General features: G+C 36.0%; 1 protein-coding gene across 3 annotated transcripts; it reads right to left on the bottom strand.

Annotated features, from left to right (window-relative positions):
* Positions 1–25,277: 25,277 nt before the first annotated feature.
* VSTM2A (V-set and transmembrane domain containing 2A) lies at positions 25,278–50,104 on the bottom strand. 3 transcript variants are annotated; one of them, XM_053966093.1, is made up of 5 exons: positions 49,618–50,104; positions 47,196–47,362; positions 46,215–46,265; positions 42,537–42,873; positions 25,278–26,765 (listed from the first exon to the last, which is right to left on the bottom strand). In XM_053966093.1, exons 1-5 carry the CDS (start codon positions 49,694–49,696, stop codon positions 26,677–26,679), a joined length of 723 nt encoding a protein of 240 aa, XP_053822068.1. In that variant the 5' UTR covers positions 49,697–50,104; the 3' UTR covers positions 25,278–26,676. The 3 variants fall into 3 exon arrangements, with proteins under 3 accessions (XP_053822068.1, XP_053822077.1, XP_053822085.1); XM_053966102.1 differs by having other exon boundaries at positions 26,587–26,887; XM_053966110.1 differs by lacking the exon at positions 25,278–26,765 and adding an exon at positions 26,900–27,025.
* Between the last annotated feature and the right edge of the window lie 21,985 nt (positions 50,105–72,089).

Raw genomic sequence — 72,089 nt, 5'->3', positions numbered from 1 at the left:
GGAAGTGTTGTGCTCTTTTGTCCTCAATCTCTTCAAAACTGAACATACAGAACCCCCTTCTTCTGATGAAAAATTGTTTAAAAAAATATCTTTGTATACATTAGAATATTTTTCTTGAGTAACAATATTAAACTGTATGTTCATCAGGTATTTCTGATGATTGTTGAAGGCACTGGGTAATTGTTTCTTTTATCTCATTCTCTTTTATAGTTCTTGTTTTCTTTTGCCCCAACTAAATAGGTAGAGTTACACTGAACACATGATCTTTTAGTGGGAAATATTCTGTAGAAAACCTCCCTCTAGAAACCTCTTTCAAATAATGGGTTTGGATGAAACAGCTTTTCCTTTGAGGGAGACATTCTGTGAATGCAATGTAGCTACAGTATATGGAAATTCCTGTGGAGATTAAAAAAGAAAATAGATTCTCAAGTCTGGTTATGGCCCTTTGGCTCCACTGAGACTCTGTAAATTACTTTATCCAACCATAAATAACCAGAGGAACATTTTCCTGAAGGCGCATCTGTGCCACTGATGAGCCATTAGTTTTCCCCCTTTGGGTCCTGTGCTGGTAGGAGGCATGTTGAGAGTGATGTAGCTGACCTTCATCACTCCAGATGAATCCTGTAGTGGCACTGGCTTCATTAAAGACCAGTGTCACTAGCATTACAGTGGCCATGGAGCAGATTGTCAGATGAAGAATATCTCCTCTCTAAAGACCATCATCATTTGCACTGAGTGAAAACTGTGTAGTTGAGTCGTAGCTTAATTCTGAATCCTTCTGTGTGCAAGAGTTTCTGGCCCAGCCTGTAACTGCAGTTAATTCAGTACTTACTTGCTCAGGACATTCTCAGTAAGGAAATCTGCCACTTCAATATTACTACATGAATGCTTGAACAAAACGAGTTACATTTATTAGCAAAGACTGCTGCCTAATGGGGAGAATCAGATTTTTTTTACTGAAGAAATCTTCAGATGAAAATGGCATTTATGCCTTTGGCTGCCTCATATGAGATTGATTCTGTCCACTTACTTTTCTAAGAGCTTTCTGTCCTTCCAAAACTGTGATGCAGAGCAGCATATGCTGAAACACTGTGCCAAGTGGCTCACAGCCAAATTTGCTGTTGTTCCTTTTTGCCCTGTCACAGTACTGAAACAGTCCTCTCCCAGACAAATGAAACCATCTATCATCAACATGATTGATTGTGAAGTTCCCCAAATAATAATTCTTTTGAAATGTCTTTATGCTAACCAAGGAACCCTTTTAATGGAGTGCTAGGTTAATCTGAAGTAGTCTGCTGATAGATTTTGCTTAGCAGTCTACATTCTCCATCCTTCCTGAACTTTGTCAGGTATACATTTTGCAATGATATTTCAGAAGTTGGGCACTTAAGCTATCTTCCCTCTATTCAAAGTGAGTCTTTGAGGAAGAAAACAACCAGTTAATAGTTTGTTTTGAAATCTGTGTTTTGTAATACTCCCTGATCTTTTTGTCATCTGACCATTGACTATTGAAAAAGTGTTACCTTCTATGCTGTCAAGACTTTCTCCAGTTAACTGAGTATTTTCTCAACTAGGGTGTCTTTGAAGATTCTTGGTGAATCAGATTAGGTTAGGCCAGGTCAGGTTTCGTTAGACTATATAGTAGCCTCTCAGCAATAGTGTAGTAATAAACCTTATTTTCACCAATAGTTAAAAGGTTCTTCAAACTGTTGTCTCTGAGAGTAAATTACCTCAGAACTAAAGCTCTGCAACTATAGCAACTTTGGCTGTTTTCTTAGGGGAAAAGATTAATCAGCCTCATAGCACTGCAAATCCATTTTTGTTTGAAGAACAGAAAAATATAAAAGTCAGATGAGCCAAAAGAAGCCCTGAAATAGTTTTGTACCAAGGCAAAGTGTGTGAAAGAGCAAGATGATGCAGGGTTCTTTTTGGATCTTGACAAGAAAGATCTGATGACCAATGGCTCAATAAAATAGCTGTTTTAATAAGATAGAGTAAAAAGAGGAATGTAGACAGCAGGCAAATTTTGTATCCCTCCAGAGGCTGGGACCCCTTCTTTCATGCAGCATTGGATTGACCCAAATATGTTTTTGCATTAGACGCTGTGCAGATCCTGTCTGTGGATGCAAATCCTGGTTTTGGTCATTCAAACAATTATATAAATCACTATAGTTTTGCAGTCTGAATCACTAGAGAGATACTTTGTTAAGATCTAGTACTGTCAGGAGCAAGCTAGAGGGAAGCATATAGCTCACTACAAACTGGTAGAATTAGTTTTTCTGAAACACAGGTGTTCAAGATAAAAAGCTATAGTATACAGGAATGAGGAGAAAAGCAGTTTTGAATTCCCTATGGTCTAATATTTGAGAGGTTGTGAAAATAGGGTGTGATTTTACTTCTTTTAGAGACAATGACAAAACTCCCATGATTTATATGTGAAATAAAAATTTTATAGCAAAGGCTGACAAGAATACCAAAACTCCATATTTCTTGAACTTTAAGTCCAAATTTAATTCTTAAGCTTAAATGCTTCTAGAATTTCTCAATAAAATTTGTTACAGACCGATTCTTTGCTAATGCCTGTTAAATTAGCAAATATGCAAATATGTCCTAGAAAGCAGGTGGGCATATTTTCATACTGTGTTGTTGGTTTTTAATATTTATTGTAAATGATACAGAAAATTATTGACCACTAGTTGGGAACAGCTTATGTTCATAGCAGGTCATGAGGCTTCAGCTTTCATGACCACAGCTTATGCTGCACATTGGGGAACTTGCCCAATGACTTTCCATTCTTTGGCACTCTAGTAATTGTGATTACTGATCTAGTCAGTATCCTACTTCTGGTTCATTTTAAGTGAAGATTTCTTTGAATGATGACACTAAAAACATGTAGGAGTCTTTTTTTGATTTTTTTTTTCAGGGTCCTTGCTTGGATGTGATAGCATATTTCAATAAAAATTACATGATACTCTAAAATCTTCATTTCTGAGCCAAAACCCTTAATTATTTTTTTTTCTATACCTTATTAGCTTCCCATGATTGCATTGTATTCTTTTTTGATCCACAACTTGTTCTGATGACTTTGAAGAAACAGTTGTAAGAGCTGTGCTCCTTCTCAGTATCACTACGAGTATATTGTCACTACAAGTTATACTTGCTTGTTGACTGATGGCTGTGAGTTCACTTTCATGATTTACATGTGGACTCATGTGTGTTGTTTCCTTCCTATACATTCTGATACATCATCTCACGTATCTCATCTCTGTTATCTGCACACAAGCCCCCCTGTGCTAATTAACATGATAAATATGTGCCACCTACAGAGGAACGACAGGTTCTTTCTGTGCTGTGCCCTACACAAAGCTGATTTTTTTTTTTTTTTTGTGGGTGAAATGCACAACAGCACATCTTCCCTTCACAGCCCCTAAAGCTGATGTGATTTTGCCATATGTATGAAATATATAATGTATATCTTATATACACAATCATCTTGGAAACCTGAAAACTAGTTTTTACTGATAGATCATATATGTTAATTAGACCACGGAACCATTAGATAGGGGCAATAATTAGAGTCAGAGAAGCATTAGAGAACATTTTAGATCTTCCTGCCCTGTGTGTGTTGAACTCTCAAGAAAAATGCAGTATATTAATTAAAATCTGGTTTGATGTAATACATGAGACAGTTGTTACTTTTACCAGTTTGAACATCAGCTTCTGGAATTGCACAACTACTATAAATTTGTGGGCTCTTTCCAACTTGCATGTAGGTAATGACTACTGGTTTTTACAGAATTTCTGAATGGGAAAACACACCATCATGGGGGGGTCCTGAGACATTGTAGTTGCTCTGTGATTTGCCCTGTATTTGTGCAGAAATAGTCCACTAATTATGATCTAAAACCTGGTTCTCCTAAACATTACACAGCCTTTTCCATTTGGTTAGTGTTTGTGGCTCATATTCAGGCAGCTGTTACCAGCAAATTATGTTGGTATTCTAAAAGGGAAGTCTGTAAGAGCGGTAATAAAAACCTGAAAAATTTAATATGTTTTAGTAAAATTTTCCATCTCATACCACAGTTGTTAATAGAACATCAACATGGAGCTTTCTCTCTAGAAAAACAGGCAAAATTGTCAACCACAAAAGACATTTTTCCTCCTGTTCTACATATTTAAGTGCACCAATTGAATATATTGATGATCACAAGGGAAGGGCAAGACCTAAAAAGTAGACATTCATTTATCTACTTACCCATAATAGAATGCTGACGACAGCCATGAATGCCTTTAGTGGACTCTGGGTACGATGGTGCTTCCTGCACACCAGTATATCCATTCAGACACGGGGTGTCTTCTATAAAAGTGTAGAAATTCTTCCAAGAGAAGAGAATTACCAGAATAAGAATCAGAGTTTGGGGAACCTAACTCTTGAGGGGGAGATTCTTTGAGAGTTCATACTCCAATTCAAAGAGTTAATTTTTCTTCACAGTAAATATGTAAAAATATGTAAAAGAACCTCATATGAATAGATCATCAGAAGACTGCCAGGGCTTCTTGTCTCTAGAATTAAGAATGTTGTCACATTGAATAGAATGTGTCAGAGCTGTAATTCATAGTCAAATCATTTACAACAAAGAAAGAGGAAATGTTGTCTATGGATGCAACTGATTAGCAGAAGAGCAGTTTTAAGCAAATATATAAATTATACGCAAAGCTTTTAGAAAAAAAAATGTTATGAAAACACTTTGTGCTTCTGTGTCTAAACTTTTTCTTTGTCTGAAGTGTTTAAATGTAATTTAAGATCATGAAGAGCTAGAGGAAGGGAAAAAGCAATCTAGTGAATTGTTCTATAGCCTATGTTTTGAATAAAGCTGGTTATACACCGGATATTCACTGTGACTGTATTGGACATACTAGGTACTGGCATACTTCTCAAATAATAGGATAAATTGTTTTATATCCACTCATGTATTCTTTTTTTTTATTTTTTTAAAGGTTATCTGCTCAGCCTTGGGTCTCCTATAACCACTATTCAAGAGTGACTGTGATGGATTTACACGTGATGTTAACGTAAAATTCACCATATGTCAGTTGACCAAGGAAAATTCAATTTAATTTTTTGACTTTCATATTTTACATTGTGCTGCTAGAATGAGTAGAATAGATATATTAAAATTATAAAATAGTGCTGAATTTTTAAAGGTTGGGTGCAAACTGATGTATTTTTCCATTTGCAAATTTGGATAATTTAATATGCAAATTCCTTGCCAATATCAAATAACTAAATTATCTCTTTCAAGAAATTTAATCCACTATCCACTATCCATAAGTGAAAATCTTTCACATAGATTCATATGAGATAGTCAATAACTGCAACTAGATTGAATTTCTTTAGCTAAGTTTACATCTAGGTTTCTGTGATTGTATGTCCAATATCCTGGGTCTCTCTCCCAAGCCCTCCTGCAAAATGACACTGGCAGGTGCCATAGCTTATGGAAAGTGCCTCTTTTTTTGACATATGATCTGGTCCAGCATTTCTGAGGAAGGTGATTTCCATATCAAAGTATAGAAATCAATTTAATATTTTGCTTCCCCTATTGCAATAGAACGGAAACTCTTTTAAGTTAAATGTATCTATAGATCCCAAACTCTTTATTACTATTTAAAATAATAAATTTAGAGTTCAGCTAACAGCTAAGAAAATCTCTTTCTTTTTCCATTTATGCTTATGTTCAGGAAATATCACACTCACTTTCATAGCCCACTCACGTTCAATTTCTGTAGAAATTACAAGGCAATAAAAGAAGAAATTGTGATATCTTTCTACTATAATATCTGTAGGCAGTTGCTTAAAATAAATAATTATTCTATTTTACCTATGGTTCTTGGTGCTTCCTTTTTTTCATAAAGCAGCACAGAAGAGGTCTTCACAGTTTCAGAAGAAAGGCAGAAAGCTTTTGTGAAAATGAGGTGGACTTCTTTTCCTAAGAGTCTGTTTGTTGAGTGAAACTCCTGGAATGCTAGCACATTATTAAAAGTCAGCAAGAGAAGCATACCAGCTAATTGTTGCAGTAGGACTTGTTGAAGTTCAAGAACACCAGGGAAAAAATGAATATTGTTCCTGCTCTGTTTGATTGTAATTGTACAGATTTAGCAGCAATGTACAAATTCAATTAATCAAGTTAAATATGTAAATTCAAGGGAGTAAAAAACCACCAAAACTTTGAGTGCTATGTAAATGAGAGATAAAAATCAGATATCGAAAGGAGTTATTAGATAAGATATGTTATAGATCTGGTGGCAGAATATGCAAGATATACACTTCCAAGATTTGGGATGCATAGCCTGTGATGAATAATATAACTTCAGTAACATAAAATCAAATAGCTGTATTTGTACTGTGACAGAAGAGACATATATTTCATTCTTATAAAAAAGGATCTGGTAGGTTATGTGGAAGGTTGTAAATGCCCGCAACCCAGCAGACCTTGCCCATGGTAACAGCTTCATAATACACAGTCATAGATAGGCTTAAAAACTGGCTCAGCTAGTGCCAGCATATGCAGTCAATGTAATCAAAACCTTGAGTGTCTGAAAAATCCAAACTATAAAATCAAATTAGAAGAGGCTTTGCTTACAGTGATGTTGTCAACTGGGCATCTAGGTGAAAAAAAAAACAAAAAAACCCAGAGATGATAGAAGCAAATCAGAGCTTGAAATCAACCTGGGCCTTTCAGGAGGCAGTCTCACTCTGAAGTCTAAATGATTAAGAGAGGATGGCTCTTAATTACAACCTTAAGTTTGTAATTTGATATTGTTCAAATGGATTCAGAGTTGCCCCTGCTTATAGCTGAGAACTAGGCTTGGGGCTCACAGACCATATATCAATTCAATTTAATAACCTGCTTTTGTATAAACCACAGGAAAAAAAAAGCCAAAAAGTAGTATAGACATATTATAGGATAAGATGTAGGATATTTTTATAGGTAAAAATAATTCCACTCATTGCTGTCACATATAGAAGCTACAAATCTGTTAAAAGAAAATCTCTTTTCTTTGAACAAGCACTTTTAAAGTCCCTTTAATTACAAATGGAGATTTAGGTGAGCAAACTTTGCATATTGGTAGAAGTCTGAGTTATTTAAATGGAATTATATTTTTAATATGAAACTTTCTTAAACATCAGAAGAACCATACTGGTCTATGAATGTTAGCCAAGGTAAAACAGACTGGTCTTCTCATTAATTAATCTTGTTATTCAATGAATAGCACTGGTGGTGGAATTAGAGAGTTTACCCTAAAAAAATCATAACATGGAAACAGCAAGTGAATGATGATCCTTCTATTCTTCTCTCTTTCTTGTCAGTATACTGCCTATGAAAAGCTAATCTAATTGCAGTATAGAATTTATCAATATTATTCAGTACAGAATCAAAAGAGTGTTGGGAGTATACCTAAGATAGAAGAGAAAGATTTGAAGAGAACAGGGATTCTTCCCTAAATTCTCCTATTTCTCCTGAGTACAGTCATCTGAATATGATATGACTTCTCAAAAAGAATTCTCTGTATATTGTTTTTACCTGCTTCATTTCCTGTAAGGTGAGATACAGTAGAAAAATGGGAAAAGGTAGTGCTGGCTAATAACATAAATATTCTACTAGTATTTCAAATGTTACTAGGATTGCTCATAGTCAGTAAAAGTCAGTAAATAACTCATTTAGAGGATAGGAAATAATGGCATAGCTCTAATAAATGTTTTTATTAAAGAGAATGTAAAAGTCCTGGAAAATTTTGCTGACATATGCTTTCAGGGATTAACTTTATTTTATTTAACTGCTATCTTGGCAGAAGGAAGAAAATTTTTAAGTCTGTTGAGCCAAATGACCTATGTGCCTACTTGATGCTCCTATCTTACCAACCTCTCTGAAGCTATTCCACTTTTCTCTAAAAGCATACCCTAATTATTATAAATTGTTCCATTAAATGTTGGAATTTATGGCCAACAGTATTCAAAGATGAGATGCAGCACACAGATGCACTATGTGGACAGACAGGTTTTTCTGGGGCTCCTTGGCAGGATGTTACCAGGGTAAGGAACAAGGGGGGCCAGTCACACACAGAGGAATGTTCCTGGGCAAATAATGTAAGGTCACTTTGCCTGGGGAAGGAGGAGGGGAAAAACCACACCTTTATTACATGAGGTTGTTTGAAGCAGACATCTGCAGAAGCTCTCATCATTTGTGTGCCGAGTAGCAGAGCTCACACAGACTTCAAGAGTTCAATTATTGGATTTGGATGGAATTCCCAAAGTCAGCTTTGCTACTTTACTTTCAGATCTTAAAGTGAATGATGTGGTACTTCAGATGTCAACAAGTTTTTAAACATGAGAAAAAAACTCCATAGAATTAGAAAGAATGAAAAAATAATCCCTTTATTTGCACATGGAAAAGTAGTAGTTTGTAACTGAGCAGTCCAGTAGAAGAAATTACAATTGGCCTTTGAACTTCAACAGCCTTTGTACTTCAGCATTCAATAATATGAAATAAATTGGAAGGGATTTTGAAAAGGACTAATGAGTAAGTGATTGATAAGGTGGAACTTTATGAATACTACAGGGAAGATGAAATATACCATATATACCTCTGGTGACTATAAGTTTGTTGCTTTTTTTTCCTTTTTTTTTTTTTTTCTTTTTTTTTTTTAATAAAAGTCCAGGAAGCAAGCATGCACTGAAATGAGGAAGTAATTTTTTGAAGTCGCTGTAAGAATCAGAAAGGTCATTGTTTTCTGTATTTCTGCCCCGACATTATTGAAAGGTTCACAGAAAATTAGGGCACTTTGTGACCTTTCTTGAAACAATGCCAAATAAGTAATAATAAAATATTTCTACTTCCCCTACTATTTTAAAATTCTATTTTTCTCTACGTCCCTTTTTGTTGTCATTGGTGGTGACAGCAAGAGATCCATAGCATTGGAATGAATATAAGATCCTTGCAAAACAGATGCCTCTAGAAATTCTTTTCTATTCTCTCATTATCATGGAAAGGAGTCTTTCAACCATCTTCGAAACCCCTCCCAAAAATGTGCTCTAAGCTCATCTACTTATGTCTGTGAACCACCTGCATGTACATCTGTACAGGAAATGATGGTCATATTGGCCATCCTTACCAATTGTTCTTCTGTTTTCCATTTCCAAGGACTTAATATTGCACTATTTTCTTTTTCTGTTTACATTGCATGCAAATATTTTGCTTGGTAATGCTAAAGTGAACAGTGAATACTGTTCCATATGATTACTGTTGTTCCACATGGTAGCTGGAATCTATTCAATTTAATGACCTTAACTGGTTTTTCAAGTGGAATTCTTTTTTTTTAAGTCAGGCTGCCTAATTAGATTTCTGGATTAACATTAGAAATGCCCTTCAGGGTGATAGTTGAGGGATTTTTAGTACTGCATTTTGTCTCTGACCTTGGCCGTTACCAATGTGTTTGCATTTTAAATTACCATGCCTGAATATATGTGGGTTAACAGAAGATCCTGAGCAGCTTTAAGCAGTATTGCACTATATTAAGTTACCCTATATAATATGTACACTGTGTAATATAGTATTACACTATATCACACTATACACTGTTTTGTCTCATATTGTTCTGTACCATGGCTAGATTTGACTTTGACTGTAAATATTTAGGTAGCTTGTGGGTCCAAGTTTGATAGCTATTAAGGTTCTCAGGATAGAAAGAGATGAAATGGGCTTTACTGCCTCTATATTAAAGAGAAGGAAGTGATTACATGGCTGTGAAAACACTGTTAGAAATCTGTTATCAGCAAGACTTTTGATTCCTCTGCAGCCTTTCAGGTTCTGAATGACTTTTGTGGTGTCCTAGCACTTTTTTTTTTCTGTTCTGTATAAGGAATAGGTACTTGGGAGGAAAAAATCCTATTGTTGCCTCAAGTATTTTACCTTTTACAGTGTATTCAGATCTTTCTTCATTTTGTCTCAAAGTCCTTTGTGTATGGAGCAATAGAAAGGGGAAGCAAAATCAAACAATGTGCTAAAGGTTAAAATATCCTTGATAGGATTATAGAATGTGTTGCACATTGTGTCTGAACAAAACAGGATCACAGAAAAGAAGACAGATCAACTTGTTGCTTGCTACAGAAAATTTAGAGGCAATGGAAAAATGTCTATGCATGTAAGGGAAAGCAAGGGACTCAGATTAAGAAGCTGGCAGAATCAGCAGTGAAAGAAGCCAAGAAAAACAGATGCCAGATCTAAATACCAATTCTGTAAGGACTGAATCACTTATTCAGCAGCCATACATTGACTGCCTACAATAATTGACATGGGTACAATGCTGTTGTCTGCTTGGGGAAGAGTTTTTGCATAGTCAGATTGAAATTATTCAGAGAGGTCAAAAATGGCTGTGAAATCATCTAACTTTTGTTCATACAGATACTATAATGATCCAGATGTCTGCCCTTCTACAAATCATTGAGCAACTCTCTGGGCTATAGTGTTCAAAACATATTTCACAATTTAGATTACACATTGCTGTCTGATGCTTTTAATATATGTGTGTGTCCAAATACTTTCAAATGTATTTGCAATATCTATTAAAATCATACTTTTGTCAACTTATGGTCTAATAATAAAAGATATTACAGACTGCAAAAACCAGGATTAGAATGATCAGTGTTGTGTTGCTTAATCCTGTATTGTTTGGAACTTATTGAAAAAGCTATTGTTGATATGACAAGGCAATTGTTCATGCTCAAAAATGTCAAAGTCTTTTTTCACTCTTGAGTTTGTTGCTAAATTTTGTAAAAGCCTAGCACTTAATATGTAGGGACCTTGAGAGCCACCAATTTCATTTCACTGCTCCCATACAGTACAAATTGTACAACAAAATTTCTGATCACTGATTGTCTAATCTATTTCTTAAAGCTTCTAATGAAAGAGACTTTCTGGTCACATTCAATAAATCAGTGACATATAAAAGAACACTGTGGAAAATGGGCTTTGAACTATCCTAGTTTTGCAGGTAAATAATTACTTAGAGAATCCTTCACTGTATAGTGCATACTCTTTTCATCGAACCATTTCTAGTCTTGCTATATATGTACATAGATATAGTATGGAAAAATACATTTAGAGCAGTCAATGGACACATGCTATTAAGCCATAGTATTGCACAAATTAGGAAGTAGAAATAAATTGTGATTGTAATATTTCTAGAATATGGTTTCTGAAATAAGTTTTTTTTTCTCTTAGAGTTTGACACATGGAATAATTTTAATAAATACTCCAATGTTTTAGGTTTATTTTATGTAAAAGCTTGTCTGTTTTTTAAGATGGAAGAGCAAATTGTTATAGTTGGTTTTCCATGTGGAGAACTTCATTGATTTTTATTAACTGTATGCTGGTATAACAACTTGATTTGGATTCTTCAGCATGTAGAAGTAAGCAAGGAAGCAGGCAACTCTGAGTTTCCATTATATATATGGTTGGTTGCTGTCAGTGAAGAAGATGTCATTTCACACTGTATAAAGCATGCACTGTATAAAGCAAGACTATAGGTTATTTACTAATTTAATATTAAAGAAATGTCCTCTCATTTTGATCTTAGAATTCAGGAGACACAAATGGAAACAAGTCTTGCTTGCCATTTCAATGCTTAATGTTGAAAGCTGGGTTTGTTTTGAAACTCGTGCAGTAGCACTGTTACCAGAATGAGTAAGTATTTTCAGAGTTAGCATAAGGTAGCATCTTAATACCATCACAATTCTCTAACATGGAAGAAGGAAATAAGTATGACATCTTATAAATGAGTGGTAAATGTTTGCTTTTAAAAAATGACTTGTTAAAAAATGTTTAAAATGTTAAAATGTTAAAAAATGTTTAAAAAATGACTTGTAAAAAATGAATGTTAAGTGATAAAAGTAAAATGTCAAATAATATTAAGACTTTATAGATTATAGATTAATAATTTTTATTAATTTATAATAATTTTGCCTCTTATAGATTAATAATTTTTTCTTGGTGCTCTCCTTAAGTGGAAAGATAATATTACACTACTTTAGCTACTTAATTTGTGTATATTTGAAAACTTATCTTTGCATTTTCACCTTAACTTGTTGATCTCTTTTGTTGTGAAGGTGTTGCAGAATGTTTCTAGGCAGTTATGCTTCAACTGAAATGTGATTAAATTCAGTGTTGGATAAAGTGATTCTGATGTAGAATTTATAAAGTACATTAGGACTGCATAAGAGAAAGAACTGGCAAGACAGCTTGATATGTATGCCCAGCAAGAGATAAATGTTTAACCAAGGATATATTGTCTGAACAAGCCAGGTACAGCAGACTGCTTCCTGTCGGGAAATAAAACTTTTGTTTTAAAAGTGAGAACTTTGTTTTTAAAATTTTACCAGCAGAATTTTTCAGGGGCCATCAAATCTTTAAAATATTTCTCTAATATTTGTAGATATGCACAAGATTCTCCTTTTAGTTACCTATCTAAAATTTATTCTACATAATGCAGGGGACAGGATTAAAAAGAGAATTTGAATTCAAGAATAACTGTTCACAAATTAAAGCTGATACCTGACAGGAAAAGTGCTGCCAATTTTCAGCTTACAGGTAGAAGAAAAAAAAAAAAAAAAAAAAAAAAAAAAAGAATAGAGTGTTATTTCAGCTCAGTTGTAAAACTCAATGTTCTTAGAAACTGGGAGTGGTAGGAATAATAGGAAGGGAAAATTTTGTCGGAAGAAATATGGTCACAATAGATGTTGTGGATAATACACACAAAATGCAATAAATAAATAAATATCCAGTAGGAATATAAGTAAAGCTTGCAGGTTATTAAAAGGGTTTTAAGAATTCATAGATTAGTTATTTAGGCTATATTACATTCATGGAGTCAAATAAATTTGAAGGCACATTTACGGTTTCACTTGGAGGCATCAATGAGTGACAGCAGTTATAGAACCTAACACACTTTAAACAGCTGTAGTAGCTCAAGCCAAAGGCCGAGTTGTGTTCTGTATCCTTCAACATCCACAAGTGAATGGCTTAAAAAAGGAAGAGCAGGACAAGGTTATAAAATGACACTTCTGTGTAATGCTAATTTCATGCTCCAGCTATTTTCACATTGAAAATCTCCTGAGTCTATGTGGTCCTATTAATTTGCAACCTACCACAAATTTCTTTTCCATAAACCTTTTCAGTCTCCCAATCAACCAACCTACATGAACTTCTTGGATCCACATTAGTTTTACAAGGTCTTTTGCACCTACTTTTTTCTGTCCTGAAATGTATTCCTACTGTCTCAATTTGACACCTCCTCTTTCTTGCACTGGAAAAGAAAATGGACAATTTATGTTCATCTTACTTTATGCCACTTGTAGTTTTATTATCCTCTATAATTTCTCCTTTCATTTTTTTCTTTCCCATAAGAAAAGTGACAAGTCACTTCATAGGTCAGTATACAGAAATCACTGAGACATTTTCTAATGAAATAAAAACATATCTATAAAGTGCTGAGGTTTTCCAATGTGTGGGAAAACTTAAAGTATAATTAATTGTATGGTGTGATTACCAATTTAGCACTCACCAAATAGAATAATAGAGAGATGTGGCATATTCACAGAGATTTAGCTGGATCAATATACTTCTGTTGATTTTATTGGTTGTATGTAGAGTTTTATGTGATAATTTCTGTTCCTTTATCATGCAGAATTAAGCAAGTGATGAAGAGTGCTTTCTCTTTATCTCTCTTTTCCTTTGGTGTTACGTAGTTTAACCAGTGCCAAAGAACAGAGGCAGTTGATTATTGAGCTATTCAAATTCCTCATCAGATAAACTGGGATATTTTGTGTTTCATATTTGTGCTCTTATAAATGTTTTGTAATAGGTTTGTTGCTATCAGAAGTTTCCCTATTTTCTTCTTTTTGTCTCTTCACTGCAGACCAGTCTTTTTTTCCCCCGTTTTACACAGACTCAACTCCTTTTCATACATTTTCACCCCTACTGGTCTGAGGTTGTTTTAGTGATTTCCCTCTGTGCTATTTAACATCATCATTATCACTGTTCAGAATGACGCTGAAGAAAAGTTGAACCTCCTGTTAAAACAGTATGGGAGGCAATTTACAAAACATGTCATTTATCACTAGAAAATCAGCTGTAGAACAAATTATAAGAGAAGAATTTGACACTGAAAAACCTCATACCGGCTAAAAACTTTTCTCTTATCACTACTATCCCTTAGCTAGCTGAGGGAAAACTGTACCACAAGTAGTGATTCAAAGACATGAGAATATGTGTTTCAAGACCAAATTCTATATATATTCAGTTTCCTGTTTCTTCTGAATGCCCTTTCTTGACTAGTAATATTTTTGGGCTTTAGTAACTATTAATTTAAAGACTAGAAACATAATTCTTCTTTCTCATATCTTTCCTCTTCTCGTGAAATCTAATTCAGGTATTGATTTATATTGACAAGGTGCCCTCATTGATAAAAACTCCAGCCTCTATCTGGTTTTGGAGGTCCCTGCTCACCAAATCTTAGTCCTTGAGAGATTTCTTTGTTACTGCTACTCTCTTATTTTTAAAAGACAGTGTTCTAAAGGAAAATAGTCTTAATTTGTCTCTCTGGCCTGGCACTGACTGTTTTCTAACCCCAGCTACCCATGCAAAGAACCTTACTCATTTCCATCTGGGGACAAATATTTCTAGTCAAGAGACACATCAAACCTTTTTCTTCCCTTTTCTTTGTCTTCCTTCCTACAAGAGACATAAATAACTGCAATGAAAAATAAATGCATGAATAAATAAGCGTTGAGAAGATCCAGCAACAAATCACCCAGAAGGAAAGAAATGCAGAGAAGGAAGCTGAAAGAGTCATCATCTTTATCAACAAGCAGTGATCAGGGAAAAAAAAAAAACAAACTTGTTTGAGGTAGTCACCCATGGCAAGTACATGGCAAAGACATCTGGATAGACATTGTTAGTTTGCTTCTGTGATGATTCCTTAAAAAGGCTGTTTCACAGATGACCAGTTTGTTAACTGACCGTCATTCTACACCTTCTGATATTTAATCTTGTATATTTTGACACCAGCAACTCTCTTAAAAATTACAGAGATTTTGTCGCAGGATGAAAAAATAGCTTCTCCCCCCCCCCCCCCCCCCCCCCCGCCAAGCTGCTGTAACTGAATGTAAGGAAACAAGAACCCAGAACATGAGACATTGTCTCTTTGTTTGGTCTAGAGCTGAGTGCTCTAAACCTCTGACCCTGACAAAGGAGGAGGTTGCCTGTTTTGTTGCTGACAGAATGGAGGTTAGCTCAATCTAAGATTGCATATGAATACAAATTCCAGAACTGCTTAAAAAAATCCTGCATTTTCCTGGAATGATTCAGGCAGGGAGACATAGCTTATGAAGTGTCTTATATATGCCTTTGAGTCACTTGCCCCTGAGATCTAACAATCCACTCCAGAAGATTAGAAACAACCAATAAGGATTTGTTGAAATTAAAGAAAAGTCAGATACATCATCTTATGCAGTCTGCAGCTAATAATATGTGAGAAGACTTTATTTTTTTTCTTTTCTTTTTCCACTCTTCTTTTCCAGAAAAATGAAAGGTATGATATATTGGTCCCAGATGGTAGGCAATTCACACTCAGCTACTCCTTCACTCCCCCTCCTCAGTAGGACAGGGGAAGTCAAGAAAAAACAGGAATGAGAAACATTTTGGATTAATATGGAGTCAAGAAGATCACTTACTAATTATCATTGTCAGCAAAAACAGACTTTATTTGAGATGAATAAATTTATCGTCAATGAAAATAAATATGGAATTACTTATTTGCATATTGGAAGAAAAGGACAATAAACTAAACATTTACATACTTAGAGAAAACATCTTCCCTTTTTTCCACACTTAGTTTCACTCCAAATTCCTGTTTCCTCCTTATTATTGCTATAGATTACACTCAGTCCCTACAGTGAGGCAATGCACCATGCAAGGCTGGGGGAGCATGTGTGTGTATGTGAGAGTTACGGTCAGTACATAGTGGTTTCCTCCAGCCACTCCTTACTTTTCATTTTCTCTGCTCCTGTTATGTTCCTTCTACCACTGCAGCAGAGAAAAGTACCTGAGTTTGGATTGAATTAGCTTGACTTATTAATTTTTTTTTTAAAGTGACTATGTCTTACATTATATGAATACTTAGAATTCCAGCCTGGTACTTCTGCAATAAAAATCAACAGGATGTGGCTCATATAGGAACCAGCTATTTTTAGGTAAGATTCCTGAAGTGGGATATAATTTTAAGTCTTCTCTGCATTTTTATTTCTGAAGCTGCTTGCCAGGCTTGAATGATACATGATTAATAATTGAGCACATCATATTTATACATTCTTTTACAATAGATGCATGAGAAGAAACCAGAAAATTAAGGGGGTAGGGAGGAAAAGGCAAAAATATGTTTCTGTGGTAGATCCTGCCAGAAAGACATGAGCCGGTAGTGATGGTAAATTTTATGCCAATCTACATGTGTTTAACTTTTATGTATTACTTTTTACAGTCCTTAATTTTCATTCATGTCCCATTCACTCTTGCTCAAATGAATCAGTAGAAAGATTGTTGTAACTGCATTAGAATTAAGGCTAGACTGTCCCAAAATGCACACTGTTCAATGGGGATAGAAGTCAGTTTAAAAATTAATACAAGGTATGTTTCTCCTAAATAGGATTCTATGTAGTCAGCAGAATGACCCAATATCTTAGGCTAAGTTGATACTTTTTCTTGGCATGTGGCAATTATCTGCCTGTACCTCCAACCAGAGCAAAATAATATTGTCAATCAACTTCATTACAAAATCTTATGAATTTTAAAATAAGAGTCTCAGTTAGTCTGTCTTATAGAGGTAGTACTAATGCTCTACTTGTGATACATTGACGTAACTACCACATCTACCTCTCTTCCCACTAAAAATTGCTGGTGGTAAACTGATCATAAACCACTAGTGTCTTCCTTCTGAAGATTAAATATTCTACAGAGAAGGATATGAAAAAGCATATTGTTTTCATAGTTCTATTCAAAAGGAAATAAGAACTATAGTGTAAAAAAAAAATTGAAAATTTTGAAACAAGACTTCATTGGTAGTTTAAAAAGGCATAGTACAGCACTACAGTCTTAGTAATTACCATGGTCCTTCCTCTGTTCCCAGTCAGAAAAATCTCTGAAATCTCTACACTGTCCATTTTTGCAGATGTAATGAGGTCCACCTTATTCAGTATCTAGTGGCAGCCATATCTATATGCTTCACAGAAATAAGCAGAACTATTCTCCCGGAATAATTTGTACATGGAATTATATGTCTAAGGGTTATTTCATTCCTCACCAGCAGAAGGTGTTTGTTATATTTAAACATAAAGATTTATATACACAGAGTCATAGAATAATTTAGTTTGGAAAGGATCTGTAAGACCATCAAGTCCAACCATTAACCTAACAAGTCAAATCTCCTACTAAATAATATCCTTAAAAGATAAATCTAAATATCTTTTAAATACCTCTAGGGATGGTGACTCAACCACTTCTCTGTACAGACTGTTCCAGTGTTTGACAACCCTTTTTGTGAGATAATTTTTCCTAATATCCAGACTAAACCTCCTCCAGCACAAATTGAGGTAATTTCCTCTTATCTTGTTGCTTGTTACTTAGTAGAAGAGACTGGCCACCCCTTTACTGCAGCCTCCTTTCAGGATCTTGTAGAGAGCAATCAGGTCCTTTCTAAGCCTCCTTTTCTCCAGGCTAAACAACCCCCACTCCTTCAGCTGCTCCTTATCAGACTTGTGCTCCAGACCCTACACCAGCTTTGTTGCCCTTCCCTGGACATGTTCCAGCACCTCAGTATCTGTTTTGTAGTGAGGGGCCCAAAACTGACTAGAGAGATTTGAGGTGCAACTTCACCAGTGCCAAGTACAGGGGTATGAAATGTCCCTCAGTCCTGCTTGCTACACAACCACATGAGATTTTTATAAAACTCTTCTACTAGATCTGTAAGTTTTATTATTATCTTAAGTGTCCAGTGTCACTTAGAATTTTACTATTTGTCTTTATTACTCATGTTGATTATTCTTGGGATACAGTTGTTTCAGCCATCACAGCTTCATTTTGAGTAAGCTCTTTGTCTCACTGCCACATTCTGGTATCAGTGTTGTCAGGAATAATAAGTTTAAACCTGCAGGTAGTTTTCTTCAGCAGCATACAACACAAACATATGCCATGTCATTTTATTACTTTCAGAGTTTATTACGTAGCTTGTTTCATATATGGCATAATATATTTTCTGCTTGTTTGCCCATTAACCACTACAATGGTGTTTTCATTGATTCTGACACATTGAGCACATTCGTCTTTCTCTGGAATATCTACAGTTAGTACAGAAACAAATTATTCCAATGTTAACATTTGTCAGCATTTGTTTGCTGGTTCATTAGCAGATCTTGTGTCACCCTCCTGAATGATGTTCTTTTGAAATCCCCTCCTGACAGCTATGTTTGTTTTAAAACATTTCTGCCACTCCACTTGCTTGTTACCATTTTACAGCTGGGCAGTCAGAGCCTTCAAAGATGACCTGGTGGAACAGATTGTACAAATGTTTCTCATCCACTTCAGCAAGGTTGTACAACTTAATATCCTAAATTGTTGAAACATAATACGGACTACAATAGAGCTATCCACAAGAAAATGGGAAGAAATAGAATATTTTAGAATTTTGCAATGGGAATTTTGCAAGTAGAGCCTCCTTTTTTGACATATGTAAGGGCAAATCTTTCTGAACAGTGTCTCAAATATTAATTGTATATAAAAAATTAATCTTACAGTACAATATTATGTCTTTCTTTTCCTAAGGAAAATCTGATTGTATTTGTCTGATGAATATACTTGAAGGCCCACATACTTCTATACAATTGCCCTGGTTCTTTTTCTGTTTACATATTTCCAAAAACTACCAAAAGCCTAGTCTAATGGAAAAAAAAAAAAAATGAGGCTAATATGAAAAAAAAAAAAAAAAAAAATCACTGCATACTTATTTCCAGAATAGAATTGACATTATTGCTGACAACTACTGATCAGTAGGAAAAGTGTGAAGAAAACACAAGTCTTCCATCTGCTTCATCCATCTGCTGAGAAAAGGAGCTGTGTTACCATTAGCAGGTCTGTCTCTACAATTCTGTGTGTTCTATGTACATTTTCATGACAAATGTCTTAAATACCTATATTATTTACCTCTATAGATAACTGTACTAAATAGCATTTAATTTTGCAAACAGCTCTAAGTTTGCTATATTATGAAACAAAATGCATAATAGAGCATAATTGCCAGATTTCTAAACTAAAAGAGTTTAGTTTAATATTAGATATACTTGAGAAATCACATTTAATATTTTTTGACTGAGCATTTTGGCACAATGTGTCATTTGGCTACTTTCTATTTGCCTATATTCTATTTCAATGTTGACACATCTTTCAAAATTGAAAGAAATAAAGTTGGGATGTAAACTTCGGGTCAAATTGTATTCTCCAAGTCCATCTGTGGAGGTTATTGTTGAGGAGATCAGTTTTGTTGTACTTCTACATTATAAGTGTCAATCACAAACAGAGCAAGTAAGGGAGACTCCTGAGGAATTCTGTTCAATATTCATTATTTTTCAATATTCTATATTTTATTTATCCTATGGGTTGGGAGCTTTAAAAAGGAAACAGATTTTTTAGTTTTATAAATCCTGTCCAGAGGTGGGAGTAGCCTATATCTAGCAGCTCCAGGCATTAAGATTTCTAGAATCCAGACAAGGCCTGGTGTTCTGCCCTTGTGCGCAGTGCTCATGTGTAAACTCAGTAGGTCCTGTGTTTCACACAAGAATGACAGCAGCTTTGCATTCATTATTTCTGCTGCTGCACAGGCATCTTAAGTTCTTTCAAACTTTACTCCCTTGCTAAGTCCAGGAAGTATACTAGAAAAGTTAAAGTGCAGGTCACTATCATCAGAATCACTCCAAGAGCTTTCTTCTGGTCACCTCCTTTCCTCAGCATTTTTCTTCCTGATTAGAAAGAACTCCAGATGAGAAGGGTTTTTGTTTGTGATTTTTAGTGGCTTTTTTTTTTTTTTTTTTTTTTTTTGTTGTTGTTGTTGTTGTTGTTTTTGTTGTTTTTCTATTAATGCAAGTAGTTCTGACACATAAACAGCCTTAGAATACTACTGGGAGACATTTTAAGCCTGTTCTGTTATCTTGAATGCTGGGAACTATTTAGAAATAAAACTCCAACAAACTATCTACAATGATAATGAATTATATAAAATTGCCTTACTTTTAAAAATAAAGCTAATTAAGTGACACAAAAAAGATTTTTCTGTTAAAAATAGCAAAAAACAGGTGTAAGTATAGAACATTATTCTGTAATATACATTCATCATCTGAGTGCCCTCATGATTAAGAGTCATACATAGGACAGAGATGGTGAAAGGGAGACAGCTGAATCTCTTTGGGGTTGTCATTGTGCAGTTGAAAGAGGTGGACAAATACTTTTCCTGTTCAAAGCCCTAATTACAAGACCTTCTTTCATATCTATGGGGAGAGTAATAGTTTTGGAAGAAAAAATTTTGCATTTTGCTAAAGAAATTGCATTCAATTTCATTGTTTTTCACCTTGTTGCAAAGTTGAACTACCACTGTTATTTTTTATAACAGTGATTTGTTTTGTTAGACCCTGTGAAGATTCTTTATTGGCTGTTGTAGGTAAACAGAAAGAGTCATACCTCTGCCTTCTCTCTTACACAGCATTTCAACCAGTAGGTGGAACAACTAGGAACCACTTTCCTCCATCTTTTTTTCAGTGCTTAGCCCCATTGAGCAGATTAAATATATGGACAAAATATATCTTGTGCCTGAATCACCAAAGAAAAAGACATTAAGGAGATTTTGTAAACATGTTGACATTTATTTATAATAAAGTATGGATTACTTCTTTTCTATTATGATGAAATAACAACATTTTTAAAACCTGAACCAGTGCTGGTTAATAGGCAGAAACTAAAGTGCATTGTAGATGATCAGAAAAATTGGAATCTTTTTTTTTTAAAGTATGGTTGCCAGTAATTTAAAGGGTCTTTGAAATCATTTGGTATTCAAGACAATCAGGAGCAAGGAACATAATCTTGTATCAGAAATAGCAAAAGAAATTATTATCTCCTTCCTTCCCAATTTTATGTAGAAGGATATTATATATAATATATATCTTTTCTTAAAAATCTAAACCCCATATAGTTTAAAAGGTTATAGTTACACAAGTCATTTTAATAAGGAATTTGTTTCTTCAAAGATTGGAATGAAATGGTTTATTTTAAGCAGCTACTTTTCAAATGCAATCTTCTCTCTTGTTTTTCAAGCTCATGGAATATAAAGACAAGAAAGGAATTAATAGTCTATTATGTATGTTTTGGCTTCCGTATGAGCTGTCACTCAGTAAATAGTCTCATATAAACATAAGACCTCTTTCTGTGCTGTAATATCAATGTAAAGGAGCATTTCAATAACTGAAAAATTCATTTGCTCCCATCTGAAGGCCATCTCTATTATCAGCATGATAGAGTTGGAAATCAAATTATATATATTTATATCTATATCTATATATATCTATCTCTCTTTCTTTCTCTCTCTCTCTATATATATATTAATATATCTCAAGATATTTTGAGGTGATAGGACACTGTAAACAGTGAGAGTTTAAAATGTTGTTAAATGAAAAAAATTGTTTTTTTCCCCTAGATTTTTCTTAACAAAGGAGACATTATTTTGTCCTGTTACCTTGTAATAAGATATATAGTATTGTTTTAGAAGTTGATTGAAATGTTGGCAAAAAAGAATAGCACAAAAAGGAGAATTCAAATAATGAATTGCAATTAAACTTGACTCTCAAGAAAGCACACTTTTGTTTCCTTGCAAGCATCTTCACCAATTGATTGTAATTCATTGTTACAGACAAATTTAACTTTCTTCTTACATTTCTTTGGATGAATAACAGTAGAAAAACTATGTAAAATCTTTCAGCTATGCCAATGTATGTGCAAACTTTATGACTGTGAAATGAAATAAATCAATATTTAGGAAGCTCAAAACAAAACACTGAAGGCATTTATAGTGAGTTGCATGAATCAATTTACTGTGCGCTAAGCATTGTTTAGCTGAACTAATCATGGAAGATTAACCTTTAAAAATTTATATTACAAAGTATGATGATCTTGGTTCCTAATGCTTTTAGCTCTAAAAACAACGTTTGAAATTTACCAATAGTAATGTCGTGGAAAAAATGTTCCCATACCCTGCAAATGGCAAAGGTTTGATTTTTTTAAATTTCATTTTGGTTTTTAAGGAAGGAATTTAATATTGTCAGCAGTGCCGATTTTTGGTTTTTTTTGGGGGAGGGGGATTTTGTTGTAAATGATGACTTAAATTATGATATCACTTAAGATCATTAGAAGTTAAGATCATTAGAAATTAAAGATCATTAGAAGTTAAGTGTTTAACACTGAAAAGTATCAGGCAAGCATGCAGATTTTTTGCACTGGTCATGGTTTCCTCACTTTATTTGAATGAAGCAAAAGTACTTTAAAGAATGAATGTGAAAAAACTGGTTTTAGGGTATGTTCTGGTCTTGAATCACAGTAGCACTGAATTAGATGAAAAAGTATGAACTTCCAAAGAGTCCTATCATTTTTGCCATGGTGTCTCATGTTATACCTATTTCTGACCTTTGCCTTCAGGTAGTGCTCAAATGTAAGTATTCAATATTGAGAATGAAAAAGAAATGACAATTACTTCTGATACATTCAGTGCTTACCATTCAAATTTTCTAGTACTTTTCTTAATAGACTTGTAAAGTCTACCAAATACAATTAAGAAAGAGACATTCAAACATGTTATGCAGCAACTTCTATTCATTAGGTTCCAGAGCTTAAAGGAATATTTAATAACCATTGAAAGGAGAATTTTTGAGACAGGCTTTGTTGCAGTACTAATCCCTGGTAGCAGTACCAAAATGCCATGGATCTTTTTTCCATGTAATACAAAGGTTGTCATTGACACCTCATGGGGCTGGAACATGTTTCTTTTAACCTGATGATACATCAGATCTCAAAGTGTGTGAGTGTAGATGGCATATACCTCGAAATACAAAAGTGTTTCATACTTACCCATGTCTATTCTTCTATGAAAAACAAAGCCTATTGGAAAGACCTGAAGAAAGTGACCATATGCAATGAGGCTTTGGGGACACAAATTGAGAAGTATGAGTCATGTAAAAGACCACCTCAAAAATGGACTAATTTTGTAAAAGGGATAAGGACATTGAGTTGAGAGATGTTACAACTGCTAGATGCAAATTGCCCTTCTAGATACCCTACTCAACAGGGAGATTTTCAAGATTTAATTAAGCCACTTTTTTAAAATGTATTTGTGTTAAATACAAACTAGAACTGCACCTGGCAGAAAATAGTAGTAGTTTCATTCCTATGCCAAATATTATTCATAACAGAATTCTTAGAAACAAGGGTGTCTACTGCACCTTAACTTCCATTTTGAGAAATTCTAGGAGCTCCAGGCAGATTCTTAATTTGAAGAATAGCTGTTAAGACACAGTTTAAAAATCAGAAATGTAATACCTGCTCCTGTTGCTGCTGCATCCACACAGATTGGCAGAAACTAAAGCTGTGCTCTAGATCTGCAACCAGAAGGGCTGGATCAGCCTCATCTGAAGAATTTGGATGTGTTGTTTTGAGAGGGGAAGGAGGACAATTTCTGTGTCCTCTTAGTATCTCATGGAAAATTTAAAGGCTTTTCAAAAGTCCTACAGATTTCTTCTGTCCTTTTTTTTTTTTTTTTTTTTTTTTTTTTTTTTTTTTTTTTTTTGCTGACACAGTTGTACAGTAGCAGATCACAACATGTGAATGTCTTCTGGCTTGCATCACACTAATCCAAGTGGTCTAGAACTCTGCTTTTAATTTCAACTTGCTCTTTAATCTGAATTCCTAGTACATGGTGATTTATATCCAAGCAGCTAACACCATAAAGCAAAACACAGTATCAGTTTAACATAGTAACAACTTAAGCAATGTGAGGCTAGACTGCGCTATCAAATGCCCTATGTCATGATGGGCAGTCTCTATGTGAACACATGGAATATTCATATAAGATATATGGATACAGTAAACAAATAAAACACATGTGACATTAAGCATTTGGTTCCAGTTAAGACCAATGGAAACTGAAGTTTCCAAGCTCCAAGCAGGAGATTCTCACATTGTCCAGTTATAGATATCTGTTTCAGAAAGAAAAAGATTTTTCTCCAGAACTCTCAAAGTTTGGTTCCACAGGTGTGTTCAGAAAGTGAGACTTCAAAAAAGCTCTGACCCTTGACTTTTTCTTTTCTCTTTCTGTCCTCTCTGATCCACAATATTGGCTTTGATTCAGAACATTTTAATGGGGACAGTTTTAAATTTCTTTGTCAGTAGCCTGATAAACTGGTATAACTATGGAGAAAAACTTTCTCAATATACAATATTCTAAGTGGGTCATAAATGTTATGTTGAAATAAAAGAAATTTTATTTCTCCTGATGGTTACACCTGATTTGTTTGTATTATGCTGAACTTCTGCTCTCTTTATTACTGCTAAGACTTGTCTAAAACCAAAGAAAGACTGACTATTCCCAGTCAAGCTTACACAACAGAATTTATGGGAAATTAGATCTGCACAAATATATTACCCTGTTCCAAAGCATTAGGTTAACAAAAGGCTGATTCTATGCCTTTATTTGTTCTTTACCCTTTGAAAGTAATGGGGGAAGACATCAGACTTACGCGCATTTTGAAATAAAATGTTAGGCCTGTAGACCACAGACTGGTGAGATAATAAACATACTTTTAAAATTTCTTCTGCAGTACTTACAAAGTGAGGAGAAATCACACAGCTGACCACACTGCAGCTACTTAATGCTGCTATAAATAGATCATAATAAGCATGTGGTGTATGTGATTGTCTGTGCTGATAAATGAAAGGGTGTGAATTTTTCAGCATCAGTGGAAAGACGGGAAAAAAAAACCTTCCTGATTGCAGCTGCAAATGGTAGCAATTTTTGCTTCCTGCATTAATGAATGTAATTCATGTAACACATATTACATCATTCAACAGCAAAATTCTCACATTCAGTTCACAGACAAAAAGTATTTTAATTAAGAATATAAATGAGTAATGACAATCCACTTTCAGAAAAAGCAAAGAAAGACACTTCTTTGGCCATGTAGAAGGAGCTGTGATGCAAATATATTTTATCAGTGTAATAAATTCACTTTCCTAAAATTCTTTACCAAAAGAACATCCTTAAAGACATGTTCTGGTTTATTTGTCTGTTTTCTGTTTCTAACCATCCTTTACATGAAGTATTTGACTGCAAACCTGCATTTTACAGTCTTTAGTGATTGAATCACTTCATCTTCTATAAACACCACAAATTCAAAGAGCTTTCAGCATCTGAACTCCAACACAACATACAAACTAAAATAATTCATTGTCTAGAGACCATAACAAATTTTAATGTGCATTTACAGAGTAAACAGAGGGCTGAAGGGGGTTAAACCTGACAAAGTGAAGATATGCATTACAAAATCCACACATTACTGAATTAAAAACTAAAAAGTGGTGTTTTGTCAAAAAAGGAAATAAAGATGTTTCTTGGTGGCACGACATACAGATAATATTAAAAACTGGCTTGCATGAGGACCAAAGTATGCCTACTCTGAAGTTATATCACACAGACTGTAAGCAATTTACAGAATTTAAATTACTTTTGCATATACAGGAGTTGCAAAATTAGAGAAAACACACTGAAATATTGAACGCACACACACAAAAAAAAAGGATGTATATATATATAAACCTCCACACAGTCATCAGGGGTTGGCCTAAGTTGGTACTTGTCATCATTGAACAAGAAACAAACAGAAAGACAGGGAAAAAACCTCAAAGGGGGAAAAGAATAATATATTGGAAAGCAAAAAGAAAAAAATCTCAAAAGAAAAATATCCTCATATGTTTTTCAGAAACAACATCCCACAGTCTGCTGAGCTGCTTAGTAGAATATTCCTATTCCTCATGCAAAAAAAAAAAAAAAAAAAAAAAGAAAAGAAAAAAAAAAGACTTTTTGATAAAGTTTGTGTGTATTCTATTTATGCTAAATCACTATAGTTTGTTTCATTATTTGGCCTCTTTTTGCTTCCAGGCTGGAACGGTTCTTTCAGTGTAGGAAACCAAATGTCATCCATGGTTAATTCTGTAATACTGAGGACTTGCAGGCCAACCCCTGAGAAGTCAAGGATGAGGCTTCTCCTTGCCGAAAGAAAAGGAAACTAGGTCTTGCTGTTACAAAACGTTTGATTACATCACACCAGTTCTCTTCAAATAAAATATCAATGATACGCTGAAGAAAATAAGATATATCAAGAAAACATGTGGTATCCTCTTCTTTTTTATAATATTTTATTTTATTTTATTTTATTTATTTAGTAATTTTGTTTGTACTTCCTGAAGAAGGTGCTCCTTGTGTAGAGATTTAGAGTACATTGGGTGCAGAGTGATGGTTGGAGGTTAGGGTCAACTTTGCTGTCCGCTCCGTGGATTTTACAGGCGATTTGCTCTTTGCTTTAAGAAGAGAAAGTGATATTGGAAAAAGTCAGCACTTTTAGATTAAAGCAAAGCACCCTTCACAAAGCCACAAACAAGAAGCAGGACAGAAAGTCCATGGCTTGTAGCTATCCTCGCACCTGCGGAAGAAGTTATAAGATATTCGCTCATCTTGCAGATTTCCAATGCTCCTTATAAGGCTGTTTTAAACATATACATTTATTTATTTAATTAGCTCGCCAGGTTGGCTCTGGTGCCCATGAATGTCTTGGCATGCACTGCAAACAATAACACATACAAAGTATTTCAGTCCCAGGGATGTTTTTGTTTTGTTTTGATTTGCTTTTTTTTTTCTTGTCTGTCTTTTTAAACAATATTAACCAATGAAACCATAAACCAAGAGGAACAAAACCAAACACCTTCCACCTCAGTGTTTTTTACAAAATCATTTCCAGCATCACATCACTGACTGCTAACAAAAAAAGTCATCTAGTGGCTAAAGAGTGTTTTCTTATAAACCGAAGGAGATGCAGGCAAATGACTGTGCTATTTACAAGGGGGAAACAGACTGCCAAAAGGTTTGGACTATTTATTTTTGAGAATTATATTATCCCAGAGTTTGTTTTCTTTTTAAAAAGCTATGAAAACAATGGTCCATATAATTATTTTTAAACCCACAACATTATATTTAGTATGCTAGCAGAATAAAAGCATTCGGAGCTAGACTGATTAAACTGAAATGTTCACACACCAGGGCATGAGTATTTAGTTGTTTTACATGCCAAGTCTCAGTGCTTGATAACTCCCCATATCATCTGGAATTACATTCAAAATTTGAAATTAATTACTTGAGGTTAAAACTATAAATCTAATTTGGTAGCACTGTAAGTAGAAGTTCAGATTATAACAGGTTGATGCATGATTAATAGATTTTATATCTGTGTCGTATATTTGAAAAGGATAAATATTATTGATGGGTAGAGGCATCAGTCCTATATCAGGGTAACAATGGTGTTATAAGTAATCCATGAGAATGATGGCTTTGTAATAAATTGTTGATCTGTTTTTTTTCAATCTATTAATCATGTATAAGATATTTTTGTAAAGAAGTTAATATTAAAATAAATTATGGATTTCATTGCAGTCCCCAAAAGCACATTTATCTTATCATAAGGAATATACATAATGAAAGCAAAAAGAAATACAGGCAAGTGCTTGGTTTTTTTTTTAAATTTTCAGATGTATCTGCTAACTATAAGTGAAGCAAGAAGTATTTCTGTTCCTGTCTTTAGTAATTTTTTCATTCTTGAAATGAGGATTAAACTAAATCACAGATTTTAGATAAACACTGCTTGCTTTGGTAAATATATGTGTGAGATGTTACATATATAGCAGTTTCCATAAAACACCCCTAGTCCTCTATCACATACACAAGAACTTCTAAGCAATAGTAATATTTCAATTATACATGTGTGAACTGAATTGCTAAAAAAATATTAACTTTTAAATGAAAACTTGCCTCAAAGACATTAATAACATTTTTCCAAGAGAAGTCCAAAGGACTTTGAGCTTAGTTTATACTGAAAGAAGACATGAGTGGGAAGTCCTACCATTCTCTAGCCCATCTGATAATGTTACTTGTAGTACACTGCTGTAGTTTGCTCTGCTTCTCAGGACACTTGTTCTGTATTACAAACAAGCAAATGCACAAGCAAATTTGCTGCAACTTTTTCTTGTGTGTTTTTCTCACACAGATAGTATTTATGATCTTGAACCCAAGAGTTAAATTTCTGGTTTTGGTTTTACTGCAGCATGACTTTGTTCTCTGTCTCTGCAAAAACTGTCAGTTGACAGATTTTTATGAAGGCTTTTCTTTCCATAAGAAGGTTAGCAAAACTCAGTTAGAATCTTTGTGAGTGTTAGATAATTTCCTTATGTATTGAAATATTTTCACTTGTTTTATTCCATTTAATATTTTTTTCTTTTTGATTGAACTAAGGAAATGTATCTCAATACAACTCTAAAGAGATCCTTAGAGATACATTTTGTCTGCACAAAATACAAATAATGGAACTTGGAAGAATCTCATGAATGTATTTTAAAAGAGTTTTTATAACATTTAATTATGTTACAATATGAGAATTTTAAAGCTATGCAGAAGAGAAAAAGTATGATATATAAAAAGTTTAACTTAAAATATGCTACAGTGGGAAAAGCAGCACCATATTTGCAGACCAAATATTCTCTTTGTTTTCATTTTGCTTTTGTAATAAGACAATGTGTAGACCCCCAGATTAGAGGGGATTCATAAAGCATGCACATAACCTTTTTATTTATAATGTTCAGTTTCTGCACAAATCATGACATCCCTCCAATTAATTTCACATGTTCTACATCCATGTTCTTCTCTAAAGAGCAAGTTTATTTATTTTGCAGGGGATTTAGACTAGAATACATGCAGTAAGTGCAAGCTAAAGCAATTCTAAACATATTGGAAAAAAAATAAGGGAAATAACAACTAAAACCATTTCAGTTTCTATGTGGAAAAAGGGGCTATTAGGATTATTGGAAAAAAAAAAAACTCTAATAGACAGCATCCTCTGCAAGGTTTTGGGAACTGGTTATTAGATCTTAATCTGATTTAATAGTCTCCAAAATGCTGTTTAATCCAAAGAAATTTTCAGTCCTATATCAGCCCACATAAAATTGACTTGAAATATACAGTGACATACATGGCTATTAGATGTGCTCTCACCTTTTCAGTGATGCTTTATGAAATAAAATTGAAGTTTATGTATATTCAGATTTTTCTTTTCCAGAGAAGAAGAATTTTATTTTTTTCTTTCATGAACCTAAGTATTTGTTTTGATTTTGCAAGAGTCAAAGCTGCAAAGGTAGAACAAGAACATAGCAAAACTGGAAGCAGCTTTTTCATATTTTTTTCCTTTTCCTGTTCTGTCATTTTTGCTCATATTTTATTACTTTGTTTTTCCTCTTGAAAAAAAAAAAAAGTGACAAAAAAGTATTCAGAAATTTTCATTTCTTCTTGGAATCTGGAAGTCATAGGGTGCTTAAATCAGAGGCTCAATTCCACTGTATCCAAATTCAGATTTCCATGCGGGTGTGTTTTTAGTCTACCATTCTGACTAGGACTTGAATAGTATCACCTGAACAGACAGCATGTTAATGTAAGTTAAAAGTTGTCGATCTGGCTGTAAATTTGATAAACTGATTACTCATTATCCTACCATTTCAAGCATTATTTTTATAATTAACATAATAAGAGCTAAAAGAAATTTTATTGCAGGTCAACAGCACTGGGTAAAGCTGGACTGCAATTATGTAATTGTCAAAGACAGTCACTCAGAAGAACTGTCATGTAATGTATGTGTGTATTATTTCTACATTATTAGATAAACTCCACTTGATGTGTGGGTCAGACATTCTCACTACTCTCACAGTTTCACCTGTCAGCCATGGGGCTCCAGTTAAATTCCTCTTGTGATATGTAAATTCCCATTAGTTGTCTTTTATTTCCTGCTCCTCCAAAAAGGGCAAATGTCCCTGAAATACTTATCTTTTTCCTGTAAACAAATGCTATATTGCCAAAGGCATGTGATGATGATTTTTTGTGCAACAGCATGAAAGATTAGTTCATGACATTAAAGTGTTTGAAACCATGTTTTATTTGAATTTATGATTTACTTAAATGTTAAGAACACAAAGAAAAAAATAGTGAAAAATAATTGTGACCCTAGTCTTTAAAATAAAAAAAAGTCTCTGTCACAAACACTTGTATTTCAAGGCTCATGGTGTATGAAACCCACTAAACTAAACATTTAGTTAACATCAATTTAGCTGTGTTAATGAAATTAATTTTAGAGCATCTAATTATAAAATAAAGCCACTAGAAGGTATACATTCTTGGTAAAATGCAACTGGTTAAAAAGGTAGTTACTCATTCCATGCCTGAATGAAAACAGGCATGATCCTTTGCCTTCACTAAGATATTGATCAGACAAAATTTGTGTATGATACATGGGTTTGGGGATGCAAGCAGGGATGGTTGAATAATTTTGCCCATTTATTTTCACAACTGGATGAAACACTGAATTGTAAACAAAGCAGCTGCCTCAGGAACTAAAATTTTAGCATATTCTATTTGTAAAAGTACCTTACATGGTAAACCACCCTGGGTCTCAAACAGTTTGCATCTGCCAGAATTGAAGTTTAGCAAGTTTGGCATTCCTTGTGCTTTCTAAAGTTTAGGATTTCTCTGGGATGTAATAGCATCCAGCATTCTGAGCCTCAATAGCTGTCAGAGCCTCTGAAAATTGTCTCCTTACAGTTGTGTGTACAATGCACAGAGTATTCTCATACAAATAACAGAAGGAATCTGAAAATTCAACAGCATTTATTTAATACTTTACTAAACATATAGGTTTAGTTAGGGTATCCTTGAGTTTCCTTTAAGTAGTAACCCACTGATCACAGGAAAGAGTAATGCCTTAGTAGAGTCCTGGCTTTGTGCTGACCACTACAGGAGAAATACAGCCAGGCACACAAAAGTTCATCCCAGATTCTCTGTACAGATTATATTAGGCCAAAATATCAACACATGTATTTCAGAGACACATATTTGGGCTGTGCTGGGTATGAGTTAGTTTTGTTTTTCTACTGATTTCTGAAATCACAGAGCTGTTGAAACCTCGGAAGTTTCATTTTTCAGGAATTTGTGCTGAGGTTTTCCATCCTTAAATGCCTGGTTTTGCAACATTTAGCTTTGCTTTATATTGTTAGATTTGAAATACTCCTCTTGTCAGCCCCAGTTGAACCCAGACAAAATCATACTTTTGCATTATTTCCAGGAAAAGTAAGTAAAAGTTCATGTGATAGCTGCCTTAATTTTACTGGGGACATAAATGAATCATAAGATTACTAGGAGGATATTTGCAGTTTTATTTCCATAAAGACAGGTAAAACCAAGTATGACTAATTTTCTTTGAAGTTTTATTTGAATATGTCTCACACAAGTTTTCAATAAATAGATTCTTCCCCTCTGGCCTACCAATTGCTATCATTCCTCTGAATTGCATAAATTACAATTTTGTATATCTCTTCTATAGTGATGGGATAAATATACCCACACTCTGGAAGAAATTTTCTTATCCACAAATGTAAAATCCCCCTTTCCCTCTTTGGGGGAATGACTCCTCCACTGTGTTTTAGAGCTCAGTCATCTGTGTTTAATTTTGGGGAACTGAATGACTGAGTGCAGTTGAGCAGTAACTACCATTCATATTCAATGGAGACCCCTTTTTTTAGGCTTTTACTCCATCTTCTCAATTGGCTGTACAGTAATCAGCTTAAAATAATGTGATTTGTTCATCACATACTGCAGACGGAAAATGAATTTGTCTCACACACCAGAAGAAATTTAGAACAGGTTACGTATTGAATTTCCCTGAAGTCTACTTAGGCTTTGCATTCGGCATGTAGCTCTGTTTATCTGATGTCTATTCCTTTTCTGTTAGTGATGCCCAGAAGAGGAAATGAGAAAGAGAAATGGGATTCTAGATGGATGCTTAATCCTTAGATTTTACTAGATAAGGCACCTAGAGGTGTTCAGTCTTGTAATGGGGAAGAAAAAAAGTTACAGCTTTTCAACCCTAAACAGAGGAGAGAGTTCTTCCAGATATCAGAGATATAATAACTTCTGGAGCCCTCTGTGGGCTAAGGCAGGTCACAGGCTTTACCTTGCTGCCAGCTACAACTCAAGTCATGTTCTAATGCAAACTTGAGATGGAAACACTTGGAAGAGAAAAAAACTAGAGGAGACTTCAAATATTGGTAGCATGTAGGAAAAATTATACTTGGATTCAGGCAGCAATCCAGAACAAGTTGTAGCAAAACTATAAAAGGACAACAGATAGCAGTATGAAAGGAGAAGGAAAGAGGAGTGGGTCTTTGAATGACTTCTTCATTTTCACAATGCCAAGATGAACAGAAGTAGAATTAAGGGTATGCTGGTGTGAAATAAACTGGAATTTTACATTCTGCATCACTTCTACACACCACTACATTAATTCTACACCACTTTCTACATAATTCCTGACATTAACTCCTACCTAGAGAAATAATTAGTTCTTGTCGTTTTTGTCTTTCTACTAGAATATATCTGAGAGTCATCATTCCCTGTTTAATTCTTTAAAAAGTGCTCTTGTTCATATCTCATTTTTAAGCCTCATGAGTAGACCCAGGCTTCCTAATTGGGCCATCATGCACTATGAAGAAGCTAAGAGAATCTCTAATGTCTTTCTCAAAGATGAAAATAAAATCACCAAAATGATTCAACCCTGTCATCCTTTTGCTTTGAACAGACAGGAGGTTTAAGATCATTAAACATATAATTAAAATGGGCAGTTCATCAACATTTATAGATGTTTGTACTCTTCTGATGAAAGTAGCCAAAAGTGACTGTCAAGTTTGAACACAGCTTTTCAGAAAGATTAAATAGATAGTGCACTTGACTTAGCCAATTTCTCCACCTTCCCTGACTTTCTCAGGAGAATGACATTCTGTCTACAGTCACAAATGTCCAAACATCAGCCATTTGTAGCAGACATCCTATTTCTCTTTCTTCCTTTAGCTGGTGTTTGGACCTGCAAAGTTTTAAAATCTTTTCACATGTGTAAGTAAAGCATTGACTTCAGCTGTTTCTGTTTCAGTGAGGCAGTACTTTTGGGGAAAATGGCTGCTGAAAGAGGTCTTTGCATATAGTCTGTGAAATATCAGTGTTAGTTTTTTAAATAAAACTTGTGTGAGAAGCAGTCCAGGAAACAATGCCTATTGCACTAGTTCAAAGCTGAGGGGGGAGGGTTGAAAGCTTAACCAAATGCAATTGATAATTGTTATTGTTTCAGAACAACTGGCAGTAGGTTTTTTGACTGCTCCTATCAGCACTGGGCACTTCTCCCTCTCATCCTTCTCTTTCATCCTGTCTCTCAAAACCACAGATAAAAATATTTTAGACCTTTTTTTTAAGTGTGACAGAAAAAAATATAAACTGGGGCATCTGTATGAAATGGCTGATTCTAAAGCAAATGCAGTTTTTTTCTGACTGTTCTGTGGTAACTCCTCCTCATACTTTTATATTGTCACTACTTTCATATCGTTATGCCCTCTACTGAATGAAGGTGGAATTTAGGCTGTTAACAAAGATACTTGAATTGACTCTTTTTTTTAGTAGCCAGATTGTGCTGTTGTAACTAAACATGCCTCCAACACAAACTGCTCAGCATTTTTTGTAATGTGCATATAAATTTGTGTATATTTGATATACACCACATTTAATTAAACAGTGAATGGAGCCATTCTTGAACGATACCATAGAGTTACAACAGGACTTTTATTTCAAGAAAAAGAGAATTGCACTTGTCCTTTTGCCCTTTTGCTTTTTGTATCTCGTTAATTCGTTCATCTATTGGAAAGAAAATTTAAGTGGGTGATACTTCATTACACTATCATCTTCAACAGCACTGTCATGAAAAACATATGCAAATAAGGTATTATAAGACAGACAGAATAAAAAATCTGATTTTTGTCAATATTTCAATATGTGACGTGCTGTTCCCCTTTTCTCATTTTTTACACCTGACACTCAGGCTTATTTTTGACATACAGTCAAACCGGTCTCCTGTTTATATAATTTATATAAGAACTATTTTCATGAAATTCAGCTACATTTCCACTGGATGAATGTGTTTTCTTCTGTCTGATTCCTAGATAGCAAGTGTTTTGAGGCAGGGACCATTCCTCTGATCCTTTGTTTGCCTGGTGAATAATGCAGTTGTTACAGAGATTAGAACAATGTCTCTGACTAACAGAAGGTGCCTCTGTCTAAGAGCTATGACTCACAAGTTTTTAATGGGTTTAGCTGGAGCAGTTTAAGATGATAGTGCCTCCATCTCTCTGCCTCCCCCTCTTATGGAAATTAAATCCCCAATAGTAAAAGTGATACAAGCAAACCTCATGCCATCTCTTCACCTATCTCAGTTTAAGAGCCCTGTTTTAGTTTATCAGCTGTCATTGATGCCTTTATGAAAATATAGAGGCTGTGAACTAGGAAAGCTGAGCAGTGCACAAACAGTTCCTCCTGCCATCCAGATTTGGGACAATAAATTCTGATTGGAGAAAGACAAATACTTTGTCTGGCAACATTTTAAACTGCTTGAGCTAAATCAGTGTTCACAATCCAAAGCCTTCACCCTTGGTATTTCTGTTTTGCAAATTAAAAAAAAAAAAAAAAAGCAAATAAAAATAATTAAAAAATCACTCCTCCAACCACAGTACACTAGTTTGAAAATGGTGGACTGTGAGAATGAAGCTCAAAATATTTGGCCAAATACATCTGAGATGTGGGATCAATCATAACCATGAAATATCATTGATCAATATTCAAAGACTCTCCAGGTAAAAGATGGTCACTAAATGGTAAATATTGAATGTGTGGTTAAAATTCACAAAAGTACAAAATAAGTAATTGACCTGTTATTTTGTCAGCATTTCAGGCAGGCACAAACCTATGTAGTCATATTATCTAACATTATAATTCTACTAAAGGGCCTTGCACCCTCTGAATGTATAGATGCCTGTGAGACCTACTACTAGTTCTTGGCTTCATAATTGATTTATTGTTGCTCCTTGACAAAATGTCTTGTCTTTTCAACTTTTTCTTTCAGTGGCACAGAATGGAGATGGATACACTGTCTTCTGTAGCCTTATTGAAGTAATTTTTATAATCCTTATAGCCCCATGGCTGTGATTTGGCGGCCAAAATCCTCAGTCAGTGTCACAGGAAACAGCAGCTGAGGTAGTAACAGCACTAAAAACATGAATGGCAGCAGAAGTAGCATCCAGATCTTTTCTTTGCATTTTTGTTGGTTGATGAACACACAGATTGGATGTTTGAAGCACTGTAAATGGGGCTGTGCAACTAACTTTCACATTTTTATTCACAGAAAATTAGGCAGGTTTTTTCAATATAGTAGCATTCATGAGTAGGTGGGGGATCAAACATCAGTGAGATGCATCTGACTGGAACACCCACACACAGACAGGCTAACAACTTGCACTGCCAATAAGTACAGTGGCAACTTCCCTACGATAGGGTAAAATGGAGTTTGGAGTAGTCTTCTCAAGGAATGCAGCAAGGTCATTAGTTTCTCTTCAAATACCATCCATCTTTATCATCAAAAAAGAAGAACTTATTATTACTTTAGCATAAATACAGTAACAGTCTCTGGAATATCTTTGAAGCTTTTAAATTATTTAATAAAATATAAAATCCCTCTCTAGGGAATAAGAAGATACTGATATTGTTGAGCTTTCTAGCTAGTCTAAGCTAAGATTTCAAAGAGAAACACTAGAAAAAAGTTGATCAAAGGTGAAGAAAAAGCACACAGAAAAAAACTGAAGCAACAAAACCCACTGTCAAGAATGCACTCTCCTCCTGAATCTGTGAGCTGAAAAGAGCAGTTTTCAAGTGTTTTCCTTCCCTTCATTCAGTTCCCAGAAACCTTCACTATCCTAAATTTTATCAGGTGGTACAAGCAGAGCAAAGCTTCAATTCTTCTTGTAATTCACTCTCACATTATGAATAGAGGGGAATTCATCTTCATCCTCATCCTTTAGCCAAATTTTTTGCTGTTTTAGATGAATTACATCCTTTAGACTTCAGCAGAGTTGTATCCGTTCCAGCCAGCAGATAATTGCACCCATTCTTTTCCATTTTATGTGATGTAAAGGATTTTCATAATGAAGTAGGATGCCATAGAAGGGAAATTTCCTGCTGCTCATCTGAAAAAAGCGAAAATATCCTCTGCTTTGCTGTATATCTGTCATGTAACAAATGGATTGTGTTCTGAAGCAAGGAAATCCCATCAGTTATTTCAAGAGCAGGCCCTGTCACATATGCTGCAATCTCTGATGACCCAGTGCAATCTGTCTGATTGTGAAGCAATGAAAAGCAATTTGAGTGAGCTGACAAACAAATCATACACAGCTTCCCCCCCATTCTTTTTTGTTCCTCTTCTGCCTTTATTTTCTTCTCTTTGTTTACTGAATGTGTGCCCACCTGCAATCGTTCTAGTAGTATTTACCAAAGCAAGTTGTATCAGGCATGTAGAAGAGAACTACTGTGATTCTGCTACTCTGGGAGCTCTTGAGTGGTCTCTTACCAAAACTTTGTATGTGAATTTTGTTCTGAACATGAGGTGAGTCTGAAAGGTTTATTTTTAAGCAGCTTAAAAGAAAGGAAGAGATATGATTAAGTGCATATGTAGCAATGACAGACAGTGAAACACACTGGTAATGTTACTAAAAGAATAGGAAAGATCTCAGTACATGTGCATTATATAAACTACAATGTAGATGGGTAAAGGGCAAAATTATCTTCTTAGACTTTGTACATTTAGTTACAACTATGTCTGTTCTCACTGTTTCATGAACAGCTTCATGAGAAAAAAATAACAAATGCAGCATCCAAATACCATCCTTTTTACAGAAATATGATTTACAGTGATGCTGTCATATATTTAACAACAAATCCCAATATTGTCTCAAGAAATTTCAGAAAACCCTTATTTTCTCTTGTGATTCATTATCAGTGTTTAAGCATGGACATAACTAAGGTTGAAAATAGTATCTCTGATTTCAGAAAGAATATGTTTATAATGAAGCCTACCCAAGTACTCAGTCTGGTATGGGCATGTGGGATTGCACAACTGCTCAAACTTGTAGAACAAGAAGAAGGAACTTTGATTGCTTTCTCTTCTTAATTCCCAAACCTGTGTTTTTATAAGAGGGATAGAAATGAATAGAAATTGACAGTGGTACAGTATCAGTGATTGGCAAAGGCAATGAAGGATGGCTACAAAAAGCAGATAACGGGCTTGTGACAGGAGTTAGAACTGCAGATACACCAGGAAGAGTTTGTTTCTGGGTCTAGGTGAACTAAGCACTAGGAAGAGGATTTTAAGTACTTGTATGCATTTTGTTCTATCAATAAATACACATATAAGAAATTAAGATGTGGGTTTTTTTAAATAAATATAAGACATTATTGAGTGGATTTTACATTGGAAATCCTTGCCTTAAAAAAAAAAAAAAAAAAAAAAAGGGTGGAGGGTTAGCTGCTGTAAAGGTGTTGCTTTGTCAATTAATTTATTCAGAGCACATTAGCACTTCTCAAAAGATGTTTACAATTTCAAGGTCAAGACCTAACTAGCTACATGGGCTACATCAACTAACATGGTTTGAATTGATTCCATTATTTTGAGAAACTAAAAGAAGTAGAGCAGCATATTTTAATGAAGAGGGAATTACAGTGTATATTTCAAGTAAAAACAGGGGTTGTATATTTCAAGTAAAAACAGGGGTTGTATATTTCAAGTAAAAACAGTGTATACAGGTGTAAATTGGAATAGTGTTTCTGCAAGCATTTCTGAGAACAGCTGAATAAGGCTCAGAACAAGAAGAACAAAACTGTAATTGAGCTTTTGCTTTCATGAAGTCCAAAGCAAACAGAGGCATGATTTTTTGCTATGCCACAATCACAGTAATAGTTGGTGCCTCCCAGACTTATGGGTACTCAGTTTCCAAAACAGTAACTATGAAAGCCAAAGATTCTTTTAGGGAAGAAAGCAGTCATGGTGGCTGTCACCTTGGTGGAGGCTAGAGCAGACATTTTGTTCCTTTGCATTGAGAGGAGATGGAACATAAATTAAAAAAAAAAACCAACATGGAAATTGATTTATATCCTAAAATATTCCAAACTGGACATAAAATTAGTGCTTAAAATAGGTTGATGAATAGGTTGATGACAAAAGTTTCCTAGATTGTCTAGATAAAAATGGAGACAGGAAGTAATGTTTATCCATATGAACAGACTGAAGAAAAAATTTTTATCCTCTTTTTTTGCATTCATGCCTGATGATAAGCTTATCATTATGATTTATGATGCCAAGAATCCAGGTCATTCTGCCTAGATAAGTGCCATCTTCTCCTTTGAGTTACTTTTCCAAGTCATTCGTTGGATCTCTGCCATCATCACAGGAAGTTTTGGCATGTAGATAGCTTAATAGATGAATTTGTTACTTCATGAAAGAACAAAAAGTTGCTAGAAATGTGAAGAGTGTGTATATAAGCAGGCAGAAAATTGACCTAATTGTCACTTCTTCATTTCTAATTCTCTGAGACTGATCTTCTTGAGTCTGAAAAGCAACTAATGGCTTTGAGTGCTTTAACAGAGCATTGGCAGAACAGGAAGAGCTTGGGGGAATATACTCATTCTCAGCACAACAAATTCTTCAGCTGGTTTTGTTGCTATAAATGTTGAGTGATTTGAATGCAGACAGCAGAGTTAGTTTAGATTTGTATCCATGAAACAATGACATTTGCTGCAGCTTAGAGATTATTTAGCTTCCTTTCACCTGAATTCATTTTAGCTCTTGGACCCCATTTAATTCCTTACAATTGCAAAGCTTTGTCATAACTGTGTACTTTTACCTTTGGACTAAGATGGAGTGTTATGAATAATTCAGGAAAAAATATGTCTGTTGCTCCACCTGCACAGGACATTTTTTTGGATGTATGCAGATTACTCTGTCAAATTACTCAGATTCCTATTAAGCTGTGATGGGTTACTTCATTTGCTGCAGCCCATAATTATGAAATGAAAGGGTCAAGCTGTGTTGGCTTTGACTTCTGCTTTCCTGACTTTTTTGACTTTGAATGCTTCTTAGTATATTATATGAAGACTCTGTGGGAGATGTTCTCATTAGCTATTTCTTCCTGTATTGAATCTCCATTATGCTTACAGTAATAAATATTTTTTTTTACACTCACATAATATTTTTCAGAGCAGCGCAAAATACTGAATGGGCCTTGTAGCACTTTAATTTGTCAGCTGTGGCTATATAGCTCTCTGACAGTTATCACAGATATTCTTACTTTTGAACAGAGTAAGAGAATAGCAGAAATATCTGTTCAGTTGGGAAGTGCTGATGTTTTAAAATGGTAGTGACTGTGAAATGTTTTTATAGAGCTACATAGTAAATATCCATTGTTAAGAAATAAACAAAATTCTGTAGTGTACTTCAGGATACAACAAGTCACATAGAGTGTTATCTACCTTTTAAAAATAATTTTTAGGGACAGTCATATAATCTGAGTCAATTTTTCATCTGTTACCTAGGGTTAGTAGTACTTTTCTCTTCAAGCAGTAGTGCTGAAGTCAATGTTTTACTCAACATGAACAAACATCACAACCTGTACATCTTTCAAGTACAAATATGTACTTATGATACATTTGTATTCAAAGATGTTTCAAAGTTCTAGGCTGGGTGAATACATTGCTTACATATAATGTAATCACACAGCAGTCTTGTGCATGCATAAATATGGTTCACATGATGTTAAAGAAGAGAAAACTCTCATTTGATAAAGTGAGGAGGTTGTGTTGATTCTGTATCATAAAAAGATAGACTATTAACATCTGTGAAACCTCATATCTGCTTTATTTGAGGTCCCACAACTGACATATCCCCTCCCTCAGCTGAAGTTGCTCCTCTAAGTTAGAAAAAGCTAAAACTCCCCACCTCCTTGTGCTCCTGTGGGTATTTCTATTACTGTAGAACAATCATAAAATAGAACGAAAATCCAAATCTCACTACAACTGGAAGAGCCATGCGAAGATATTCTCAAGTAAAGGAAAGCAAATCTTGGTTCTCAACAGTTTAACTGATGTTTAAAATCTGATGTCAAAAATATCACAAATCATTTGTGAAGCAAGTGACCATTAAATTGAAATTAAGCATATGTGTGATTCCTGGTACACTTTTAGTTCTTCAGTAGATAAGCTACACGTTTGATGAATGTAGCATTTGTCTGTGCTTGGTCATAAAAAATGAACTAATTTTAAAATTATTTCTGATTAGGATTGTCTGCACTTGATCTGCATTAATCTTTGCTCAAGTAAAAAATTAAAATTCTTTTTTTTTTTTTTCTAACGGGGACCTTTCCATGTAATAACCTACAAGATCTCAAATAAGAAATGTCCAGTAATCAGTCAAGACATTGCTTGGACTAAGGACATAAACCATACTATAGAGTATATTATATATCCAAAATGATTTAGTGGATTAGCTGTTTTGTGCACACTTTGGCCGCAATGCAGTATAGTCTATTGCTACATATTTCATAAACCTCTGACTATTTTAATTAATTTCATATAAGATGGAATAGAAAGCAGAGTTTTCCCTTTATGGAAAAGTCTGCTCCTTTGAAGTGTATGTGTTCAATGGAAAATAAGAAGTGTATACGTTTTTCTGAAAGGAAAGCCATGGTCGAATGGTAGTTTTAAATCAAGTGAAATATTTATTTTCTTCTAAGAGCTTAGATATTTTTGGAAGAGTTTAAAAATGAAAATGCCTCAATTTCAGGGAAAGAAAAGTGAATGTAACTTACATAAATTTTAAAAAGCGTATACAGAGGTAAAATATTGATAGCATATGCATCACCTTTTTTAACAGCAATAAGAATTTTTATATGAAAAAATCATATTGTTCCAATCTGTAAGGAAATGCATTTTCCTCATAAAAAAGCCTTTCTAACTTTTCTTGCCTGTAACTTTGAAATGATTTCACAACAGGTGTGCTGTGAAATTTGTTGTATTCACAGTTTCTGATTTAACAACATACTAGCAGAAAAATGATGTGTCAGAGTTAATTAGCTTCCATTACATATTTTAAGGTATGCTGTGATTTTGTGCCTTACATTGGCCCTCAGTTTAAATAGAAGTAACTCAGAAACCCTTAAACTTGCACAGTTTGTTTTCCAGAGTGTTTTAATAGTTTATGACATCTCAGTTTTTTATCTTGTCCATTTCTCTATTGCCATCATATAGAACTGCACCTCCTGTATATTCATGTACTTTTGCATAACTGTGAATTTTATGGTATCAATGTTGAAAGTGAAGACTGATATTGATTATAGGTTATGTATGCAATGGTGAACAGAATCCCCCCCAACAAAATGTATAAAATATTAATTTCTACATGACAGACAATGGAGGCGCTGCCATTTTAACCCTTGATTCAAAGACAATGGTCAAGCACTTGAAGATGACAAACACACTCTCTGAGACATCCAGGTCTTCTAAACTCTCTGAGGCATCTAGGTCCTTCTAAAGCCTACACAACAGAGAAACTATCTGGTGTCTCTAAGGTCTCCTTAGATTTAGAAGTCAGGTTCCTTATGAAAATAGGATTGTCAGTGAAAGTAGATTAATTTTAAGAAATGTTGAAGATATAAGTTAGGTGACTGATGTAAAATAACTTAGAAAGAAACACATCTGGATGGGTGTTTTATTTAATTTATCATGCACAGACATCTTAAAATGAGATGAGTCATCCACTGACATGCCCCTGTGTCTCCACACACACTACAGGGAAAACTAAGCTTTGATTTGAGAGCTAGCCTTAGGTGGGTAAAACTGGTAGAGATAAAATCCATGTATAGAAGTTTAAGGTTTTTTTCTTCTTCTGCTCAGAAACTTATTCTTCAGATTTTAGGAATTAAAGAGATAGCAGGAAGAATAGAACCAGAGAGAAGGAGGAACAAATGAGCACCATACTCTTCCTAGTCACAATTCCTGGTTACCTTGTTGATTTAGCCTCCTTTCACATGCTGGTAAGCAATCAAATGAAAGCTCAAAATGCTTTACCATACCTGATTGTGGACTTTGTTTGGGGATTTTGGCTGCTGCTTCAGGGCTGGAGGTGGCACGTACACGCTGATTGGCAGAATTGTGGATGCTACTTGGGACAGCTGCTGAGATGTTTTTACGAGGTTTCATGTCTTGCAACCACATCGGGGATGCCTCAAAGGCTTGCATTCGCCGGGAGTGGCTGTTAGCATTGACTTTGAGAAATGCCTGGGCCTTGTATTCCTGAAGGTCTCCATAGTTGGCATCGGTCACCCTGCACTCATACAAGCCTTCATCCTTTTTCCTCACTTTTGAAATCTGCAGCTTGTGGGAGATGTCATTCCCTTGTACTTTCACTGTCTGCAAATTTTCCAGGAAAAAAAAATAGAGAAAAAAACACTGTCATGAATTCTTCTTTCTTAGGAAAAACTCTATGGGCATAGCAACAATTTACTTGATGGTGTGATTGTGCTTACTGCAGGGAAGTTACCTCAAGGATGAGTATGGCTAATTGTATCTATGAGGATGCCTGAAATCTTCTTTCCAAATCTGCTTAGATAGCTTGCTCTGAAATCTAATTAGCCTCAGAAAAAAAAACCCAAACTACCATGTTCATTCCAATTAATTGCTTAAGATCATGAACATTCTTAATGAGCTTTCTTATGTAAACCTTGTATCCGTGCACTTTATTGGTTAAACCTTTCCAGTTAATTGGCTTTATTGAAAAATTCAGTTTCTGAACTAGTGCATTAACAATTTTGTTGGAGATGAAGATTTAAACTATGTAAATAACTATTTATTAAATTAGCTTGTACTCTTCACTATATTGAAACTATATTTTACATTCAGTTTGTCCCCTTCAAGTGTGTCTAAACCTTTGGTATTTTTTTCTGTTAATGATAACAAGACACATTATGCCAGATTGTTTCTTTTGTCCTGTTTATCTGTGTACTTATTAGAAGCACGTGTTCAGGATTGTTTTAAAAGCTGTCAGCTAAAAAAAGACTCCTGATTTATTTTAAATTAGTTCTAATATCTGAGGGCAACATAACATATTTTTATTTCTGATAATTAAAACACACACAAGTAAATTATACATCCAGAAATGTGTGATAGGTATTAAGATGCATTGGGAAAAGTTAACACAAAATCCTTTCTGTATGTTCATCACTTCAGATAATTTATATTTAATTAATTTTCTATAACTCTCTATCTGAATTAATATCTGTTGCCCCACAGGAAGCCAGTTAAAAGGTATTCCATGGAATATAAATCTTCAGCTTTGAAGAACTTCTGAACCTGGTTTACTTCCACCGTTACATAAACATGGACACAAAGGTTTCCTTGTGTCATATCAGTGACAGCCAATAAAGAGACATCAAGATGATGAATACATGGTAGATCACAAAAACAGAGAACCACTACATTGAAGCTAGACACATGTTATTGGGGATTGTACAATATATTGCTTCAGACAGCTTGGCCTACTATAGTAACCAGTGTTGGCAAGGCACTTATTATGCCTTCTTGATAAATTGAAGAGCAATACTCATGAATATGTCATTGCTTTAGGGTACTGGATGGACTTTATAGCCTGTTGTGTTGTACCCAGCTCTGAATTTATACTTGGCAAACTGAGTTGAAAGTATAGATTACATACTTATGGGAATAATGTATGCAATATTAATTACACAGAAAGTGCTGGATAGTTATTTAAATCATATTCAATAATAATACATCTCTACTGAACAATTCATATTCAGCAAAAGGATTAAAGAAGATTCATAGCAATTGAAAGAGGATTGGTAGGTTATATTGTGACTTCAGTTGTTCCTGTGCAAAAGCTACAAAATTAGCAGTGCTGCATAGCTCTGGTGAAAAACAAAATTGTTTTTGATTTTGCATTTGAAATTTAGAAATTCTTGCAGGCAACACATATGCATGTTTTCAGTTTGTGCTGCTTTATCATTTAGAACAGACAGAAATGGTGTATTTCAGCCTACATCTAGCATTTAAAAATATTTATTAAATGTACTTTAGTTTTCTCTTCATTATGATAATTTACATTACTACTAATGGAACTGTGTATGCCTTTAAAAAAAAAGGCTACATTTGTAAGTAGATAAAAAGTATATTTAGACATCTACATAATGTTGACTATTATAAATATAAAGTAAATGTTTTATGCAAGCTTATAGGAGCACTGTAAATACCTTGTCATTAATTATTATTATGCATAATGAAAGAGATTTGTAACTTAAAAGATGAGACAAGCTTTACAGTCTATATTGTGTCTCAGTTCATATGGACTACTTCAGGGATTTCAAATGAGCCAGTATTGATAAGGAATGAATTATCTGCTAGCCCTATGTCTAGTAGAATAGTAGCCAAGGACCACATGTGAGCCTCATTTGTAAGATAGTCTACAAATACAACTGAAGATATGGTCCATGACACAAAGCATTTCTAGTCGATGGTGAGAAGTATCACAGAAAATGCAAGTATGGCTACCATATGTATTGTATTGAACACAGTATACCTAAGTCCTCATTTATAAATGCCCTTCAGCTATACTTAGGTGTACTTTGACCTGATGTAATTATCTAGTTTGTTATTTGTAGGCATCAAAAAACAGCAGAGTAAAGGATTTGTCAGAAATTATTCCCCTTTATTTGTTGCTGTTTTAAGCTTTACTGGTACTTAAAGCCTTGTCTGCAGCTAAAAAACACTTCCAAAGTGATTATGCTAGAGAAAGGGAAAACCCCTCTGGGCTGAAAGGGAATATTCATGCTGCAGTATCTGCTAAGTATCTGTGCCTTTCCACTGCAGTGAGCGCCACACCATCATCTCACTACCATACATTTCTTGGGATGCTGAGGGAGAAGGATCTAACCTATTCTGAGGTCAGAAGCAGCCTTCTGGCTGTGCCTGACTCAGGACATGAGTCGGCTGTGGAAGGCATCCTCTCCCTGCAGGGAACAGGGGGAATAGAGCAACGCTGCTTTATAATTCTGATGAGATAAGATTCTGGTTTAATCTCCAAGCGGCAGATTGGTAACTGGTGTCAGAATCTCACTTTCGTAAAACTGAGTCTCTGTTGTCAAGAGTTAAGATTGCTCCCAATGGGGAGGTTTTGTCCAAAGCCTTTCCCAGCTTTCTTTCTGCCAGCGGGTATGGACCTGAAAAAACACCCATTTAAGCAGTTGCACACCCCTCTAAAGGCAAGTGCAGCTTCATGGACAAATTTCAGCCTTAAAACCAACTTTGGAGTACTAAGGCAGACTCAGCAGTTGCGCCCGGTAAAGGAGAACGAGAAATGCAAGGATGGGTGCAGGCTGAATTTTTCACAGGTTACAAACAGGGTCTGCCTATGGACTTTGCCTCGACCACGCTGGTCGATGCCTCCATGTCCAAGGGTGCGGGGGAGCTGCATGGGAAAAGGCTGTCCTGGCACCCTCTTCCAGGGCCGTCAAGGAAGTAGTCACAGAATTATAGAATCAACTATTTGGGTTGGAAAAGACCTCTAAGATCATCGAGTCCAACCGCTGAGCTGCGGGTTGCTAGCTACCCGCAATCTGCGGTGCGGATGGGGAGGAGATGCGGGGCAGGAGCAGACTCGGCGCTCGGAGGCGAGGTGGACCCTCACTGGGGAAGGGACCCCCGGCCGGCGGGGACTGCCCGCGCCCTGCGGCGACACTTACGCTGATCTTCGTGCCGTCGTTGTCCAGGTCCCGCTCGGGCAGGAGCTCCACCTGCAAGGAAAGGAGCGCTGCCGTGGGTCTCCGGCCCTCACCCCGCTGCGCGCCCCGCTCCCGCTCCCACTCCTGCTCCCGCTCCCGCCGCGGAGCCCGTGGAGCGGCGCGCCGCGCCTGCCACCTGCGGGCCGCGCCGGGGACAGCCAGGGAACAGCGGGGGACAGCGAGGGAACAGCCGGGTACAGCCGAGCACAGCCGGCACGGGCGGCCGAGGGACGCGGACCTGCGGACCCTCCGCCCTCCCTCCTCCCATGGGCGTCTTTTGCCGCGCCCAGTGCGGAGATAGCAGCGGTCATACGGACGAGCATCCTCGAATGGCAGTGTGAGTAGACATGGCCCTTCCTGTCCCGCTCAGAAGGATGAAATCACGCTGTTGACTGATTTTGGGTTTTCATTTCTTTAGGGGCATTGGTTCCCCCCTGCCTCCCCCGCCCCCTCCTGCGTGTGCCCTCCTGTGGCAGCTGCTTACGGAGTTAGGGCTGCCACCTCGACTGCACTAGCTGGAAATTGGAAGGCACGTGTAGGATCTTGCCACATGGGAAATATAAAATTCCCACGAAGAGCAATCTTTGAACAGCTGCTTTCCAAGGGAGAATGAAATAGGGAAAAGAAACAATTAAAAAAAAAAAAAAGGCAGGGAGGAGGTGTGGGGAAATAGACTTTGGAAAACCTGCGTGGTCTTGTGAGCAGCCCTAGCTGCATCGTGGAAGTGACAGGCACCAAAGGCACCGACCCCTGAGGTGGGCATTTTTCTCTGCAGTTTCCTGCTCTATTATTTCATAGTCAAAATTAAGTCCCTAAGGAGATGCAGAACCTCTTTCTGCTCCTTCCTTCTGCTCTCCCCTACTTTCCTTCTCCCCTTTCCTCCCCATCTTTTCTGTAGCATTCTCCAGATGGTTTTATGACCCCATGGCAGAGGATCAGTACCTGAGTGCCTGTCACCTCAGCACCAGCCTCTTGGTCCTCAGCTGCCCGCAGAAACCACCACTGGATTTCAAGGTACACCGAAGTAGAGCCACTTTGGAAAGCACAAGACATCTCCACGTTCTGCCCTTCAGTGGCCGTGACATTTCGGGGAAACTCTGTGAATTTTGCTGTAAAACAAATGCATAACATATTGCTACCTTCTAATCATTTATGCTCTGCTTCTTGTGGTCTTTATCGTTTCCTCCCCCCCCCCCCCCCCACTTTTAAATTCTCTGTTTTCTTTTCTTATTCCCACTCTTTTCTTTTTTTTTTTTTTTCTCTCCTGACTGTCCCACACATTATGTCCCCTGGTTTTTCTCACACCCAGGTATGTTTTTTCCTCCCTTATGCACAAATCCACCCTCTTTATACTCTCAATTCTGCTCATGGGAAATGCTATAGATCCCCCTGCTTGCTCCCATGAGCTGGTGAAGTTTCACATAATTAGCTCCAAATACCCTTGGGCAGAATGCAGTATTTCACCAGACTCACTGAGGGATTTTGTACAAGATCACTTTAGGAGAGGAAAAAAATCAGTCTGATTTATTGTATTTTGTAGGACTGAGCTGTAGACCTCTAAATTGTTAAATGTTCCACAGCCAGCTGAAGCAGCTGTTGGCACAGGCACCTCTGGGTACTCTTCTGAGTGAGTATTACAATCACTTGTCAAATGTCCCTTTCAAAGGCTTTACCTGACTTAGTTACTCGGATTCTGAGAACCTCTGCTTGCATAATCAGACCAAAAATCAATTCACCTTCTGTTTCTCAGTCCCAGCAGACACTTTCTAGAACTAACCTTCATATTTGTATCTCAGTCCTTCAACAGTATCTGCCCATTTCAGTTTGCCACTACTAGGTATAAAAGCTAATGCTGATAGGCATTGTCCAAGACATCAGTAATTCTTTAAGTCTCAGTCTTTACTTCCTTCTCATCCTTCTTATCACTCACTTTAAAATTGTGCAACATAATGAATCATGATAGTCAAGTGAGGGGGACTGCAGAAAAACAATCTAATAAATAAATGCTGTGTTTCAAGAAGAGAAAAAAATGGAAAGACTCTGCAATGTCGCTTTCTATTATGAATTGCTACAGATTGACTAGAGCATATTATGATCTGAAGGAAATGTGATGCGAAACAAATATTGCTCATTGTCTCCTCCCCTCTTCCCCTCTCTTTATACAGTCTTCCTAGCCAACCTGGAATTGGTGGGATAATTTGGTAACCAGTGTTACTTCTCTTTACCCTTACATCTGTGCCTGGCAACAAATACTTTCATAGCTGCTAGCTTTGTATTCCACGATGCCCCTTTTTCAGACCCCCACCCCCACCAGCCAGCCATTGCTAGTCACCGACTTAAACTGCCAAAAGGACTGTGCATTTTGCGTGTTCGGTGCTAGTAAGTTTGTTTTGGGGTTTCTTTTCGATTTGCTCCTTCTCTCCCCTCCTAGTCAGTACGCGTGAGCGGCGTGGGGACACGGAGGGGAACACTGCCGGCATCTCCCGGTGGCACCGCCAAGCGCGAAGCCGCGGGGAGCTGCGGGCTGGGAGGGCGAGCAGGGGCAGCGGGCGGCGGGCAGGGGGCGGTGGGAGGGGGCAGCAGGCGCAGAACCAGGCGGGGGCAGCGGGCAGCGGGCGCGATCTGTCCGTGGTGCTGACGGCGGCGCCGCAGCCCCGGGGTCCCGACCAGCCGGCTCCTGCAGCGCCGGGGCTGCTTGAAATGCAAGGCGCGCCTTTCGGCGGAGAGGGAGGGAGAAAGGCGACGAGGGTGGGGGAGGTATTCAAAGAAGTCGATTTTGTCTTTTTCTCCTTTTTTTTTTTTTTTTTCTTTTTTTGATTGGGGAGAGTGGTAGAAATGCACATAGTCACGGAATAGGAATGAAGGTCTGACTCTGAGGATTGCAGGATAATAAGAGAGGAAAGGGAGAACAGTACAGAAGGAGACTGCAATATTTTAAGAGAAGCAGTAGGTTTAGCCAGCCGGTACTTGGTCTGAATGCAATAATTATGCATGCACGGGTAGGTGTTTATTGTATGCAAACATGCCTCTATAATAACATGCACAACTCAAACACATGCATGTCCATTCCCCAGCAACCCTTCACTCTTCTGCAAGGTGCCTGCTATTTCCCTCTTTGCATTTGGGTAAATGAAGCCTTTTGTACTTCTACTTTGGGGAAACTTCTCACTTTTCCTATTTACAGATAATTTTGTCTGTACAAACTAAATGTAAACCTGATGCTTGGTGTCCTCACCTCTTACACATTTTCACTGTTTTCCTTCTTTTCTCCTTTCTTCCTTACCCCCCCCCCCTCAATTTTGTTCTCAGTCTGTTTTAGCATAGCAAACCAGACACACATATATTTGACAATAAGTGATCTTACCTTGGGTAGAAAGTCCTTGTTGAATATACATAACTGAAAAGAAAATGAATCCAATATAAGCTAGAAAGATCCCCATCATTCCAAGATGAAGAAGTCACATCAGGGAAAAAAAAAAGCCAAAGGTGTCCTCAGAAAAGAAAGAACTGATATATAAGTGTATGTATGTATTTCAAATATCTGAACAGAAAGAAATTTGCAATGTTACAAAAAGGCTCTGTATTGTAGACCTGGCTGCGACACTGGCAGCATTCTGCTGCTCAGTGGAGTCTTTTTCTTTGAGAAGAGCGAGTATTGCAATACAGTGTGGTTCAGATGAGCTGTCTCAGGGGCTGTGTTGCTTGAAGTCCAGATACAGACTAAAAAAACCACAAACCGTTGAAAAGTGGGTATCAGCTGCCTTCTGTGCCTTTTTTCAGCTACCTGGCAGCTTCGTCCAACGTCAGCTCTTGCTGCTCAGGATGGCGTGATGACTGCCCTCCCTACACACTGATCCAGCTTGGGAAGAGAGGGGTAGGGGAAAGAAAAGGAGGGGGGGGCGAGGGAGGGGGGGGGGAAAGAGAAGTCTACTGTGCTTGTATTGCTACAACTTTTCCTTCTAATGGCTGCGATAATGTTTTTAACCCTTCCCTCTCCCTCCTCATACTCTACACCTCTACCTGCTCTAACTTCTACTGCCTCTGATGCTGGGCTAAATCTGCGGGGTTTTTTGGCGAGTTTAGTTTTTTATTTGTTTCTTTGGGGTTTTGGGGTTTTTCTTTTTGAATAGTGTACTGCTTATGACAGAGAGAGCTTTTATTGTACTGATATAATCTTCGGTCTTTCATCCCAAAACACAGTGGCTAAGAGGGCAATGCAGTGGTTTGATTTTTGGTGAGTTAAGCTGTTTCTGTTTTCTCCTTTTTCTTTCCCTCTTACAGGATCTGAGGATCTGATCAGTAATCCTGTCGCACTTGCAATTGCCTGCTCCAAATGACTATGCTTCTAGCATCTTACATTAAAATTACTTGATTTTGTCTTCAAAGGCAAATAAAGAGGATGATACTTAGAGTGTGCTTAGGTTGCATTATACATATTTCTACAGAAAAATATTTAACTAGATAAAAATGGATTTTCATATCTTACAGATTACTCACATTAATGTATATATTTATGTACACCAGATAAGGTGTTTACAGTTTATTAAAGAATGCTTCCTCCTGCAGTGAATCTTTTAATCCTTTTCCCCTGTTTTCTGCCTATGTATATTAATAATGTTCAGATAAGAGACTAACCTTGACTGTGTTAAGGTATTCAAAACACCCTGAAACACATCGGCACTGAGAGAAGTTCTCTGGCTGAAATTGCCCTGCTGCTTGCAGTAAGAAGCCATCTAGAAAGTGCTTGTTGCACTAAGCAATCACCAAATACCTTCTGAAGGCTGAGACAAAGATTAAATGGAAACTGAAAAGAGCACCTGATAATCACTCAGACTGCCAAATAGTTGAACTTAACTGCTAATCACAAAGTAAAAAAAGCTACAAGATGGTACCAAATTAGAAGAATTTTATCTGCACAAGCAGTGTGTTTTTCTGGAACAGGACAGGTTCTGTCATTTCTGGCAATGGGAGTGCAGCAGTTGCACAATGGAACAAAATGCAACTTTCACCTTACTCACTGCACTAGCCAAATTATTGCATGCATACAAAACATCTGACATAGCTGCAGAGATCTCTTTCACAGGACTAATGATATCTGATTGGAGAACAATCTTTTTGTCTAAATTTTAGCTTTTTCTTTTTTTCTTTTTCATAATTGCGTGAGTTCCCTTTTTTTCTTATGAAAATAAGGGAGCCATTTCTCCATGGCAATAGCCTATTCCACTCATATCATAACTTAAGCTTAGCAATAATTCTGAGTAAAAAATTAATACAATAAATCAAATATAATTTAAATTATTAAAGTGATCCTCCAAATGGGGAAACAATTGTGTTACCTGAAAGATTTCCTATTAGCACAGAGATTTAATGACTTTAAAGGAGGTCATGATGGATATATTTGAAACCAAAGAAAGCCTGTTAAACAAAAGAGAAGCACCAGTCTTTAAAGGTGGTAGACCTAAATTATCTGAAATAGTCAAGGTTTGTCAGTTATTCAATGATTAATTACACACTATAGAGATTTTTACAGGTTCAGATGGTGAATGTTTCAATAATTTCTATAAAAGAATTCAGTTCCTTTTCAGATGGGCAGCCAAAATCCTAAGTCACTCCTGAAAATGAAGGCTGATTATAAGATTCACTTCAAACCCATGTACGTCATCAGTAATCAGTTGAAATTACAAATTAGAGACATGTTATCAGCAGCCAAGTTAAATGTAAATTAGACAGGAGGAAAAAGAATCTAAGCAGTATCACCTGGTTTAGAAGGAAAGCAGAAAACAAAAACAAGTCACTTTTTTCTCTTTTATTTGCTTTTTCCAATTCAAGACACGTGATAGGTAAATTTAATTTTATCAATTTTTAATTTAGAAGGAAGAATAATTCTCCCAAATAACTTGTAGTCAATGGAACTCATGAAATCTTAAATTAATGTCCCAAGGACATACAAAATAATATATATATGGTTATTAAAATATGAGAACAGAGGATGTATCAGGAAATAGATTTAATGGAAAGAATCCTTTAACTTGGTTACATGTTTATTATTTTTATTTTATTGATGTGCTGCAACAATCCACATGATTCGATGAAATACTTTAAACAGAAAGCAGAAATAATCCACCTCAACTTATCAATGTTAAAATTCATCTTGATGGGTGCGACTTCTCCACAATCAACGATGCTGTATGAATCTGGACAGTGAATGTCTAGTTACCTTGTGTGAAATCTCTGCCATTTGTGCTGTAGAAAGACTTTTAATGTAGTCTAACTTAAGTGAGAAGTACCAGTTGTGGTTTATAACACAAATGATATGGTGCATGTGAGCTTCCTGATGCCTTTTTTCCTCCCTCTCAGTGATTCTAACAGATGAGACATCACAGGACATCCTCCCAGGTCAGAAAAATGTGTCCATGCACAGTGGAATTACTTTTCAAACATGCCAATGAAATGTAAGAATGGAAGACCCGTTTGTGATGCCTTGGAGCTGAATTATGTAGATCTCTTCTGTATCTTATTATGACTGCAATACATGTTCCAGATCAAATGCTCCTTCAAAATCATTAATGTCTCTGCATGTTTGTCACTCTGCCCAGCTTACAGATCCCAGGTCTGTGCATCTGTTCTAACTCCTAAGGAAAAAAGTGATTATGGAGGTGGAGATTCCAAGATCTGTAAAGGTTAGAAATGAAAGTTATTGTTTGGCTAATCAGCAACAAGGTTGGAGTGCTTTGGTCCCATATAGACATGGACTGATATGGGCTGCTTTGCTCTGCAGGAAACTGATCAGCTGATGTTTGAGACCATGACTGTGTTGCTATCCAACAAGCTAAATTAAAAACAAAACCAAAAAATGTTATTTTTTATATTATTTTTGTGTTGACTGTTTGATATTTTCAGCAGTTCCATCATTATTTCAATGATTCCTTTACAGTTTCAAGGCAAATTTTTTATTGTCTGATGAAATTTGTGACTTATAAAAGTTTAAATGGAGGCTGATTTTCCTCACTGGGGATTGCTTTTTGGTTTTGTTAACCCAAGTGCTCATATAAGGCTGTCCCAGCACGTCATTCTTGTCTCTTTTCAACAGTATGTAATTATACATTAGAAGTAGCACCATAACTCAGTAGTAATTTTTTTGGTAATAATTTCAAAAAGAGCTTGTGAAGGGTTGACTATCAAACCTGAGAGTATCAGGGACTTCTTACAAAATTGCATATTTATTCAGTTAAAGGAGATAACACATATATAGAATTATTAGTACCCAAACCAATGAGAGCCTTGTCTCTGCTCAGAGAATTTGTGATCTTTAAAGAGAGAAAATCTAAACAAATTTTTGTGTCTTAAGTTCTTTGGGGACAAGAATTTCTCACATTTGTATATGATGTCACTGTGGGCTCCCTGAAATTTAATACAATTGACTGCTATTTCATGATGACCGAGACATCATAACCTCACTCATGACCGAGAATAAATGTAGAATCCTTCAAAATTAGTACCATTTGAGACAATTGCATGTTTGAAGAACACTTGCCAAGTGATACTTTTTGTTACTTCCGTGAGACTGCTTGTTCTGATTACTGTTCTTCATAAACATAAGCCATACTCACACTTTATACATCTGTACTTTGCGGAACTATACATTTGTATAGTTTTATTGTAATAAAATATTGTAATAATATTTTAATTAATATTAATATATTAATATTAATTAATGTATATAATATTGTAATGTTTCTATGCTAGCTTTGCCTTTCAGGGTTTCAAGTGATGGTTTTTACCTTTGGGTTTTCTCCACTTATTCAAATGTATATCAACTATCTGTGAAACCAGCAGTGGAAGAGGAAAGGATCATAAAAATGTTAGAAATTAGCTCTATTTTACTTTAAAGGTCTTTTATTTTAAATACTCTTATACTCTTCCTCCTCAAATCAGAAACATGATATTTTACAGAGGTATCATATGTATTTGGACATTTCACTCTTGTGAAAATTCTTGCACATTTGGCCATTATCAAAAATATGAATAAAAATGGATTGCATATGCTCAATAGCAGCTCACATCCCTTAGAAGTCTGCATTCATTCATGATACCTAAATTCCTCAGAGCCCTGAATGCTGACTTAGCACATATATGACATTTTCACAGAGTGAACAGACATGCAAAGGGACTAGTTGCACAACCCCCCCTGCAATTAGAATCTGGAGAAACAGGAGAAATGTAAGAGAAAAGAAAGATTCTACAACAAAATGAAGCACCAATGAAAGGGTTGAAAGTTAGAAAATATCATAGTGAAATTTGTCTATTATCTTAATCCATTCCTTTCATTACAGGAAATTATGATCTACTCCAGGTGAACCCCTCCTATTTTTAACTTCACTCATTAGACAAAGTTCTGCTGGTCTAAGAATAGATTCTTGCTTAGGCCTGGAAAGTAAAGGTTGCTGTCTGTCATATGTGGTACTTATACTTTACATGCATTGGAAGAGAATGAATGCCTTCCTCTCAGGGCTGTTAAGTTCTGCCTAGAAGCAGAGTCTGTCTCTGACCATCAGAGTTCCTGAGGGACTCTCCACAGTCCCTTACATCAGATGGTTCACATAAGGTCAATAACAGTGTGCTTCTCATTTCTGAATGCCCACCTCAGGACCCAGATGGCTCAGATGAAGAAGCACTGAGCAGTCACGGCTGCAATTAAAGTGAATGGATGCCGTGATTGAAGATGCAGATTATTATAAAATGTGACAAAATCCCACATCTTGGATCCTGGGTAACTCAGCACTGGCTGTTGTCTATGTGTCTCTGCTGCCTGTCTGTAAAGCGGAATATATTACCTTGTCACTTTGGAGAGGTTTTGTTAAGATAAATTAACCTTCAGGAAGCTCTCAGAGCTTTGCATGATGAGCACCATAGGGAAGCCCAGAAGGGAATGAATAATTCTGTCTTCAGCTCAGTGTTTGAGTGGTGTACTTGGGTGAGGTCTAGGGACACACACTGAAAAATAAAAATAAGTCAAATGTTGAAGATCTGCTGATTAATTTAATTTCATTTTTCACATACCCATAATGAGGTGGGGGGAGGAACTAGAAAAAAACTCTGTGTCATGGTGTATTTAAAGACTGCATTGCTTTTGGATATGAAGGGAGGGAGTTAATTCTTGCTTCGCTGTCTCTTGACTACTCGACTTAAAACTTTAAAAATGGTCTTTCAGTACAGCTTTTTACGTATAGTAGAACATTTTATAGCTCTCTTCCTACCATTGTCTCTCTCTACCATTAGGCAGCTGGGAGAAAAAAGCTCACAGAACCTTAAAATGAGACTTTAGGCATCAATCCAAATTCTTTTTCCTGGTTTTTCTTAGCTTTTATAAGAGAAAAGAAAAAAAAAAACAAAACCCCCCCCCCCCAAAAAAAAAAAAACCAAAAAAAAACCTGTAAGCATAGTCTGTACCCTGAGTTTATAGAAAACATGTGAAACTAAGCTTTATATACAGAAAACTTTGATGCTGTATTACTCTTCTTATGAACTTCCTCTTTTTTTTTCAACTTTTTTTTTTTTTTTTTTGCCAGGTTGGTTCATACCCAGAATATCATTTGCAGTATGATACATCCATTTTGACTTAAGAAAGTTTTTGAAACCTGGAGTTCCTAAGTTGTTTGGAATCATATGATCAGAACTTTTTAGCAAACCAAACAAAAATAAAATTAGATGCAGAAATGTTAGGGTAATTTTTCTCAATTCAACCTTCACTGAAATTTCAGTTTGATTTTCTCCTTTTTTAGCTCTTGGTATCCCTGAGGGTGTATCCCAAACAAAATAGAAGTTGGGGGTGTTTCTTGGAAGGAAGACACATTGGAGAGCAGGACAGTAACTAGGCTGTTTTATTCAAGCTATTTGGAGCACCGTTGGTGAGGAGTGTGCTCACCATGTCCAAAAAAATGGGAAGGGCTGGAGACAACCATCACGCTAGCCAGATACAAAAATTCATTCCCTTCTTTCAGCAGTGCTAAGGCAAACAACATTCTGTCCGTGAAAGAATTATATTTTCTTTTGTGTACAGAGTTGGCTCCAAAATTTGCTTGATTCCTTAAGACCTGTGTCCTGGTTTAGAGCAAATACAGAAGGAAATTTACAGACTTACAAATTTTTAAATTTGTACAAAAATTACAAATTTACAACCATCATAAAGTCACCCTAGGACAACCTGTTAGTTTGATGAAAGAAAAAGTGTTGTCATAGGGCTCAAATAGCATATTTACTTTCCTTAAAGGAGTAACAAATGTATAAATCTGGTGAATTAATTTTTTTCACATTGTTAATTTCCCTTTTTTCCCCTGTCTTCACTAGCACAGGTATGTTGGGTATAAGTACACACTGAAAAAGCAGCAAAGAAAGCAAAATAGATGTTATACTTGGGTTATTGGTTTTAGTGGCTTTGTTTTTTGGTTTTTTTTTTTTTTTTTTGCTTTTTTTTTTTTTTTTGTGGTTTTGGTTTAGCTTGGTTTGGTTTTTTGTTGTTTATTTTTTGGTTGTTGTTGCTGTTTTCTTCCAATTTTGAAGTTTTACAATAAATCATGAAGGTAGAGAGTAACCTTAGGGACAAAATATTTTCTTGCAAGACAAGTTCCTTATTTAGCACTTGAAAATACTTCTGTTGTTTCATGGAATCTGTTATCTGATTGTTTGGTTTTGGAACAAAATCTTAGTCAAATAAGTCTTTATGAACAATGCTGCTCTGTGGTCATTTTTGCTATGTTGTAAAGTGTATGTCAGTTAAGCTTTATGATCATCCACAAGTTACACAAATTTAACTATATTACAGTCTTATGAATTTTTATCTACTATAACTGTTGCATTTCAGAAAAATCCTAGTCCATATCAAGATTAAATTATGATATTACTGTCTTCATTAATTTTTTAAGGAATTTTGTTTTGTGTTTTTAACCTATGCTATGCCTGGCCCTCTTGTGGAGAGTTCTTTAAGGAAGAAGAAAGCTGAGGATAGGAACAGATTACTGCAACTTTTCCCAGCAAGCTGGGAAATTGAAAACTGAGACAGTCAGCGCAACTCCTAAACAAGACAATCTGTGAAAAGTACCATTTGATTATTATCTGTCTGTGATCATCTAGGACAAGACCACTATTCCTGACTATTTATCCAGGAAAACATGCGGCATGTACAAATCTTTCAGCTAAAAAATTCAATTCCTTTTAGTTATTCTCCAAATACCTTTATGCATTTTTTTAAAAATCTAAAAACAACAAACAAAAGCATGCTTCATAAACCAATGTAGTGAAGCAACTTTAGCTTGAAAAGGGAAAGAGCTCTGATTTAATAAACTGTAATCTTTCATTATGCTGCTGATGAGAGCAAATATAAGAATTTCAAAATAAAATAGGCTGTTTTGTCAATAGTGGATATTGCATATCCCTTTGAGGTAAGCCAATGACAATGCAAAATGCCTACTATAATGCCTTTTCAATACACTGGAAAACTTCAGAGACGAGAGGATGACAAACACTGGCAAAGCTTCAGATATTTGCATACAAAATTATTCGATTTCTATTAGTAAATAAACTCACTTTCATCATTTTAACTACAGGTATTTCCTTTACTTTAATTTTTATATAGATCAATGAAATAGCTACCATAGCAGTTTCAGTCTGTGAAAGGAATTTTCTGGAGAGGCAAAAAGCAAATGTCAGCATCTGTCTTTGGGCATTATTTTACTGCATTTGTCTGCCTATGAGACAATAGTTTTCAAGCAAATTTGATAACTGGAAGCTCCTTCACAATGCAGGACCGAGAAGCCAAGAGGGATCTGGAAATTTCAGATGTCATTGGAAATTGGGAAAGTTTTTCTTTCAATGGTAGCTGGTAAGAAGAAACCCATCCAAGACTAATTTTTGTCTGAGCTTTATCAGAAAGAAACTGTCCAGTATTAGACATACTCACCCTAGAAACAATCTGGTTTTTATCTCTCTCCCTCTCTCTCTCGCTCTTCATTATTCAGTGAATCAGTAAGAATTTGTTCCACTGTTTTTTCACGCATCTACACTCTGTAAAGAAAATTACATCCTTGACATGTAGTATCAGTATTGGTGACATAATTTGCCCCATAGTATCTACCCTGGTACAATAAATCTATTGTACTAAGTAAGATCCATGGAATAGTAGTCCACAGCCTAGAGAGAAGTGCCTTTTTCAATAATCATTAATTTGATATTCACTTTCTTTAACATTCAAAATTATATTTAAAATGGCAAAAAAGCCATGAATGTTTTGAATGTTTGAACCTACTTGGGGGCATGGTTTAGTAGCCTTGGCAAGACTGGATTAATGATTGGATTCAATGATCATAAAGGCTTTTTCCAACCATAATAATTTTATGATTAAATTATTCTACTTTAAAGACAAATATCCTTTAACAACTAAATGAACTTTTGATTGGCTAAGTACAAGTATTCATCATCTTCTGTACAGGAAAAGCCTTAAGGACTATTCATGATTCTGCATTTTGACAACACAATTATTAATTAGAAGCTTAAAGACAGAAGTGGATCCATGTTGAAGTGTGACTATACTTGTGATTAAATGTTAGGATTTGTTGATTGGAAATGATTGACATGTTACTTTGTTTTTCAGGATGATTTATCAATAAGATTTAATTTGAGCTTTTGTTTTTTGGTTGGTTGGTTTTCTTTTTTTGTTTGTTTTTTGAGAGGCTATGTTTTAGAATTATTACTTGGAATACTTTAAAAGAAAATAAGCCACAAACTAAAGCAAAATTTACTTTATTTGGGCTAATCTATTAAAACAGCTTTCTGTCTTTATGACATTCCTGATATCTCCTCATTTTCAGTTTGACAAAAAAAGCTTATTTAACTAACGGGGGACATTTTTTTTTACTTCAGTAGCTAAGGTTCACATTTCTCTGGGTGATATAGAAGAGTGTTGACTATATAAAAATTCCATTTGTCTCACTTGAACATTGTTTCTTAAAATCAAACTCTTTAAAATTATTCTCAGGAAAAACCACATTCTTATTTAAAAATAGCATTTCTGGCTTGGTTGGTCAAACTGTCAATGTTTAACACTTGTGTGATCAGAAAGTTCTGTGCTTTTGGATTATAATGAAAAAATTTTAGGGAAGTAAAAGTCTTGATTAGAACTCTCATCCAACATTGGATGGACTGGAGGTGTTTAAGGAAAGACTGGACATATCATTTACTACCACGGTTTAGTTGACTTGAAAGTGTTGGGTCTTAGATTAAACTCAATGATGGTAGAATTCTTTTCCAACCTAATTGATTCTGTGATTCTATGATTCAATTTAACTGGATCAAGAACTTTGGTATCTTTTTAATCACTCTCCAGGTTTTTTTTTTTTTTTTTTTTTTTTTTTTTTTTTTTGTTGTTGTTGTTTTGTTTTTTTTTTTTTTTTGTTTTTTTTTTTAATTTATTCTTAAGTATTTCTATTCTTTAAGGTAAACAAAATGTTACGTATCTAAGAAATACCATTTGCAGATAAGTAGTTTTTTGAACACATTATTTTTCACCTTGATTACTAGCTTGTAATTTTGAGAAGGTAAGACAAAAATGACCTGAAATAAAACTTCTGAATCACTGTAGATTCTTTCTTTATTTTTTTCATTCTTCTCTTTTTTTTTTTTTTTTAATTTCTAAATTTGTTTCTGAAAAACTGGAGAATATCTGGGATACGGAAAATACAAAAAAAACCCACACCAACCCTAACATTTTAGAGCAAGTATGACTGTAAGTGCCCTTCTTTGAAATCTTGTAAAGGATATAATTCAGAAGATGGGAGGGGAGATCTATGAGAGGAGACCAAATTCAGAAACAGCATGCTGTGTAACCAAACAAAAGAGTGTTGCCTTTCATTGTTTAATATTCCTAGCGGTAAGGTGGTACCACTTAGGAGGTTGAAAAGTAACACATGGTGGGGCATATAATTAAGTGAAGCCTGAAGAATAATTATGCTAGTAAAGCTCAGCATAATGAGAAACCAGGGTTGGGGCTTTTAATATCATATTATGACATTAAGTACAAAATAGAAATGTGAAGCTAATGCATCTGTTGAAAATGGATGAAAACTGCAGATACAGGCATTTTAACAAAAAATACTACCTTTACCTTCTGTAGAATACTACCATTCCATATTCCATTTAAGTAAAATAAAATTTTATTTATTAAAGGCTTGGTAAAATTTCAGAAGAATAACCTGAGAACATTAATTGATCTAAATGGAAACTGGCTCCTTCTCTCTGTTGAAATATTCATATTTTTCTCTGTAGTCATACAAATAAAATGTCACAATTACTCTGAAAACTGCAATACCAGTTAAAGCCAAGTATCTGAGCTATTAGAAGAAGCTATTGTAAACTGAATTTTTCAGCATGAGCCTGTTCATGAGGGACAGCTCTAGGGTTGCCACAACAGCAGCTTTTTGTTGCCACTCCAGAAGATTAGAAGAGAATTTAATTAATACAGCAAGAGTGTTGCATCCTGGGTTTGGGTTCAGATTAGGGGTTCTGATATGTGTTAGTTAGCTGGTTCTGTGTACCCACGTGCACCCCCCGGCTTCCCCCTCCCCCACGGTAGTCCGCTCCCGGTCTCTTACCATTGGAGCTCACCATGCCAGTCCTGTAACCACCCCCCTGTCCACTCCGGAGAGTTCAGTGTCTGTCACCCCATCCCCACAACCCCATTCGCCCCGGCGCCTGATCTGCCCCTGTCATATCCCCGTTGGTTACCCCAGTCCATGTCACTCCCCCGTAGCCTGCCCCCATTGGGCGAGGGGGAGCTTCTGCCTCTCTCAGCCCATCCCCTATAAAACCTCATGCCTTCCTTTTTTCAGTGCGATGGTGTGCAACAGTTCGGGGCTATTTTCCGTCCACACGGTGCTGAGAGCGAGCCACAGCTTCTCCACCGCAGCTGCCCGTGGCAATTAAAGCTTTCCAGCAGACTGCACGGACGGAGTGGACAATTCCTTCCCTCTTCGTCTCTCCCCTCGCACCGACGGCAGAACATGGCCAGCCCACCCCGGTGTGTGGAAAGCAGAAGTGCCCGGGAATCTCGGTGAGCCCTGGTCTCGCCGAGAAGCAGCGCCCGAGCCGGGCTCTCCAGAGCTGCCCAGGACCGGGAAAAATAACGCAATGCCAAAGAAGAGTGAGAAGATATCTGCCCAAGATAATTTTCTAATTCTGGGACCTAACTTGTGTCGCAGTGGGCTTTCCTCTGACTACGTGAGATGAATTTTAAAAGGAGAACCAGAAGGTGTGTTGAGCTTCATCCTTGTTTCTGCCCTTGCACTCTAGGTACAAAGGTTATGAAAGTAACAACTCTGAAGTTATGTTTTACTGGCAGTTCTTGGGTCTTTAACACTTCTCTGAAACAGGAGAGCAATGCAGCTGCACATCCTAAAGGTGCCTACTGGTATTACTAGGTTTCCTAGACTATTCCAGGTGTTGGCATAAGGTTGGCAGTTTCACAACAGAGCGGGTGATTCTAAATCTGTTTGAGAGTGCTAGACACGAGTTAGGATATTCTAAGGTGCCATTTAGGCACAAGGCACATATGCTTAGGCAATCAATGCACTCATAAGATTTCCGTGGTTCTGTCCATTCTTCCATAAAATAAATGCCTAAGAGAAAGACATTAACATTTATCTCTACTAATATAATCACTTAAAGGGATGAAAAAAACATAAGACAGAATACAGATACAGAAATCTATGAAAAAAAAAAAATAAAATCCTTATGGAAATAATATTTTCTGAGAAAGGTGTTGGCTCTCTCCACAAATGCATGATATTAATCTTTGGTAACAGAGAAAAGCTTTGGGAAGATGATTCTTCTGTTACTGAGATGAAGTGATACTACCTGACATCTCTCTTAGATTAAAAAAATAATAATTCTTTTCCTCAGGAAGATTTTGGTAGGGTTTTGGATGGAAAAGTTATCTCTTTAAATTTTAAAAAGCTTTGCCTCCTGGTGCCAGGAGAGCTGTCCTATCATTGGTGTTTCATGAATTCTAGCGGTGTCTTGCACTCCTAATAGCCTCATTCTATAATTTTAGAAGAAACTGAAGAAAAAAATGTCTAGTTGGAGGAAAAAAATGAACTTTGATTTCATACCTCTATACAAGCTCCCCAGAAACTCCTATCCACTGAATGATTTTAATTGTTTTAATTGTTTTCAATTACATACACAAGCAGTAAATATATTTGGTGGTAGCTGGTTTGTGTTATTACAAAATAATGCTAAGAAAGTATCAATTATTGGCACAGTACCTGAAGCAGAAAAAAATAAAATAAAATGTCTTTTGCATCTAGATACCCATCTGATTGGAGGTAATTTAAAATATAATTTAAAAGTTTATTTAAAAGTTTGCTTGGTAAACAAAAACAGGGAAAAGGTGGCCAGAGCGCAAAATCACTTAGATCTCTACAAGTAAAAATGTGTGTCACTTATTGTAGGAAAGAAGTTGGCTGACCCTGCTGTTCATGTCTGACAACCTGACCCATAAACATTAGGAAGAAGCTACCTGCCAAGAATGCTCAGTTTACATTGTCACATCTTTACAGCTGGAACAGGAGATGCCTAAAAGCTTTTTCTTTTTTTCCTCTTTCCTTAATAGCAAGGAAAAAGTCTGCTTTCTCTTGAATCTGAAGTAGGACAGTGAGTCATTCTAGCTCTTTGTACTGTAAAGTTGGAGGCATTGCAGAGGGCACTGCTCTGTACTATAAAACCAAAGGGAGTGTTTCAGGTGTCATTCTCTCCAGTGCTGGTGTAAGTACTGCCACGGCAGTTACTGCATAATGCACAGCACTGCCACACAAATTGACCCCTGGGGAGCATTTAGTAAATTGTATAGGACTGTGAAAGCACAAAATAAAGAAAGATGGACTTTTCTTCTGAGCACACTGGTCCCATTTCTGCGGGTACTGTGAAGAGCAATAAGGAAGTTAAAAGTTGCCCAGCAGCATCAACTACCTTTGCTTTATGAAAAAAAAATGGCTCCATCCTTGTCCTGGAAAACCACAAAGTGATGCTTGTAGAGAAATGCCTTCCACGAGCAGTTCACAGGAAGGATGGAGGGCAGAGTGACTTTAACACTGTGACTAGTGAAGGCTTTTGTGAAATCATACAGATTTTTTGATCTATCACTGACCAACAAAGAAAATAAAGGGCCAGCCCCCACCCTAGTGTTATCCTTTCCTAAATTGATCTGAAATGCCCAGCAAGTATGAGGAAACATCAGCCAAGAGTGTGAATTTCTTCCCCCCAGTGAACTATCTACATGTCAAAATGAAGTTTTATAATGTTTTGACAAAACCCCAGAGTTCAGCCAGCTGGTTAAATCCTGGCAGGCATAAATTCAGAGGACCTCAGCTCTGATCCTTGTTCTGGCATTGACTTCTCCTGCATTGGGAATGCTGCATAGAATTAGAAGTCCTTTATCCAGATAACTCTGTTCAAAGAACTCTGGAATTCACAGATGAAAGCTAATGTATTGGTCCTAAGTCTAACTTGTCAGTGGTTACTCACTGAAATCGTCTGCTTGCTGTAGCACTGTGTCATTGCTTTTTGTGCCCAGAGTCTCTGAGAGTGATTATGTTATGTCAGGGTCTAACTGAGGTTTTCTGGCATGGTACTGCCCTTCCTGGGAATGCCATATGTCAGAGAAACAACATGAAAAAACCTTAAGTGATATCCTCAGGCCTGTCAGCTTCAGTGAGTTGCTTCAATTTGTATCTTGTAGAGTCTTACTATTAAAAATGCACTGGGACAGACAATTACCTGCAGGATTTAAAAAATATCAGGGATTTTTTTCTTCAAAGCTTTGGAAGGATAATGAACAGGAAAATGGATGCCCAGAAAAAAAAAAAAAAAAAAAAAAAAAAAAAAGCAGAACTGACCTTTTCAGCTATTAACTATAATTTGCTTTGGATTCTCTTGGAATCTGGGGTGCAGGTGTGAATTTTTTCCTGCTGCTTTTCCATAGCTAGCTCTAAAAATCTGTCAAGGCCTTTCACAAAATAAATTCTTTGAAAATGTGGCCTTTTAAAACTTATTTTTATTTATTTATTCTTAGAGCAATGACCATGTAAGGCCATTTTAAAGGCAAACAGTGAGAGCAAGTCCAGACAGCAAATGTAGCACACCAAGCCTTTTCTTATAAATTCTTTCCACCCACCTCTCTCTGCCCCCCTCCCCACTGCAAATAAAGGACTGAAGAAAGGAAGAAAAAGCTTACACAGCATCATTTGTATCCCTGCCTTTAGCTAGTCACATTTTCCTAGCTTGAGGTGATATGCATTATTGAAGAATGTCCAGCACTCTCAAGTAAATATGTGCCACTCAAATAAATAACTACTCACTATACTCTTCTTTACTCTTGGGTACTGTTTATAGTAACCCACATACAGCCCACTTTTCATTTTTCATCCTTTCTTTCATTTTTCAGGGAATAAATTTTTTAGCAAGTATGTCAGATATACAGGGGCCAATCAGAATGAAGTAACAGATTGTCTTAATTGTTGAATCTGTACAGCAGTGTTGTGACAAAACAGTAATCAAATGTGGCTGTCTGTTTTCAGCCATTTAAGTCCATGCATAAGCTAAAGATCTGTACAGTAGCTGGTACTATGAGACTTTGGATGTCTAACCTCAGGTATCTGGCTTAAAATATTGGATTTACCTCACATAAAAGTATAGTTAGTTATTATCCATGAGTTAATAAACCAGTATAAACTAATTTAGTAACATCTCCCTTTTATTACAGCTTGACACAAGGAATCTACAACAATATTTAGTAAATTATCACTTGAGCAATTCTCCATTATACTGCATAATTTGTCTCATAGATTCTGCTTCCCTAAGTTGCCCCACTAATCATTTTACTACTTATAAGTTAGGATAATTATAGTGGACTGAACAGTGTTTGAAATTTTAAAACAAAGCTTTTGGGGGTGATGTATAATTGCTCTTCCTTTTTATGGCTACCTGACAAAGGTGAGTCATTTATCATTTCCTTGATTTGTGGTTCATTTCACTGATACCTGTATGGTTTTGGTGTGTGGCTACTACTGTGATCTACCGGCAAGTTATAATTGTTTCAAGGTTATGTTACAGAACCTTTCTAATCATATGAGTTGAATATTCCTAAGCTATTTAGAGTTCGGTGTTTTAGCAACCTCTGTGGACTCCATAAAAGAAGTATAATGTGAAGCTCTCAACATTTCCTCATACGGTGAAATGGTATCTAGTGTATCTGCAGAGGAGACTGAAAAAATACATGTTATCTTTAAAGAATTTTTAGCATCTTCCAGTTTTGTTTCAGAGACAAAATCACTCATTCTTTGGTATTAAAATGACCATGAAATTTCTGTATATATATATATACAAGGGGAGAAAGTAGGCAGGACTATTTGTACTGGGCATTCAGCTGTATTAAACAATATCAGCAAAGCTTTCTTGATATAATCTGCTTTCAAGTCTATAATGCCCCTTGAATATTTGTGAACACCTTGTGTTTGTATTAGCTGGGAACTGTAAAAGACACTAATCTGGAGTTATTCCTGTAGACAGTGTATATTAGAGAAACTCTCCCCTGCAACAGCAGTTGGGGTGCCAGAACAGTCTATATCTTCAAACAGCTTACCTGACACATTCACTGTCTTTGGGTTAAAGCTCTCATCCTTTAATGTGCAGGATTCAGGATAATTTCTCTTCTGAACCCATGGGTTTCAAATGTTCAGTTCTGCTCTACAAGGACAATGTGCTAAACAGGTCTATAGGCTTCTTTGGATAAATATATTTTATAGCTACAAAGGTGTTTGTTGTAAGATATTATGCAAAAAAAAAAAACCACAACTGTTTAGAAATTAATTAGGCAGCTTTATTTAATGGATGTTCATTAGTGGCTGTTAAATACATTAGCGTGGATGCAACTCCTGCCTTGAAAAAAAGAAAAAAATACAGAAGAGTATATGAATGAGACAAACCTTAAGCTTCTTATTTTTGCAAGGTAGAAAGTTATGTCAGTCCATATTTCTACATTTTCTTACAGTTTTCCTCTAAATAACCTCTATTAACCATTGTTAGACATGATACTGAGTGACCTTTGGTCTGTTCCAGCATAGGTCCCATTATGCACTTAATGACACATCTCTGCGCTCTTTGATACCACAGGACCCAACTTCAATCTCAGAGAGGGCAGACTGGAAATTGGGAATGAAATGCCTTGGAGCATGAGGGAGGCTACTTCCTCAGGGCCCCCTGCCTCTGTCTTACAGAAGCTGGAACTTGTACCATGCATGAGGCAAGGCTACAAAGGTTACCTCCTGATGAGGTCATTGAAAAGCTGATTTCTATTTCTGTCCCTGATACTGCTGCAGAATTTTTGCCTGATGCTAGGCAAGCTGCTTAAAATACATCATAGACTAATGACCTTTCCCATTTTTCTAAGACGTGCTTTTGAAACTTGGTGGTAGGAACTTCCCAAATGGAAAAGCAGGTGGTGTTTATGGACTGTTGACTCCCAGAGGCTGCAGCCTTTGGGAGATGAGATCCAAGAAGGGTAAGCAGGCAGAACAATCAAGTTAGAGTCATCCCAGACAGTGAGTTCCCCAAATCAGTGGTTCTCAGTCTTGGTGCTTTAGCTACCCAGTGTAAAATGAGGATAATATTGCAGTCATATTTTATAGGCAGTTGTAAAACTAAAGGCGTTGCCGTTCATGAAATATAGTCATAGGCACCACAGAGAAGTCTAAACAAATGGCTTCAAAGGAGAGTTTGAATAATGCAGTGCAAGCAAGACCTAAGGCCATACTTTACAGAAAAAAAAGAGAAAAAAAATTTGAGCACCACATTACTTTCCTGAATGTAATCCATTCTTTTACAGAGGAAAACTAGGGTCATGTGTAAGGATTGGCCAAGTAATAAAAACACACCACTGAATTAACACTGCAGAGCTGACTTTTTCTGCATGTCTGTCATTTGCTTTTATTTTCTGGCACAGGAGGTGTTTTAACATGGCATAGGTGGGGAATAGTATAAAAGCTAATATGAAAATGAAGTTAACTGTGCTCTCAATTATTATTATCCTCAAAAACGTAAGAAAAATTGTGACCTTACTTTTTTTTCTTCTTAATTCTATCCAAAGACAAGACAATTTTTTTTTTAATTGAGGGTCAAGCTCCTAACAGTCAATTTTAGCAGTGACAAATTATATGGTGGCTACAGGAGTTAGTAAAATCCCAGAGTAACCTGGTATCACCAGCCATCTGTCAAAAATATTTGATGGGAGCACTCCATTAGTTTCAGAGCCACTAAAAAAGGAGAATTTTCTCCTTATATTTTCTATAGATTGTCTTATGTTTTCTAGATAAGCGGTTCTGTAGCCTCAGAACGTACTTCAAAAGAGAAATTAGGAGACCCATAGCAAAACAATCATGCCTTTTCATCCAAGGGATGGTGCCATACAAAAATGCATGCTTTGGGCAAGCGAATCAGAACCAGGGAAAAAGACCTCAAAGAGAAAGGTTTGATGTAGCTTGTACACGGGATTTAGTATAAACTTCTCAGTTATGTCATCTTGCTGGAAACATTTTTAATCTTTTTTTCCAAATTGAATTGTGTGAACACTATTTCTGATTTTTTTTTTCATGTGTCTAGCACATATTCAGACACACAAGATTCTGTATTGTCCTGAAATAGCCAAGTAGGAGAATAAGAAATAGGCTTTGCATTTTGTATTTTTTTTTTTTTAATTTTACTGGACTTTTGGTCAAGTGTGAACTAACAGGTTTCCAGATATAAACCACTGAATTTCCCTCATGTATTACATTGGGTATTGTTTATCTGTAAAATGGGAGTAGAAAAGTCAGATGCCTACCAAAAAAAATGAAAAGGAAGAAATGAAAATCATTGAATAGTCATCAGCCATGTATTTCTTCTGGTTTTCATTATGAAAATATATAATTCCATCTAAATTTTGTGGATGATTCTAGCCTTTTCTTCAGTGTCTTTTTTTCTTTTAATCTTCATGCTTTTTGAGTCCTGAAGCCTGTAAAACCTTCCTAATACTTTAAAACAGAAATGAACAATCCTTTTTATTTTATATCCTTTGGGAGAGAAAGATTGATTCTTTTTGGAGCTAAGGGGTAGGGGTTATTAGATTTACATGAGTGAAGAATTGATGGAAGAAAGCTCAGCTGAAAGAAATGAATTTTGTATTTAGTGTCAGCTGAAAGAAATGAATTTTGTATTTAGTGCTGAAAGCAATAAAAGGTCATTTCTCAGCCAAGCACCTGTGCAAATTCTGTGATCCATATTCACAAACCTCTTCCTGCAGCACAGCAAATTTATTGATCCTAGTAAGAAAACATTATTGTCAGTATCTTGCGGTCACTGTGAGAACTGATGTCTGGGAAATAGATCTGATCTCACAAAGCCCTCCAAAGACCAGCAGATTTTCCTTAAACTGGGAACAGATTGAATTCCAGATGCTGGAAAAACATCTGCATGGAAGTAGTACAAGACAAAGCAACTGATGCTGATTAAGGATATACATTGGTTTCTTCCTAGAATTTGTTGCCTACAGTTTTTTTTTTTTTGTGTGTGTGTTTTATTTCTTCTGAGCTTGAAATTTGATGTGTAAGTTCTTAAGAGAGAAGTTTATACTGAGAAATTGCATCTCTTTTTTGACTATAAAGAGAAAAGGAAGAGACATTGCCTTATGTAACTTTCTTATCTAATCTCATTCATATCATAATCAGTGGTACTGGTTAGAAATGAAGTAGCTGGAAGAACAAAATCCTAGGGTCTCAGCTGTGGATTACATCAGTCCAAGAAAAACTTGCTGTACTTTATCACATTAAGGAGAGTTGCAAAGCAGACTATATACATATAACTTAAGGTTTTTTTGGCTACAGTGAACTACTGATTTGCCATGGTTCTTGACAATGAAATATATCAAGGTTCTTTTAAGCTACAGAGGTATAGTTCAAAATGAAAAAAAAAGCCAATGTACAGTACACCAAGGTCCCAAATTTGAGGAACCTACACAAACATGTATTAAGACTTGCATTGCACAGTGTTGCCCCGAGTTTCATAAATAGCTGCATATGGACATGCACAGCATCCATATCCTTTATCTCTCTTTAGCTGGCCATGGTGTTAAACATGCAGGAACAAGCAGGCAAGACCAATAAACAGTCTTAACTCCAGTAAAACTATTATGGAAGAGTGCTTTTGCCTGATACAAGTTCTAAGAAAGAATTGCAAATTACAGATAGGTAGGTAGATAGGTAGATGGTTAGTTATTGAAATAATATATTCTACTGCCTGAAAAAAAAGCTCCAGAAACTAATGTCATTAGGTACACAGAAAAAGTGTCAGTTCTCTTGGTAGGGAAGGTTATGCTTAAGAAATGTCCCCTGTGTATATTCATTACAGTGTTGGTACTTCACAAAAATTCTGTTGAAGTGATGGAGAGTAATGCTGGTATAAATTCACATCCCACATTTTAGGTTCTTACTTGAAATTCACATTTACAATACGCACATATTCCCGATTTCTCAGAGACAGACAACTAACTACCTTTTGTCCAGTTCTGGGCCCCTCAGTTTGGAAAAGACATTGAGATACTTGAGCGCACCCAGAGGAGGCAACAAGGTTGGTGAGGGTCTTGGAACACCATTCCTGTGAGGAACAACTGAGGGAGCTGGGGGTGCTTAACCTGGAGAAAAGGAGATTCAGGGGTGACCTGATCACAGCTTCCTGAAAGGTGGTTGTAATCAGGTGGGAGTTGGTCTCTTTCTCCAGGCTACTTTCTGTCAGTTGCTACTGACAGAAAAAGTCTTAAGCTGCATCAAGGGAAATATAGGTTGGGGAAATATAGGAAAAAGTTTTGTATGGAAAGAGTGATAAAGTACTGGAATGGTCTTCCCAGGGAGGTGGTGGAGTCACCATCCCTGGATGTGTTTAAAAAAAGACTGTATGTGGCACTCGGTGCCATGGTTTAGTTGAGGTGTCAGGGCATGGGTTGGACTCAATGATCTTGAAAGTTCTCTTCCAGCCTAGTGATTCTGTGTGATTCTGTGAATCTGTTGTTGACTGACAGAGAGCCTGAGCACCACAATTTTATTCTTCTGAATAAATCTGATATTCAAGAGCAAAATTAGTGGGTTAAATATTCTCCATTGTCTCATAATGATTCTCTGACTTTTTTTTTTTTTTTTTTTTTTGGGGGGGGGGTTGTTTGATTTGTATGTGTGTGTGTGAGAGAGCCAAAAGATTAATTTTTATAACTGCTTATAGAATCCTAATTAAACTAGGATTCTGCTCCTCCTCTCTTCTACATCATCATCACTAATAAATATTCTTCACCTGGAATTCATCTGTCAAGTTTGCTGTCAATATATGAACCAGAGTGAAATCCCATGCAGTCTTTGAGAACTGTCTTGGTTTTGCAGTGCTAATATTACAAAACCTTTGTTTTATTCAGTAAAATAAGCAGATATACGTCATGTACATATGGGGAATACATCTACTGGGTATGAATATGGGGGTTTTATAAACATTTTTCAAGCTGTAACTGTGCTTTAAAGCTTTGAAAGTGGTGACACAGCAAGTTTGACAGCATCACCACTTTAAACCTTTTAACATCACTGCAGGGTATATTAACACACCTAGCTTTGCCATAAAGGAGAGGATCACACTCAAACCTGAAGTAATATAGTAAGTGCTTCAACAAACATCGTCAGCAGCTAACCACCGATCCACCCTCTGCCTGAGGTAAGCAGTGAACTTCACTTATCTTCTTCTTAAGAAAGCAATTGATTATGAAGAAGGAGAGTTTTATATACTAATGGTGCACTTGAAATTATATTTAGAGTACAAATTTGATTTTTTAATGATGTAACATACATAATCCCTCCCAATACTCTTACCATTCAGAAGCATACTATGATTCAGCATATTTTGGCATAACACTAGTATGTAACATGACATGCTTTAGCTTAATATTTTTAGCCTTAGATTTTCTAGATTGATTCTTCAGAGTGAAGAGTCGACATTTTCTCCTGCCTATCATAAGCAGATGTTCATGTGTGTACTTATGTATGGTACATACATTTCAATTTGCTTTGAAAAAAATGAGCCTTGCATGCATTTGTGACATAATTGTGTTTTGAATGTAATAGTTCTCTGGAAAATGCTGTTCCACTCAACGTATTTTCAAGAATTCATCTAAAGACACAAGCCATTTAAATTTCTGTCCAGTAAATGTCTGCTTCATACTTGTATATGGATGAGACTCTAGGATTCACCTTAATAAGCTTTGCAAAAATGTGTTTTCATAATAATACAACTTTAAAAATTCCTGGCAAAATAGTGTGAATTTTATTTCACTGAATCTCCATGTATACTTAAAATCACAGGATCTGCTTACAGGGTGCCAAGAATATATACTTTGGAATCAGTCCTATTACTAGAACTAAAGCACTGCTGGTGAAATATGAACTGGGCATATGATGATTATGCACAGCCATAGTGAAAAACCACAATGAGTACAACATTTTTGTGCTGTTACTACTTAAAATCTTCACAACTCTAAAAACAGCAAGAACCATCACCACTTTAGGTCAATATATCAGAGGAAATAAACAATACTAAACAAAGTCTTAGTAGTTTTTTACAGTGGAACATTGAATGTTGGTAGGCGCCAACAATTTAATTATTTCCTTTACTGAATCTGAGAGAAAAACTAGAAGGATTCCTAAAGACTGCTAGCTTCAGCAATTATGT

Source organism: Vidua chalybeata, chromosome 1 (genome assembly GCF_026979565.1).
Source record: "Vidua chalybeata isolate OUT-0048 chromosome 1, bVidCha1 merged haplotype, whole genome shotgun sequence".
Taxonomy (NCBI): Eukaryota; Metazoa; Chordata; class Aves; order Passeriformes; family Viduidae; genus Vidua; species Vidua chalybeata.
Note: the sequence above shows the minus strand (reverse complement) of the source record. Positions and strands in the feature narration are given on the sequence as shown.

Excerpts from the sequence above, each read along its gene's own strand:
- VSTM2A (XM_053966093.1), bottom strand. The coding sequence starts at position 49,696 with ATGATGGGGATCTTTCTAGCTTATATTGGATTCATTTTCTTTTCAGTT. Across the intron at positions 47,363-49,617 it reads ACAAGGACTTTCTACCCAAG|CAAAATTCACAGAGTTTCCC; the intron begins GTAAGATCACTT and ends TTTGTTTTACAG. Across the intron at positions 46,266-47,195 it reads CTGAGGTGACAGGCACTCAG|GTGGAGCTCCTGCCCGAGCG; the intron begins GTACTGATCCTC and ends CTTTCCTTGCAG.